General features: G+C 36.5%; 3 protein-coding genes and 1 long non-coding RNA gene across 4 annotated transcripts; all 4 read left to right on the forward strand.

The window, feature by feature from the left end:
- Positions 1–705: 705 nt before the first annotated feature.
- LOC128226722 (transmembrane 6 superfamily member 1-like) lies at positions 706–13216 on the forward strand. The gene is made up of 7 exons (XM_052936719.1): positions 706–981; positions 1542–1743; positions 2487–2569; positions 3795–3904; positions 7020–7112; positions 8328–8420; positions 8724–13216. The coding sequence occupies exons 1-7, from the start codon at positions 765–767 to the stop codon at positions 9147–9149; spliced, it is 1224 nt and encodes a 407-aa protein (XP_052792679.1). The 5' UTR covers positions 706–764; the 3' UTR covers positions 9150–13216.
- Positions 13217–19078: 5862 nt separating this feature from the next.
- Positions 19079–23768, forward strand: LOC128225594 (archaemetzincin-2-like). The gene is made up of 2 exons (XM_052935482.1): positions 19079–19111; positions 20455–23768. The coding sequence occupies exon 2, from the start codon at positions 20470–20472 to the stop codon at positions 21649–21651; it is 1182 nt and encodes a 393-aa protein (XP_052791442.1). The 5' UTR covers positions 19079–19111; positions 20455–20469; the 3' UTR covers positions 21652–23768.
- Positions 23769–25830: 2062 nt separating this feature from the next.
- LOC128228507 (uncharacterized) lies at positions 25831–28719 on the forward strand. The gene is made up of 3 exons (XR_008259932.1): positions 25831–25876; positions 27517–27653; positions 28708–28719. It is a non-coding gene; the product is annotated as an uncharacterized LOC128228507 (long non-coding RNA).
- LOC128225980 (U7 snRNA-associated Sm-like protein LSm10) lies at positions 28719–33764 on the forward strand. Its single transcript, XM_052935873.1, has 2 exons — positions 28719–29121; positions 33646–33764. Exons 1-2 carry the CDS (start codon positions 28719–28721, stop codon positions 33762–33764), a joined length of 522 nt encoding a protein of 173 aa, XP_052791833.1.
- The last annotated feature ends 26589 nt before the right edge of the window (positions 33765–60353 follow it).

The raw sequence follows: 60353 nt of genomic DNA on the forward strand, positions 1-60353 counted from the left end.
ACAAGTTATATTGAAAGATCGGGCTTAGTTGGTCTACAGGCTATATTGAAATATCGGGCGTAGTTGGTCTACAGGCTATATTGAAAGATCGGGCTTAGTTGGTCTACAGGCTATATTGAAAGATCGGGTCGCAGATTCTTTAGTTGTCATTATTCAGTACGCAGACACAAAAGTCCTGAGTATTCTGTATACAGGGGGTGGGGAGTCTTGGTATCTCACTCATTAACGCATGGATTGAACACTTGTTACAAACCTAGGATGTTTGAACAAGTTTTATAATAAAAGCTCGATACTGTGAATATGTAGCTTGTGTTAATTTGCAGTTGTTTTTTCCTTATTTCTGTAAGATGAGTTACGCCGAGACCGTGAGACCACGAAAACATGGGCTGTTTCTGAAAATGTAAATAATGCTACATTTTGAATTGCCATAATACATGATGTTATGAGTACCATAAACCTTGTGTAAATTTGTTCAATTTCTCTGATGTTTGCTTATTCATTGACCAATACAGACTCATTACATTAGTGAAGAAATGCAGTGGGACATGAGATAAGGGAGGTAAATAATATTTGTGTCGTATACATATCGCAACGAAGGTTCACCCCCTTTGAATCGCTACACGATTACGACAAACGTTTTTGGTACATGGCCGTTTTGACCCTATACTTAATCGATTAACACAATTTCCATTCGATCAAGGCAACCATACGTGTTGCTACAACTATCATTTTGTCTCTGCGTTTTAAGATCTTACAAGTAAAACATGTCTCTGCAATTTTTAGATAGCGTTCCTTTAGTTGTTCTGGTGGGTTTAGGCAGCTTTCTTGCCGCACCACTCATTTACACCCTTGACAAGTTGGCAGTGATGGAGGATCAGCGTTGGGTGTTCATGTCTGGCGTCATCACTCTTCCATTGTTTGGGCTGCTGTGCTGTGTTTGGGTGAGGAGAAGTCCGTGTAAAAAAGAACCACTGTTCTATGGTAAATTAAAATTTAACGCAATATTTAAATCAGTATTTCCTATCTTTCATCCGTTGATGACATATTACTGTGGGTGTATACATCATATTTGATTATTTGTTCTTGTTTTCACTCACAGTCATCTGAGCGTGATAATCATTCCAGCTCTTTTAAAAAATACCATCCTTTACTTGCACTGTTATGAACAGTGATAAAAATAGCAAATATTTCTTTGGTTTTATCCATTGCTGAGTATATTACACCTTCACATTACTATTCTGTCTTGCGCCAAGTGCCATGCAAGGGAGCTAATTATTTAATCCTAAGTGGCACGGAGGCTTTAAGTAAATCAAAATAGTTCATATTCAACTATTATATATAAATAAAAATTAAATTTTTGGGCTGTATTAGACCTGATCAAGAAAGTATATAAATTCTTCTTGTAAAGTAGGTTTGTGCTATTGTTCTATATTAAAAGTAATATTAACAGGTACATGTATTTGTTACTCCCTGTATGGAACAGTTGAACCTATATATTGCATTCAATGGTGTATTAGTTGATTGATTTCTTATTGTTTCAGTGTTCAGTATCTTCAGTTTTACATGTGTGGTTGACCTATTCATTGCACTGGAACTTGATGGCTATGTGAAGGGTTTCATGGAGTTCTATCTACGAGAAGGGGAGCCCTATTTGCGAAGCTCCTATGGTTGCCTCATTAATTACTGGGATGGCACAGGACACTTTGCCATGTACCTCGCTATGATTGCCCTCATGAGTACTGGGTAGGTACTAGCAGTTACACACAGCCAACACAACAACTTCAGCTGAAGCAAGTTGCCAAAAAGCTCTTTATTCAGCAACAGAAATACCAAGTTAGTTTTGAAAATGACACACATAATTAATTTATTAAGCCTTGGAAGGAACATTTATGCATATTATTTTTTAATTATCTTGACCATATAAAATTGTAGCATGCATGTAATATGTTGCACACACTTTTTCAAGGGGATTGTCCTCTATGGTTACAATAAGAATATTTTTAAAACTAAAGTAAAAGCAACATTCTGACTATTCAATGCCTATGTGCTCTCTCTTTCTTTTACAAATCTCATAGACCTAATCAGTATTTATAATGCCTGTTTCTGGTAACAGTCTGAAAAAGGTATCTGTCAGTAGGAAGGTTGTTTTTTTCCATGGCAAATAGTACCCTCAAAAATAATTTCAAAACTTAGCCCCATTTTTGGCATGAACTGCGCTTCAATAAAAATAGCCATAACTTTACGGGTATCATCAAGCACTCTCAGTCAGAATAAGGTTTTCAACTAAGATATATTTATAAAACTGTGTCTTATTGAGATAAACATTCATATGTGGTTTAAAGACTGGAAATTGAAAAATAAAAATCAGTTGGTGGTAAAAAATACATAGTCGGTTGTGTAATCCGAAACAAACCTATGTTTTTGTTAGGCCTTTCGTAATCACTGTTTAGGTGGTCTGTAATTTTCTGTCTGTTTGTATGTTTCAGTGCAGACTACAGGCAGTTGGGTCTATATTGGGTTGGCTCAATCATGAACAGTATGATAGTCTTCATGCCAGGAAATTGGACAGGTATTACCAGTTTCAAAATCAAAGTTTATTCACACAAAAACAGCATGTAAATTACCGTGTATTTAATAGCTTAAAACGCACAAATATTAAATGACTTGTATGTCCTTCAAGAGTTTCGGAGATCAACAATCATCTCATAAGCCAAGGAAGAAATACTGTGTTTTATGCGGTACTGCTTAATGAGTAAGAGAACATCTTTAAGAAACAATTAAATTTCCAGGGTAGAGTTCTTAACTTCATTGCAGCTTTGATATAACCATCTTCATTTATTAAACAGTTTTCTTGTGAAGGTGGGTGACTTGAACATATTCATTGGATGTTTTACTTAAATAGTAAGATCTTAAGTCTGTTGTTAAGTGTACAGCACTTCATAAAGTGAATACTGTGATACACATCTTCTATTATAAATAAATTTGATAGCAATACTTAGTGAAATTGGTATAAATAAGAATGAAGTATGTATAAGTCCTACTTTCATTGTTTTTCTTGAGGACCCATTCATCTTAAGTATGTCACTTTGTACATGAGCAGGATGCACTGTTCTGGGAGTAATAGGCTTTGGAGTGGGACTCTTCCAATGTTTTCTAAGAACCTATAAAAATTGCGACTGCATGGGATAATTTCAAGCAGATTTGAAAGGAATTGCTTGCTTTCCTTATTGACATAAACATTGTTCCTGGCATTACTAAAAATAATATTTGTTAACTTCATGTTAACCTCTTTAAAAAATTAGATCCAATTGAAATACCATTTAATAGCCAAAGCATGCAATTCCTCAGAATACTAAAACTTGGGTGATATCGGTCATCAGCATAACAAATTTTAGTGGTTTGAATGAAGTAATTGATCAACAGCATATCGATGGCCTCACGTGAAAATGCCGAAGCTACATTTTATCCAGTTTTGAAATTTTTACTGGTCGCTGAAATTATGAAGGCGAGCCTAATTTTATTGTAAAATTCCAAATAAAAAGTCCAGTGAGAAAATGGTGTTATATCATGTGATGAAAATGTCAAACAGTGATTGGACATCTCACAGAGAAACAAAAGTGCCGAACCTTCAGAAATTGTTACTTTTGCATATTGTTAACATACCATGTGTTATGAAGTGACCTAAAATATACCAAAAAAAATGTTGCTACTGAAATTTGGAATTTTATGGCTTTTGAATTTTGACGTCAGGCCATTGAAATTGCATATTGTAATACTTGTTACTGTATTTCCAGGTAACAAAGGCATAAAGTGGTCATATTTGCTCAACGTCCCATATGTGGTTTACCCCATTTATGCTGGAGTTAGATTCTTCAGGGAAGGCTTTCACCTGAAGAAGAGACAGGTACTTATTATGCCCCCCTTCGAAGAAGAGGGGTATATTGCTTTGCACAGGCATGTCTGTCGGTCGGTCCGTCGGTAGACCAAACCTTGTCCGAGTGATAACTCAACAATTCCTGGACTTATGGTCATCAAACTTGACATGAAGGTTGGGCCTGATTAGTAGATGACCCCTATTGATTTTAGGGCTCATCAGGTCAAAGGTCAAGGTCACAGTGACCTTTAATGGTAAATGAATTTGAAAGCATGTCTGAGTGATAACTCAACAATGCCTAGACCTATGGTCATCAAACTTGATATGGAAGTTGGGCCTGACCAGTAGATGACCCATATTGTTTTTGGGGCTCATTGGGCCAAAGGTCAAGGTCACAATTACCTTGAATGATGAAAGGTTGTCCCAGTGATAACTCGACAATGCCTGCACCCCTGGCTCTCAAATTTGACTTGGAGGTTGGGCGTGACCAGTAGATGACCCCTATTGTTTTTGGGCGTCATTGGACCAAAGGTCAAGGTCACAATGACCTTGAATGGTAAAAGGTTGTCCCAGTGATAACTCGACAATGCCTGCACCCATGGCCCTCGAACTTGACTTGGAGGTTGGGCCTGACCAGTAGATGGCCCCTATTGATTTAAGGGGTCATTGGATCAAAGGTCAAGGTCACAGTGACCTTGAATGATAAAAGGTTGTCCGAGTGATAACTCAACAATGCCTGCACCCATGGCCCTCAAACTTTACTAGGAGGTTGGGCCTGACCAGTAGATGACCCCTCTTGACTTTGGGGGTCATCAGGCCAAGGTCAAGGTCACAGTAACCTTTACGGCAAAAAAGTTAACAAATCTTCTCCCAGTGATATCTCAAGAATGCCTGAACCAATGATCATCAAACTTCACACGGAAGTTGGGCCTGACCAGTAGATGACCCTTAATGATTTTAGGAGTCGTCGGGTCAAAGGTCAAGGTCACAGTGAACTTGAGTGCAAAAATGGTTCGAGTGATAACTCAACAATGCCTGCACCCATGGCCCTCAAACTTGACTTGGAGTTGCGTCTTACCTGTAGATGACCCCTATTGTTTTTGGGCGTCATTGGGCCAAAGGTGAAGGTCACAGTGACCTTGTACGAAAAAAGCTTGTCTGTGTGATAACTTGACAATGCTCTGCACCCATGGCCCTCAAACTTGACATTTAGATTTTTGGTGACCCGCTGATGACTCCTATGGATTTTGAGGTCATAGAGTCAAAGGTCATGGTCATTACACACTCTATCCTCACACTTTGAATGGTCATAATGTTAAAACTACCTTAACAGCATCCAATGTCAGTGACAAATCAGCTGTCATTTCGGTCAATGCATATTTCATTCAATTGTCCATATAATCCAGACAACATGGCGCTCAGGAGGGGGCATACGTAATGTTTGACAAACATCTCTTGTTTTAGTATAAATTAGGCTTATCATTTTGTCACAATATGTAGATTCGATTTTATCTCTGTGTTAATTTGAAAAATGAAATCAACACTTCCACAATGCCATCGGGTCTACCATAGTATAGAAGCACTTACCGGACTTGCTTTTGAGATTACTTTAATAATGATGTGATATATCACAAACAGACAACATTTAGTCTTTGGAATCTAAACACCAACACAGACAAACTGTTAGAAATGAACATCTCAGTCATTAAAATTGAAGTTTTGAAAAAGCAATCGGGAATTCTCATGCTATTGCTTGACATCATGATTTTTAGTTTGACTATTCGAAGAATAGGTGGGCTATACTTATCGCCCCGGCGCCGGCGTCCGGTTAAAGTTTTAGGGCAAGTTTGGATGTTCACTTATAAGTCCAATACTCTACATTCAATTGACTTAATACTTCACGCAGTTGTTCAGGGCCATCACATGATGAGGTTAGATAACTCCATATTATTCTTTACACAGATTATGGCCCCTGATTGTCTATGGAACTTAGGTTAAAGTTTTAGGGCAAGTTAGAATATTTATTAATAACTTCTATATCCTTTGTTCAATTGACTTAATACTTCACACAGTTATTCAAGACCATCACACAATGAAGTTACATAACTCCATATTATCCTAAATACAAGTTATGGCCCCTGATTGACTTAGGTTCAAGTTTTAGAGCAGGTTAAAGTTTTAGGGCAAGTTGGGATTTTCACTTAAAACTCCAATACCATTCATTCAATTGACTTAATACTTCACACAGATGTTCAGAGCCATCACATAATGAGGTTAGATAACTCCATATTATCTTTTATACAAATTATGGCCCCTGATTGACTATGGAACTTAGGTTAAAGTTTTAGGGCAGGTTGGGATATTGTTTAATAACTTTTATACCCTTCATTCAATTGACTTAATACTTCACACAATTGTCAGGACCATCACCCAATGAGGTTACATAACTCCATATTATCCTATATACAAGTTATGGCCCCTGATTGACTTAGGTTAAAGTTTTATGCAAGTAAAAGTTAAGGGCAAGTTGGGATTTTAATAAAAAAACTTCTATACCGTTCATTAAATGCACTTAATAAAATTCAAAATTATTTACGACCATCTTACAACAAGAAACATAACTCCGTTTTAAGCCTAAATACAAATTATAGCCCTTGAATTTTTTTATTATTTTTTTTAATTTCCTTTGAAAGGCATATTTGTATATTCTTAACCACATTTTCATTATGGAAAATCAAGTTATTTGAATGACTTGCGTCATTGTTTGGGCAGGCTGGTGGGAGGGCAGCATCAAAGTCACCTTTTGTATCGAATAATTTTAGGTTTGACATAAAGAGACCAAACTTGGTATTATTACATCGTTATTGTATTCTAAGTCAAAGCGGCGTAGTCGAGCTCTTGTTAAACAAGACCTGCTACATTGAATTCAAAATTTGAGCAAGCCTGTATGGTATTTTTACAGTGGAGCACTTGCAGGCTCATGCTAATTTTGACCACAGATATTTGCTAACATTATGTGTAAACCAGCTGCTGCCTATAATTTACAATAATATGTAATTGATGTTTATTGATTTATCTGCTTATGTTCAATATTCTTTTATATATTCTGAAAAAAATCGTACTACTGTTCTTGATGTGTTTTCAGTTCAGAGGCAAAAGTCCAGTTGAGAGGACCGTAGAGAAATTCTTCATTGCCTGGTTTTCTCTGGCGATCCTTGTCTGCATGTTTAGAATGATTGTAAGTACTCTGGCTTTTCTAAGGTCATTTTTAGAGTGACTGTTTTTATACGCCCGAAGGGTCGTATTATGTTATGGCCTCCATCGTCTGTCCGTCCGTCTGTCCGTCTGTCCGTCCGTTAGCAATTCCGTGCCCAAATAACTTTATCTGATTCCATATTAGTACATCCTTCATTGCATTACTTACCAGTATGTATGTTGTTTTACAATTATTCTATGTTGTAAAAAAATACTGTTGAACAAAGGTTTTTATTAGCACTGCTAACTTAAGTATCATTAAAGTTTCAATATTGGAAGTTTAAGCCTTTGTTGTAAACACTTCACACCTAGTAAGCAGTATACTAGCATAACCTAAATGTTTATTAAAGATCTCAAGCCGAATCTTCTTTGGGCGTATAATGCTCCGTTTCGCGGTGCTCTTGTTTAATTGAAGTTGAGTTATTATCATAGTCTTGTTGTTAATTTGCAAAAACTTTAATCTTTGCCATATCACAAAAACTGTTGCAAAATATTCAAATGAAACTTGGTATACATGTTGCCAGAGATAGTTTTCACATCTATAACAAGGCGCAAAATTCTTGAGTTATTTGCCTTGTTTGACTTAAAAAAATCAAGAACAAATAAGTGTTGCAATTTGCTCTGTTGTGTAGATACCTTCTAAGAATACACTTATAAAAATACAAAGTCAAACTCAAATTTGTTGCTAAATAAGTTACCATTATTCCTTGTAGGTGTCTATCAAAGTTTTCATTTAGATGGAAAAGAATTGATTTTTTAATTATTATTTGTCTTTCATTTAAAACGTTATGTACAGTACACTTATTACTTATCAACTCTTTATACAAATATGCTGATCATTGCCATTCCAGTAAGCTCGTCTGAAAAAAAGTGTTGAAGTTTTGTGATACAAATGTAGCTTTGGTGTTGTTGTCAGAGTTGTCGGTATACAAAAGCTTGGCCACAACTCAAAAATCTTTCAAGATATTTAAATAAAACTTAGCACAAGAACGTCTGGCATCAATGCAGTGCATGTGAATCAACACAAATAAATTAGGTTTCAATAATTGTTAAGTCCTTCGAAATATTCCAAATTTAACACAAATAGGAAATATTCACATGGGTTGGCATCAGCATGGGGGTGCCTATTAAGAAGCATGTTGTTTATTGAATGAATACTGTAGATGCTATTGTTATATGTTGGTCATGTACATTTTAGGCGTGCATGGGCTGTAAGGATTACATCACAACGTTCTACATCACAGACATAGAACCATATCTTGTAGACCCAAGACAATATGGAAAGACTCAGGTGGGTCATGTTGTATTATATATTTTTGGCTTTGTTTAAACATTGTATTAGTAAACAAGTTAAAATATTATTCTTTGATGTTACATGAATTAAATTTGATAAGAAGCCCCAGTATGACTTTAGGGTGTATGTAGACGAAATACACAAATTAAACCTCGTTTTGTTTTTCCTAATGATTATTCAAAGCCCTTAAGAATTTGAATATAACTTGAATAAATGTTCATTATATACTTACATTGTAAAGTGCATTTTTGTTGCGATAAGATGGTATTCATTTATATGTGGTACCATGTCTTATTTCAGGCCTTGGCATATTTCTACTACTACATACCAGTATTTGTTGCTGTCATTTGTTCACTGGTGTATGATGGTCAGACATGGATTAAGGACTGGAGCCTGCTATGCGCTGGCGGGACGATGCAAGGCCAGCTCGTGTACATCTGGTGTTCGCTGAAATGGAGCACGCCTACTGAGCACCTTGTACCTGACACGATCCTCGCGAGGTCCATTTTCTGGCTAGTGAACCTTAGTCTCGTCATAGTGCCACACCTGTTTGCTGTTTACTGCCATAGGTTTGAGATTAGAGATAAACTTGCGCCATATCTGAGCAATATTCAGGGACAAAGTCAATCTTTACCAAAACAAGCTTCTCCAATACGCCCCAAGAAAACTCCACCTGTCATTTCTGAAACAAGGCGTGTTACCAGGCTACAGAAAAAACTCCTCTGATTGATGGCTAGTTTTGATATGAAAAATAATATATTACAACTCTTATGTCCGAACACAATTTGATTACTGCTGTATAGTTTTGGGAAAATAGTACTAAATCTAGCTAAAATAAAGCATTTATAATTAATAGAGCAGCCAGAATTTTGTTACGGAAACCTGATGACTCTCCGTTTATGCCACTTTTTTATAATCTAGGAGAGTTAACATTTGAAAAAAGTTAGAAGTTTCACCCTGGCCTGATGGTATATCAAGCCTTTAATTATCTTTCACCATCATACAATTCAAAACTTCATTTCTACCTATGCGTGTAAGTGCTCTTTACGATCTCAAATGACCGTGACCTTGCACCAAGTACATGCTGAACACTTTCTTTCAAATAATTGAAAATTAACTTGAAATTGTACACCCATTTATATAAGACAAGCTATTTCCTTACACGCTTTTAAATTTCTGTTCAAGATTTTTTTAACTTTTACAAACATTGGTAGCTTTTAGTTATGGTAACAAAACATTTGGAGAAATAGTTGAGTTCCAAAATGTTATTGTATTTTTACTTTTATATGACTTTGAAATCAACATATATATGTTGTACTGTGAAATCATTAATGTTCGTGGGCATGAAATTTCGTGGTTTGCCAAAAAAAACAATTTCGTGGGTACTTGAATTCGTGGATTTTCATTTTTAAAAAAAAATAAAAATCGAAGATGCGATCGTCCTAGATCGTCTGCATAATATCCACGCGCTGGCCAGAGATTTCCGTCTCTACGTCACTCGGTTTATGACACTCGCTAATGTGGTACGACATGCCAATTAGTGCATATACCCATGTCACTTATCGATTTAAAGGTAATAAAAGAAGATGTACCCTGATCATAAATACGGATAGGGGAAGCCATTGAATGCCAATTAAGAATTTTGCAAACACCGAAAAGGTGCGTATATTGTCACGTTCGGTGCTTAGTAACCTTCAATTTACTAGTAATCGATTAATTATTTTATTAAATAAAAAAATCGAGTATGGACACTCATCACGCACATCTTGTAAACTTGGAGATTTTCATTAACAGCACACGTTTAAACACGTGCTTATAACTGTCATTTGTTGCATAAAACACATTTAATTGATTTGGTTCATTATTTGTTAAAGGCAGTTATAATATATTAACAGAATAATGATTGTAAGTTATACAGTGCATCGGCGTAGCTCCAATAGGCACGGTATGCCCGGGCCTACACTTCGTTTCCAAAAATGAAAAATACAAAACGTCCAAATCTGCAATAATAACTGAAAGGTAAGGGGGTGACAGCTTAATTAACATTCAAGTTAAAACTACAGGTAAACTAAGCATATTTTTTCTAATAAGTTTTGTATTTCTGTTCTGTTATTGTACATCATAAGCTAGACAACAATAAAGTTTAGTGAAGTGCAATATAAAACTCAAAATATAAGCTAAAACGCACCATATTCGATCTGGAGTAAAAAAAACATCCCGGGGGAGGTCCCCCCCCCCCACCAAGTGGGCCTATACTTTTTAATAGGCAAAGCTACGCCCCTGAATGTCATGCTCATCATTCTTAATGCATGCAATGAGACTTGTTCTAAAAGGGTAGTCAAAAATGTTATGCCATGTTGTAATATCATGTGAATCACAGCATATATACATATATCACTATATCAGTATTTATGTATTGTCCAACGTCAAGGTACTAAGTCAAGTTCGTATGGATGAAGGGAAAACGTAACACGAGCTTTGAATGAAAATAGGGCATTTGTTAATGCCATAAAAGTGTTTTTACGAAATATCGTAAAATAAAACATGAGTCAATAGCATGTGTATAATAAAAATTCCCAGAATACATATCTGGGTGGACAATCCGCCACGAGGAGAATCCTCCGCCGCCACCCACTATATCAGTATAAACGTACAATATATGCCAATGTACACAGAATCATAAATTTACTTTGATGAAGCTATAATTGTATGTAGCCTTATTGGATTATATAAAGGTCTGCGTAATTATAAATTTAAACTTTGACGGGTGTTGAATGGTCTTCAGGATTAAGAGGAGCTCGTTCGCAAAGCTTGCTTCGCCTTTTCTTTATCATTTATATTTTACTTCATGTCATCTAACTATTACATGAATAGAAAATCAAGCAATATTCGGACGTATGATGCATAATTTAAACTAAATAGAATTCCGGATTTCTGTTTAAAATTAAGCGTTTTTCCGAAATCCGATATAAAAAATAGCTTAAACATAACTTTTTGAAGTACTCTCACATCCATTATACTATAATAGGTAGTTAAAAGTTCACTACATGTGCGCTTTAAAAACAAACTTATACGATACGGTAGTCATCCGAACTATCTATGGATATAGATCTGTCTCGCTCAAGACGGAATTTTCGATTAGTTATTGTTCGTGGAATACCCGAGAATGAAAATGTTGTACTGTTGTTGCTTCAGCGGTTGAGTTTGAGCGTTGAGCCGCTTTCACCTCAAAGAGCGGTTGAACAAGTTTTACCAGAACCGAACCTGCCTTCATGAGTGTTCCAGGTACTCACTTTGTGTCACCAAAGAGACGGTTAAATTGTATCACCGTTACAATGACTTCGAACAGTTACTTTCAACACTTTTCACCGCGCCGTTCAAGCGACTGTTATTTTGGAAACGTTTTAAATGATCGATTGAAGTAAAACCAATGCAAAGTTCACACGTACGGACGGATGTGGTGGCATGTGCCTTCGTTTTCACTTGTTCGTTCCACGTGCTACGTTGACGTATACGCCAAATCGCTACAGACAGTAGGTTTAATTGATCGAACTAATAGCAGTTCAAACACTTTGTACAACTCAAAAGTTTGTTTTATTTTAACCAAATGTTGGTGTTTATTAAAACTACGTGCAGGATGTATTGCTTGATTTTATTGTAATCATTGCAAATATAATTAAGGGTGTGTAATGCACATATAAAAGTACCAAAACTCACATAGAACCATCGGGCCTACAAGTATTTAAGACCTAGCTACGCCCCTGCAGTGAGACAGGTTTTAACACTGTATACTGCGACCTCTGTAAAGAATATACTAGAGTATGTACGTAACAAGGCAATTGAAAAAGTGAATAAAGGGTTTATATTTCGTGGGATCTTGAATTCGTGGATCACCCAACCCACGAAAACCACGAACATTAATGCCCCACGAACATTAATGATTTCACAGTATATGAAAATTGTGTATTTTTTTAGCATTTTATTATGAAAATCAAGACATTTATGCAATTCTTATTCATTATTTATTTCTTTACGAGTGTTTGTTGAAGATTGTATACTATGATGACTTTTCTTTTCTTGATTTGTTCAAGTGTGTGCGGGTTTGTGTGTTTTTTGTGTTGTTTTTTAGCTGTAGGTGTCTTTGTTGGAATTGCCAATGTATTATTTGATGATGGCCATATTGTTATTAAAAGAAGTTATGCTACGCAGCTTCATGAATAAGCTTCAATTAATGAAGTTAAATACAATTATATTAAAACATTTAGATCAAATCATTTCTATTGTTATTCTTGAAATGGTTTGATGTACCTTTTAAATAGATTGAACTTGTTTGATGTAAGGTACTTTTAGGTAGAACTAATCATATTCTCAATATGCTTTGATGTACTGTATACTTTAGATGAAAGCTTTTCTATTCTCATTATGGCTGAATGTGCTGCACTTTTAAGATAGATCCTTTTCTATTCTCATTATTTTGATGTTCTGTACTTTTTAGATGGAGCTATTTCTATGCTCAATAGGTTTGATGTACTTTATTAAACTTCAAATGTAAAATGTAAAAGACAATCATGGGATTACTCATAACATGCAACACTCGCCATATGGCAGCTACTGTTCAAGATATTCACATATATATATTTTCAGTATATTTGTTAACATTTTTTAACCATACTCCACATTAATGATGTATTGTCAAAGATAGTATTTTTATATAATTCTACAAACTTATACTTTTACATGTAATGATTTATTTTTATATTATATTTTAGAGAAATAAAATGTACATCAATTCATATCTTCTGTTATAAGGTTACTGCATCCACATAACTTGGGCTAAATGTCTGACCTTGGTTCAATCAAATTTAGAGATAATGATATAAAAAGCTGTTCTAGTTTTACTACATGTACATCATCCCAGTGTTTGTTGCTCCAATCCGTTACCATATGTGTGTTGCAACCATCTGTTCCCATATATATGTTGCTGTCATCTTTCACCACATGTGTGTTCCTGCCATCTTTCACCACATGTTTGTTGCTGCCATCATTTCCCACATGTTTGTTGCTGCCATCTATTCCTACATGTATGTTGCTGCCATCTGTTCCCACATGTATGTTGCTGCCATCTGTTCCCACATGTATGTTGCTGCCATATGTTTCCATAAGTTTGTTGCTGCCATCTGTTCCCACATTCGATTGGTGCCATCTGTTCCCACATGTTTGTTGCTGCCATCTGTTCCCACATGTTTGTTGCTGTCATCAGTTCACACATGTATGTTGCTGCCATCTGTTCCCACATGTTTGGTGCTGCCATCTGTTTCCACAAGTTTATTGCAGCCATCTGTTCCCACATTCGATTGCTGCCGTCAGTTCCCACATGCTTGTAGCTGCCGTCAGTTCCCACATGCTTGTAGCTGTCGTCAGTTCCCACATGCTTGTAGCTGTCGTCAGTTCCCACATGCTTGTAGCTGTCGTCAGTTTCCACATGCTTGTAGCTGCCGTCAGTTCCCACATGCTTGTAGCTGTCGTCAGTTCCCACATGCTTGTTGCTGCCGTCAGTTCCCACATGCTTGTTGCTGTCGTCAGTTTCCACATGCTTGTAGCTGTCGTCAGTTTCCACATGCTTGTAGCTGCCGTCAGTTCCCACATGCTTGTTGCTGCCATCAGTCCCCACATGCTTGTAGCTGTCGTCAGTTCCCACATGTTTGTTGCTGCCGTCAGTTTCCACATGCTTGTAGCTGTCGTCAGTACCCACATGCTTGTTGCTGTCGTCAGTTCCCACATGCTTGTTGCTGCCATCTGTTCCCACATGTTTGTTGCTGCCGTCAGTTTCCACATGCTTGTAGCTGTCGTCAGTTCCCACATGCTTGTAGCTGCCGTCAGTTCCCACATGCTTGTAGCTGCCGTCAGTTCCCACATGCTTGTAGCTGTCGTCAGTTCCCACATGCTTGTAGCTGTCGTCAGTTTCCACATGCTTGTAGCTGCCGTCAGTTCCCACATGCTTGTTGCTGCCGTCAGTTCCCACATGCTTGTAGCTGCCGTCAGTTACCACATGCTTGTAGCTGTCGTCAGTTTCCACATGCTTGTAGCTGCCGTCAGTTCCCACATGCTTGTAGCTGCCGTCAGTTCCCACATGCTTGTAGCTGTCGTCAGTTTCCACATGCTTGTAGCTGCCGTCAGTTCCCACATGCTTGTAGCTGCCGTCAGTTCCCACATGCTTGTAGCTGCCGTCAGTTTCCACAAGTTTGTTGCTGCCATCTGTTCCCACATTCGATTGCTGCCGTCAGTTCCCACATGCTTGTAGCTGTCGTCAGTTCCCACATGCTTGTAGCTGTCGTCAGTTTCCACATGCTTGTTGCTGCCGTCAGTTCCCACATGCTTGTAGCTGCCGTCAGTTTTCACAAGTTTGTTGCTGCCATCTGTTCCCATATTCGATTGCTGCCGTCAGTTCCCACATGCTTGTAGCTGTCGTCAGTTCCCACATGCTTGTTGCTGCCGTCAGTTTCCACATGCTTGTAGCTGTCGTCAGTTCCCACATGCTTGTTGCTGTCGTCAGTTCCCACATGCTTGTTGCTGCCATCTGTTCCCACATGTTTGTTGCTGCCGTCAGTTTCCACATGCTTGTAGCTGTCGTCAGTTCCCACATGCTTGTAGCTGCCGTCAGTTCCCACATGTTTGTTGCTGCCATCAGTCCCCACATGCTTGTAGCTGTCGTCAGTTCCCACATGTTTGTTGCTGCCGTCAGTTTCCACATGCTTGTAGCTGTCGTCAGTACCCACATGCTTGTTGCTGTCGTCAGTTCCCACATGCTTGTTGCTGCCATCTGTTCCCACATGCTTGTAGCTGCCGTCAGTTTCCACATGCTTGTAGCTGTCGTCAGTTCCCACATGCTTGTAGCTGCCGTCAGTTCCCACATGCTTGTTGCTGCCGTCAGTTCCCACATGCTTGTAGCTGTCGTCAGTACCCACATGTTTGTTGCTGCCGTCAGTTTCCACATGCTTGTAGCTGCCGTCAGTTCCCACATGCTTGTTGCTGCCATCTGTTCCCACATGCTTGTAGCTGCCGTCAGTTACCATATGCCTGTAGCTGTCGTCAGTTCCCACATGCTTGTAGCTGCCGTCAGTTCCCACATGCTTGTAGCTGCCGTCAGTTCCCACATGCTTGTAGCTGTCGTCAGTTACCACATGCTTGTAGCTGCCGTCAGTTCCTACATGCTTGTAGCTGCCGTCAGTTCCCACATGCTTGTAGCTGCCGTCAGTTTTCACAAGTTTGTTGCTGCCATCTGTTCCCACATTCGATTGCTGCCGTCAGTTCCCACATGCTTGTAGCTGTCGTCCGTTTCCACATGCTTGTAGCTGTCGTCAGTTTCCACGTGCTTGTTGCTGCCGTCAGTTCCCACATGCTTGTAGCTGCCGTCAGTTTTCACAAGTTTGTTGCTGCCATCTGTTCCCACATTCGATTGCTGCCGTCATTTCCCACATGCTTGTAGCTGTCGTCAGTTTCCACATGCTTGTAGCTGTCGTCAGTTTCCACATGCTTGTTGCTGCCGTCAGTTCCCACATGCGTGTTGCTGCCGTCAGTTCCCACATGTTTGTTGCTACCCTCTGTTCCAACATGTATGTTGCTGTCATCAGTTCCCACATGTTTGTTGCTGCCGTCTGTTCACATGTGTTTGTTGCTGCCATCTGTTCCCAAGCACTTGTTGCTGCAATCTGTATGCTGGTGCACAATGATCATTTAATAAATGTAGCTATGATATAAGCATGTTGGGAATCCATCTGCATCATAATTGCAATTAAGAACCATTCATAAAAAATGAAGTGATAACTTTTCACCTAGATCTTAAATTAGGTCCTTCATGTGTGTCAAGTGCTCACATTCGTTTTTGCCCAATGATGACTGAATTATGTGAGATAAAACATGGATTATTTAAAATTCTAGTTTTATTGAATTTCGTATTATCTACTCGCCGGGATAAATACAAAGACCTTTTTTTCTGACAAAAACTGATGGTAGGCGCTGAAGGCTTCAACGATCAAAGGGCAAAATGCAGTTTGTGAAAGTGAAAATATTTTTACATTCAGTTACTAGTAATTTTCACAATCTGGGAAAATAGAGAAGACGTGATATACTTTTTAACGTATCCTGATGACTTCGTAATATTTTAGTATTATTCGTAAGGGCTTTATTAGTAGGGATAGACGAGCACAGGCGCGTAGGAGCTGGGGCCGCGGTCGCGGCCCCAATATTCTGGCTAGTAACGGCAATGGGGCCGCGAATATTTGTTACCGATTTTCTTATTATCGTATTTTAAATAAAGCTACGCGCATATAAAACAATGCCAGTCTGACATGATATTGGATATTGAATAAACAGGTCACCATGTCATAATTAAACCTGTGAACATCTAGCATATTGGTGTGTGAATGGCGTGAAAACAGGCGGCAGATTATTAAAGACGGGCAAGTGGAAGAAGAGGCAATAAGACAATAATTATTTGTATCGTTTTTGATGTTTCAAAAACTACAGTTGATTATGATAATTGCAATTACTCGTTAACATAGATTTGCCATTAAATAGCCAGCAATTGTATTTGTTCAAACGCGTCACATTTAAGTTTAAAATGGACGTTCCAAATCTGCCTAAGGTTTTAAATTTCCAAAGAGATCTTTTGGCACTAAAACACTGAACACGGTGCATTCAACTCGCAATAGTTCCAAAGTCATTCGTGGCTTCACCATGAAGAGGTAAACTTTGCTAATTTGTTATGAACATACATTGTGAGACTGCGCAAATATGAGTATTTAAAAGTAAATGATGCTGGCGTTTAGAATAATTTAAGATTGCGCGATAATTAATATGTCGCTGTTGCTCATAATGTTATTTAAACCGAAAAAAGGTTTAGATAAAACATGAAAATAAAACCTGAACTCACTGGAAATCGAGTCTTTCAATGCTTAAAATTGAAAAAAAAATCTCGACGGGAGGGGACACCCCTCCCCAGCCCACCCCTTCCACGGCCCCAATGTCAATTTCCTTCCTACGCGCCTGGAGCATAAAATAAAAACCAAAAACAATATTACAAACACGCATCACTTCGATACTGAAATATTTCAAATTGGGTAATTTTACTACCGATTTCATTGTAAACGTGTAGTATGCAATGTTGAGATGATTTCAAAACCGGCCATGCTTACTTAAATAGTTTGGCCTTCAGAATCGATTCGTGACGGTCACAATCCTTAAAAATAGTGATAAAAACCTGTCCATTTATTACATGAAAGGATATCACTGAAAGTCGGGCCATAGTTCACCCAATTGTACACTTTTTCTCTATTGTATATTTAGAATATGATTCCAAATTGAGCAGAAAATCATCATCTCCTTATCATTGACAACAATAAGTCTGACATGAACGCTCTGCTTATTGCATATAAAATGCATATATGCTATTTTATTAGCCTTTTTTTAGTTTTTTTTTTTTCAATTTGTCTAATATTATTTTATTTTTCAATTTGTAACTGTTTGTTGCTTGAATATGCATTTAATCTGGTTACGGCCAGATACCATTCTCATTCACCAGAGGTTTTATAATAATATCAATCTGCCTCATTTATATTACTTACTGGTAATCTCATATGCATATAAACTGTAGTGGACAGCACAAATAGCTAAGTTCATCTGTCGGGGATCGAACCCACGACCTATCGTTCTGCAGGAGGACACTCTTCCGTGTCGCTATAAAAGCTAGCATTATATAGCGAGACAATGTAAGTACCGTCTCCGTGGCCTAGTGGTTAAGTCTTCCAATGTCTGGATTTGACTGCGAATTGCCCTCACTTCTATCTCATGTCACTTATGACATTTAAACACAATTTAAGTCGTGATGGCGTCACGGCGGGGTCAAGCCATAATGCAGCCAATGGACGCGGGCAGACCTTGATAAACTCAAATAAACAAACAAACAAGACAGTTTAAGTGCAGCTATATTATAGTACATATATCGAATCGCCGATTATAACTGCATATATTGCAGATACATTTCCGTCGGTAGAACCCATCTGGTGTCTTAAGAATGGTTTTGAATACACTAGTGATGGACTTTAGAACATGCATGGGTGTTATCATACCTACCTACATTTGTACATTCCTGTCTGTGTTGAGCACTATTTGATATGCATTCCATGATTGGACAGTAATAAAAGTATTTCAAAATCTGTTTTATTTTGAAAATGGAACAATCTATACATGTATATTCTGTTTGTAAGTTCATAACATAAGCTAACGTATTTGTGTCTAAACTTGGTAAGCACAACTATTTTTACCATAGCCTGCACTTTCATTATTTATTGTTATAGGGTTGCGTCGTCTATTCACTTTTCCATTAGTTCTCAGAATTAGTGGACGTTTATCTGATTTAAGTTTTTAAGCCCAATATTTGAGCGTTCTTAAATGTAAATGTTAAACTTTAAAGGAACACATTTGACGCACCAGTTTGTACAGTAGTGCAACCGCGAACCTCTCGTCCCCACTGCTCCATGCATTCCCTTTTTTCTTACAATCCAGTTAATAGTCGCACTTTAATAGAATGGTTCTCGATTAGTGAACTGAAGGATACATAACTTGGTAAGCTGAATCTATAAACCAGTCTAGATCATGTCACAACGACCTGTCACAACTTCGAGCAACTGGTAAGTATTTTCCTCATTGTTCTAAAATGATTTAATGTCATTTTTGTTTCGACTGTTTAGCCAAACGATCAGTTTGTCTATCATCTTTCGCGTCGTTTCATTTTCATGGCAGCTTGTTTATTTTAGCATAATGAATCCGCTTACAAAGTACAACCAGGAAACTAAACTGACTCAATCAATGTGAGAGTAACTGTTGTCCAGCTACATACATGTACACTAATGAACTTTCATGATTACTATTTGTATTCTTTGACATTTTCATGTATCCCTGGAACGAGTCTATCAGAGTAATAAAATCCTCAAAAAACACTTTGAAGGGCATTTAGGTGAACTTAACTGTTGCCACCCGAATTTGTAAAGATTTTAAAGTAGACGGTGTAAATAGATAATGAACTGATATACTGTAGAGATAAAGATAACTGATTAAAGTGGGAAATTTAAAGTTATCATGTTATGCTTTTAATGCACCCAAAGGGTGGCATATAGTAATCTGAATGTCTGCACATCTCGATCTGTTCCAATCCTCTGTTTCCAATCAATAATTTGCAAACACTCACGGACCTCAAACTTGGTATTGGCAGCTTGGTCGTGACCAGCAGATGAACGCTATTGATTTTTTAGTAAGTGTGTCAAAGATCAAGGTCTTGGCCATGAGCTGAAAATCTGTTCCCAATCAATAATTGAAGAACATTTTTGCCCAGTGACCTCAAATTGGAACGCATGTTGCTCACGACAGGAAAATGAACCCTACTGAGGATAGTTGGTCAAAGGTCAATGTTGTGTTGAAATGAAAATCTGTTTACTATCAATAATGTGAAAACATCAGCAAATATTTGGTAATAATATGGATTGATTTTGATTTCTTTGTGAATCTTGCAGTATGAAGCTGAAGCGTTATATGGCGTATCTATGGGAAAATCAAAATGCAAACAAAACAGTTTTATAAGTGTTTTTAACACAAAGAAAGATCCACGTCAAGTTGAAGGGCAGTTTGATTTGAAACTGAACTTTTTAGTTGAAGATGTAGCAATTACATGAAAAGTAAATTGCAGTATAATTGCTCATAGATTTCTGTGATAAATAGTTACTAAACATAGCAAAATGAAAAAATACGCAATATGCCAAAACAAACAAGGGATGCCAAAACAAACAAGGGGTACCAAAATATTGAATAGTCATAGAGCAAAAACTATTGACTACATAGGAAGTCAGGTAATAATTTTTTATATAGCTTGCAAATTAATCACTAGTGCATTCTGATACCCTAGATAGGATTTAGACCAAAATTACCTGAAACTGTAACATGACTGTGTTTGTAATTACCGTACTCCATTTTGTTGCAGACTGAACATTGAACCATGCCCAAGCAGCCACGGACATCCACTAACAAGGGGAGAGGAAGCCCGAAGAATACTGATGTGCAAGCAGAAGTGCCTTGGGCTTCCGGGTTCAAACCTCCATCAGCAACTGTGGCCAGGAATGCGATTGGGTATGGGAAGCAGATACCTGATGAGTTTGATCCCGACTTGGTCAACAAAGATGGAAGTCGCTTTTTCCAGACAATCCCCATACCATGCTGTGTTGATGACTGGCTCTCTCAGTACAATGAAGAGGGACAGACATACAAACAATTCCTTTCAGATTGCCCCTGGTTTTCTACAAGAAAGAGGAAGTATATGTCCCAAGAGTTTTTGCCCTCAGGGTTAACTATTAAAGAAAAATATCCTGAGGGAAAAATCTATATAGTTCCCGTGGGAGATTTCGATGAAGATAGTTTAGTGTTGTTAGATAAAATGCTTAAGTATACTGAACTTTTTCTAGGTTTGCCTGTTGTGTCATTATCAAAGATCAAACTTGAGGTGAATTCTGGACAGGTATTTTGGATGGAACAACCTGACAATACTCAGACTAGTAATAGACGGTCAAGTAATAGATCAAAGAAACACCAGCTTAGCAGTCGTTACAACAAGGAAACTGATCATCTACAAGTCTGTGTGGATAGCAACCTCATGCAACTGAGGAAGGTGCTACCTAGAGATGCTATATGCATGATTGGGCTGACAATGTTAGACCTTTATGGTGAAGATTCTGACTTATTTGTTGCAGGGATGGCTGCTGGCAATCAGCGAGTTGCCATTTTCAGTCTGTATAGGTATGATCCCTGTCTCACCTTTTCCAAAGAAAATTGGTTTCAGATTGAAAGAGACTCTGAGGCAACAGAAGATGAAAGACACAGGATAATGTTGCAAAGAGGTTGCAAACTATTGGTCCATGAAATATGTCACTTGCTTGGAGTTGATCACTGTATTTTCTACGATTGTTGCATGAATGGCTCCGGTCATCTGCAGGAAGACTTCAGGCAGCCAATGCACCTGTGTCCTGTCGATCTACATAAGCTGCACACCCTGGTTGGCTTCAGTGTTGTTGAACGCTACAGGGCCCTGCAGGTGTTTTATAGTGAACATGGCCTCACTGAAGAGGAAAGGTGGATTAAACAACGGATAACTGCTATATGTGAATCTTCTGGCGAACAAACCTAGAAATGTGTTTTAAAGACATAGACAAGTCAAAACTGTTAAGATATTTAGAAGAAACTGTACACATGTTAAAACTCACATTCAATTCATGAATGTTTATTTTTAAAGGCCACATGACTTAGGCCAAGAAATAAGTGTTTGTGTACTATTTCACTGCCCTGAAAATAGGTTAGGAATATCGGGAGGTATTTTTTTTATTTTAAGATTAATTTGGGTCCAAATATCATTGTCACACTTGAAATCGGCGCCATTTGTTCTGGATTGAGTCCGATCAACATTACTTAAGCTCTGTAACAATTCGTTGAAGTGTCTTTCTGCAAAAGATGTATGCAAAAGGAGAAAAATAACAGTGAAAAAATACTTCTCTGATGGCAATAAAAACATGGGGGATGAAATATAATGTAAAAATGGAAAAAAAACACACACTATTTTGTGTGCAATCCGACCCTATTGAGCACCCCCTCCAAAATCCCACCCCGAACCCCCAAATGTTGTCATCTAATTGCAGTGCTCTTGGTTATGTTATGGATATGTGCATAGGTATCTGTTATGGGGCAGGACCCTTGGGTTGGTTACCCTCAGTCTACTTTCCTAGCTCTTTTCAGTTTTATTTACTTACATTTTGTTGTTGTGTGGAATTAAAGAGTTTGATATAGATAGATAGGCAGCTAGTTTATATGTGCATAGCTTGTTTGTTATTGTATAAGAGTTACTAGTATTTATCTGTTAGTGGAATGAAGCAATTGAAGCTGTTTTAATGGTGAAAATTATTATTTTTAGAAACTAACATTCAATTTATTATGAATTGGTTTCCAGTATTTATTTCAGATAATTATACATCCATCATGAGTATTTAAAAAGATAAATAATGAAACATATATAGTAAATTCAGATATGATAAAGAGTAATGCTAACATTGAAATAGTGTTTTACTGAATTGAGAAATAACCAAACTAATTTTTTTCTGAGTCTGTTTTTTGTTTATCATAAATTGTAGATAATTAGCACCATAATCAGACTAATCACCTTTTAAAATATATTGTAAAAGATATGTTTCACCTATGCACCTATCTCTGTCATTCTATTTTTTTTATTTTTGCATATGGAGTCCTATCATTTTTGCGTTTTTTATGTATGTGTAAATCTTTAGAAATACTTTTGCGCTTCTGTTTGTTTTTCAAATTTTCTTTTATAAAGCTAATTGTTGTCATCATTTCTTTACCACATGTAGAAGTGTTTTATTTGTTCATATTTGTTTTATGCATAAACATATATCATTTATGTATGGGGCACATCACTTTTATCAGACCTTAAGCCAATCTTCACGGTAACCTGTACGTACCAACACCAGGACAGGGCACATTCAAAATTTAACTACATGTATTTGGATAAGCAGGTGAAATGCCAGCAAAAATCAAGATCATAAGAATGCTTTATTAAGATTGTACAAGGTTTTGTTTCTAAAATAAAGTGATTTAAAATAGTTTTTGTAGCAATAGCAATAATCCTACCAACTTCATTGAATTATTTGATATTGGATGGTGAAGAACAATACAAAATGAATATAGGTTACCCACATTGTTTAAAGTTACTAAGAAAACATTGCTGGAAAAAAAAACATGATGTTTTCCAGGTGTACGGGCAAGTTAGAGTGGCTTAGGGCAAGTTCATTTTGACATCTTCCTGCCAAAGCGGGCAACATGGTTAAAATATTACTTTTAAGATTTGTGTACCCAGGAAGTAGTATTTATATTGTCAAAAATAACCTTCTACATTACAGGCAAACATGCCATCAACTAAATGCAATTTAAAGCATATTTGTTTAAGGATGCTAACATAGATATGTTTTTAATACTTGTTCTTTTCATGATGTGAGAATGATTTTATGCTGCTTCATCTAAACTTTAGTGATATTGTTTTCATGAGGGTTTTACTTTTACAGTATTTTATTTATGTTTATTCAATCCGTCATGCTTCTTTGCAATCTATTGCAGTGATATCATTTTAATATTTTACATATTTTCATATACATTGATATGTTTCTATCTATTCAGAGTCACTTTGACCAAGTGTATCTTACATAGTGACAATATTTCTAAATTAAACTGTGTTATTATGTTGGTTTGATTTCTTTTCTTATTGATTGCTTATACTGGTCTAATTCTGATGTCGAACTTCAAAACATACCAGTTTGGGTATTTAAGCTATTAAAGAGGCTAGGCACCAGATGGTCAAAAATTCAGCAAATATAGTATTTCCTCAAAACAAGCCTAGAATTGTCAATTTGAGCTAGTAGGAGTCCGACAATACATCATTTTACATAATTAAAATATTAAACGCACAATCATGTTGCTTTCTTATCTGTGTTTCCCCGTTCGAAAAATGGCGCATAATAGTTTCCCAGTTTAAATCGTATCTGGTTATGAGTACAGATAAACCCAGACAACCCCAGTAAATTTCGAATTGGAAAAATGTGCAAAAACTGCGAAAGATGCATGTGTCGCAAGCATTCCGTTAATTCTTGCAATCGTATCCTCTGGTGTCTATCGGGAGTATCCCCTTTACACACCAGTCTTTAAAGCTCTTGGACATTTGTCAAAGTAATTGTTCGAAAGCAATAAACATGCACTGAATTGAAATACTAGACCCAGCAAAAGTCCTTGCTGAAGGTTATGGTCCCATTCCTTTACACCAATGTTACTTGTTAACTCGTCAAGACCTGTGTTTGACCTTAACAGATCAAATAGTTGTTCAAGGTTACATTCATTAACGCCATAAAAGTCTGCTGTTCACAATGTATTCAGTGTGTTTGAACACGTCTATAAGATATATTCTAGACCTTAAAATAGGGTTGAAGCATGGGATAGTGTCCATTTTCGCACAACAAAACAACAACTGAAGTGCTGACTAGAATAAAACCCTTTTTTAGCCTGACTTGGATCGAAACAAAAATACATCGTCCTAATCATGGCGGGATTTGACATTTGGAAAGATCAGAGTTATGTGGATTAGTATTATGACTGCAATGGATGTTCTTGTCAAATATGCGCCAACAAGCTTTCGAACATGGTCAGGTCTTATTCCAGTATATACCAGGTACACAAAGTAACTTAAAATATGTTTTAATGGAAGCTCATCCCGCTGGCCAAAGTCACATTAAGTGATGTCAAGATCAAATTTCACTTTTGCAACATACAGACCGCACATTTAAATATAGTTTGTGTGTGTCCATGTCTAAATGTATCGCTGTTATGTAAACATCAAGTAAATGTTTCTCAATGTCATAAGAGCAGGCCCGATCCCAGGGGTAATATAATGGACACTCTTGCATGTAAAAAGGGAGGCATTACCGGTACATACCAGATCAAACTACATGTACTTAAGCGCATTTGAATGGTTATATATTCCAACAGCTAATGGCACGTTTGTAAATGAAGTCAAGTCAAGCGTCAACGTGTTTTTACCCATATGTTTTTATATAACTACTACGATAATTAATGGAGAGGGTACGAAAGATAACTTGTTTGTGCTGCTTCTTTTTGTGCATCATGCCATCTAAGTATGTGAGCAATGTACACTGCTATAATGACATGTGCGACAGCACTAGGAACGTGATTGATGCGAGTAACAGTGAACCTACACGTTCAAGTTTTAAGTGTCCTTTCATAAGCACCTTTTAAACGCAACCGCATTTCAAGTTAACATGTACATGTATAGGTGTTAACATGTACATGTATAAGTGTTAACTTGTACACCTGAATATTTGGAAACCTCTTTGTAATATGGAGAAACTAAAAAGTACCCTGGCACCCGAATATTTAGGCTAATATAGTAAAAAAATACAAAGAATACACCACCATACCCATTTTAGACTTATTTTAAAATTAGCCAATAGGTTCTGAGGGATGGATGCCTCCCTACATGTAATCCACCATGACATGTTTAAGAGTTTATATTTTTCGATTCTTGAGGGAGGGCCGTACGTACGACGCTGCGGACCTATCTACGTTAAATATGGAATCCGCCCCTGCCTACTGTATACAAAGCGTTACAAATTTATTTTCTACAGTTATAGTATCGGTTGTAACAGTAGACTTGTTAGGGGAGGTTACTGCGCATGACATTTAAGTATTTAATAACCCACGCAATCCGGTAATTCGATGCACCATGATAATGATGGTAGTCTGTAACCGAAAAAAGCAGCCAAGATAATTAGATTTGGAAGAAGGTAAAAATAATGTCGTTTGTATATGACATAGCCACGAACATAGTGTTGATTAAGTTCAAATTTGTTACTGCAATGAATTTGCACGAAAACAACATTCATGACATACAGTAACTAAGTTCAAAGATTATTTTCAATGTTATTGTCTGTTCAAAGTGAAACTGAAAGTAGCATACAAAAGGTATGCCAAAACTGCAATGTTTAATGTGTCTCAAAACTGCAAATTTAAAGTATTTTGTTGATTTTTTTTTATTATCTATAAAATCATTTTAGATAGAAGTCACGTAGGTAACACATCGATTTGAATTAATTTATCAACCCTTTTGTTTATATCATCTAAGGATTGTAGCATTATGTTCTGTAGTACATTGAATCTGTGAGTAGCAGTTATTGGTACCAAATGTTCATTAACATTAGTTTGACATAGCCTTTATAAACAGCCGTTTCAGAGTCTTGAACCATGCCTCCACCCTAGTCCAAATAATTGTACGTTGACAGATTTTTTTACGATTTTTGATAGGGAAGAATCCCTAATTACACGTCTATTATTTTAGACTAGCCCCCACCCCCAGGTCTTGGGAAAAGCAGGGACTTACTTTTAGTCTAGCCAAGCCCGTGTAAAATATCTGTCCTGCGAGGACGAACTAATGGTCAAATCCCTGCCAAATGCCCCTGCACCCCAGGGTTCCTGGGCTCATTCCCCGCTATATTTGACGCGAAGACAAAACCAGCACATTCACCAGTCACTGCGTGGCCACCGGAAAGGTAAAAACACGGCCCATTTCCCCGGGTAACCCCGGTATACCCCGGGACCTTGAGGGGGGGGGGGCATGGTTAAAATTGACTGGTGCATAAGGGGAACGTCATGAATGTCCAAATGTTAAAAAAAATTGTAAACGCTCATTATTGCGGTTATAGTTTGATAAAACAAAACAACTGTAATATTGTAGTGTTATTTTGTGATTTAAAGTGATATATATGTACTGAACCTTGAACCCGAATATGGTTTCCTGCGCCCTGTATATCCCATATTGGGTCACATACTAGCCTGTTCGGTATATATCACTATTTTAATTGATAAATGTTTCCTCTATTCATTGCAATTGAAAAAAATACGCCATTTTGGAAATTGTAAATTTTGGAATAATAAAAAGGTAAGTGACCCAATGTGGAAAAATATGGGGTCAGGGCGTGACCAGTCCATGACCAGTGGCATTCCGTCATTCATGTTGGAGGGGTGATATAGATATAGGCCCTTTCTCTTCTGTCTGACTTAAATAAGACTTGGTACATGTCGCAAAAAATAATCTGTATGTTAAATTGTAAATTCTGCTACTTTGTCACTCTTAGCAGATGCAAATAAATTATCTATGTAGCAGCTGTGAAACAGCTTTTAAAATATTCATTACATTAGAGAGTTGAGGAAAAAATTGGATTATATTATATTAAGAACATGAATGGCAAATTATTTTTTTTTCAACTTTGTAAAGCACAAGTAATTATTGATTAAACTGTAGTTTGCAAGAACAATATGTAGCTTATGTTTACCTTTATCATGTGTCACCCAATAATTCCTAGAGAAGTTCAAATGCTTAGTGACTTCCACAAAGGCTGACATATACCATTATTGTTTCTATTTGCAGGAAAATACATGTAGATGAACAAAAGGTGTCTGGCAGTAACCTGCCTTTGCATTGACAGCAAGGCCATACACAGATTATCAGCTGTCTGAAAGTTACCTGCTCTTGTGTTGACAGCAAGGTGATACACAGCCTATCAGGTACATATACATAGTGACCTACAATGTGCAAAATGTTCATTCTATGGAAGAGACTTTAATTCTGACACATGTATCTTTCAAGTTTCTGGACAAGTGTGAGGTTTAGTACTCCTAAGCTATACATGTAGTTTAAACCCAAGTGAACTCCTGTTACACTAACCATTCTGAGTCTGTGACCCCCAACATGTATTGATAACAATATTGATGCATGCGTGGTCTGTCTGTGTTGGTGGTAAGTATTGAATCTCTGGTTCAGTGTCTGCTAGGCCTTGACATTGTGCCTTTAAACAAGATCTTTGTCAAGTCTTTGGTCACTAGGGGGCGCATCCTATGTGAGCTCCCCTACCCCCCTAAAATCACCCAAATTCAATTTATATGGCAGTATTGGAGAAAAAGGTAACAAAATATGCTCAAAATGCACCAGTTTGTACTTATACCCCCTGCCAACATTTTAACCCATTAAATTTCGGTTATGACAGAGAGGCAAATGTCAAAATGTTGTGCCCCTAAGTTATGACCCCCCAAATGTCAGTTCCAAGATCCGCCCCAGTTTGTAACTGGGATAGTCCATGTTGTTTCCAGTGTATTTTATCAAGTGTTTTACTTTGTTTATTTGACAAAGTTTAATGACACTCAAAAAGGGAACTGGATCCTGATTCCACTGTATGCAGATACATGCACGTGTGTTTGTCCTTTGATCTCTGGGTCCACAATTGTATAAATGAGAGTCAACAATTTTTTTTGTTACATACAACTATATAAATGATTCCTCCGTTGAGGAATTGATATGTGTTTCAATTTCAATAATGCATTTTCCCCAATTGCTATTGTTATAATAATGGCCTTTGGTATCATTTATCGTAGTTGCATAACTGTAAAGTAGAATTCAATTGATAAAATATTTTATTTGATTCCTCCATCGAGCAGTTGACTTGTGTTTCAAATGCAATAGTGCATTATCCTCGTAGTAGTGGCCTTTGGTATCATTTATCGCAGTTGTGTAACTGAGAAGAAATTAATTGATTAAACATTTTTTTCTTCTCTCACTTGATAGCCATCATGGCCATGGAGACCCCGAGGGAGAAGTTCTACTTCACCAACACCATGCTCTGTCTCCTCAAGGTAGTTGAAGGCATGGAAACCACAGTGGAACTACATGGGGAGAAGGAGGTGACAGGGAGAGTAGTGCATGTGGATGGATACATGAACATTACCATGCATCACGTGACAATCAAGTACCCAAGGGGTAGTAAGAAGTTTGATGAGTTCTTTGTCAATGGAAGACAGGTCAGGTATGTGCATATACCAGATACAGTGGACATTAAGAAAGCGATGGAGGCTGAGATTATGAAGAGGAATTATAATGTTGCATCTGAGAGAGTTAAGCAGGAAATTAAAGATGCTGCATGGAAGAAGATGATGAATAAAGAGAAACAAAGAAAACATCAGAAGAAGATACCCTCAGGGGGTAGGGCATCAGGAAAATGAAAATATAACCTCATATCATTGTCAATCATGTTTTTGTTATGCATGCTTTTTGTTTAAATGTTGATTAATATTTTAATGATAAAGTGACATACATTGCAAAAGGACAATGTTTTTTTTAAGATGAGTGTATCATAAATGAGTGAAGTAGTTGATTTGCGCACAAATATTAGCCTGTTTACCATCAATGTTAACATGTTGACATACACTGATGTTAATGTTAATGTTCACAGATATTCTTAACATTGTAGATTTTAAGCATTTTTGAAATCTGCAGTAATTATCATATTGAGCAATTATAATAAAAATTCTTCAATCCGAGGTTAACCATTCTAGTTATGCGCCCCTTCGAAGAAGAGGGGGTATATTGCTTTGCATATGTCGGTCAGTCACTCGGTCTATACTTAGGTTGGTCAGTCGTTCCATCGGTAGACCAAAGCTTGTCTGAGTGATAACAATACCTGGACCTGTGGTCATCAAGGTTGGGCCTCACCAGTAGATGACCCCAAATGATTTAAGGGGTCATCAGATTAAAGGTCAAGGTCACAGTGAGCTTTAACGGGAAAAGGTTGTCAAAGCTTGTCCAAGTGATAACTTAACAATGGCTGGACTTATGGTCATCAAACTTGACATAGAGGCTGGTCCTGGCCAGTAGATGACCCCTATTGATTTTAAGGGTCATCGGGTCAAAGGTCAAGGTCACAGTGATCTTGAATGCTAAAGGTTGTCCAAGTTATAACTCGAAAAAGTCTGCACCCATAGCCCTCGAACTTGACTTGGAGGTTGGGCCTGACCAATGGATGACCCCTTTTGATTTTAGTGGTCATTGGATCAAAGGTCAAGTTCACAGTGACTTGAAACGTGAAAAGTTTGACAAAGCTTCTCCGAGTGATTACTCAACAATGCCTGGACCTTTGGTCATCAAATTTTACATGGATGCTGAGCCTAACCAGTAGAAGACCCCATTGATTTTAGGGGTCATCGGGTCAAGGTCAAGTTCACAGTGACATAGAATGCGAAAAAGTTGTCCTAGTGATGACTCGTCAATGCTTGCACCCATGGCACTCAAACTTATTTAAGAGGTTGGACCTGGCCAGTAGATGACCCCTATTGATTTTAGGGGTCATCAGGTCAAAGGTCAAGGTCATAGTGAACACAAAAAGCTTGTCTGTTTGATAACTTGTCAATGCCTGCATCTATGGACCTCAAACTTGACATTTAGGTTGGGGGTGACCAATAGATGACCCGTATGAATTTTGAGGTCATAGAGATAAAGGTCAAGGTCACAACTCATGTAGGTCATTAAAATATAAGTCATATTTACGTATTCCCTGCTGCTTAGAGGATACATGTTTATCTGCAATTATCGATCATCATCTGAACATGATTAAAAACTGTACCTATTATATCATCATACTTTGAATGGTCATAATCTTTAAACTGCCTCAATGGCATCCAATGTTAATGACAAATTAGCTGTCTTTTCGGTCCATGTATATTTAATTCCATTGTCCAAATATTTCTGACAACATGGCACTCAGGGGTGCATAATATTTGACAAACATCTCTTGTTTTTATATTAAGATTAAGTTAGGTCTAAAATTTCTAAATATCATTGTCACACTTAAAATCGGTGCCATTTGATCTGGTTTGACGTTATTGTTGGTTGTGTGATGCATAACACTTCAGAATGTGAATGGCAAAAAATATCAAGATCGATTACCAGCCATGTTGAATGAGTCACTCGACAGTTATCGCCCTTTAAATATAGAAACTCACCAAAGTTGGTTCTGTCCGATCAACTTATATAGAAGACTTTGTATAAACATCACCATTTTCAGTCATATTGTGTATGGGCATATCTCAGACATGTTTGATAACCAGCCGTATCGCTTGAGCTATCGCCCTTTCATTAAAGATTAAAATCGGTCTTGTCCGATCAATGTCATTAGAAACCTCAGTCCAATCGTCACTAAATTGGGTCAGAATATTTATGGGCATAATATCTGGGACAAGTTCGATAACCAGACATGTCGCCTCAGTCACTCCAGAGTCATGGCCCTTGAATTGCCAAAACCCGTATTTTAGTGTGGGCTCTCTAAATTTGGCTTAACATACAACCACTTGTCATCAAATTTGGTGCCCTAAAATAAGTCTGGGCGTATTTTGAGACAGTTGGCGATCCTGTTAATAAACTTTTAAATCACATTAGACTTAGTACAAAGTTATCAATGTGACGTATTTTGACCAAACTGTGCCCGTCTTCAGCTTATGCTTTTGGACACCAGCGTGAACATTTCTTATGAGTTTATAGTTAATATATCCGTAAAATATACGTTAGTTGAGAATATAAGTCCAGTAAGTTTTTAAAACGGGTACATCATCGTACATGCAAGAAGCGCATGTCTTGTTAGCACATTATACTATGACATTGTATTTTCCATTGTTATATCATGAAGCTTGCTAAGAATGGTTGTGTTCTCAAATACTAGGTCAAGGTCGAAAATGGGTAGTGTTAAATTGAAAACTAGGTCACCAACAATTTTGCTAACTCCAATGAGGTCATATTTACTACCGATGTAGTTTAAATTGTGGTCAGAATCCTGCTTGATGTTAGTTTTTGGTCAGTTTCTGATATGTTTCTGATATGTTTCGAGCCCGAGTGTCAGGTCAACAATTATGTTACTAAGTCAAACTATGAGAAACTATGAGAAACTATGAGAAAACTCTAGAAATATGCTAGATTTTGAACATTCAGGCCAAGCTTAAAAATGGGTTATGTTGGATCTTCGGTAGGTAAAAAGGTCAATTGTTCTAAACTCCGTGTAAACTCATATTGCAGCCTTTTCTACCACATGAAATTTAGTAGGAATGTTGTCGTTTGGTGACAACTATTGGTTCGCTTCGATACCTGAGCGATATATAGGACTATCACGGTCATCTTACTTGGTGTGTTTGGCAAAGCTTGGTGGAATGGCAACACTAATATGCGGGTATTATTGTGTGTTTCACATACGATTGAACCAAAATGCTTGGTGAGAAAGAAAGATGTGTTTCAAAATGGCATGTTTGCTGTGATTTGTGTTGAACCTCATGTCGCTTAATATGTTTTTTTATTAAAGTGATTATAGTTCCCCACCGGTTTCACCGGAAGGACTTAAGGTTTACCCTCCGTCCGTCCACAAAAATCTCGGTCCTGTGATTACTCAAAAAGTATCAAAGCTAGGTAATGAAACTGACTATGTGGAGAGAGGGCAATATTGAGATTATGCACGTTAGTTTACTTTTTTGTCAGATAAAATTATGCAGAGTTATGGCCCTCGACTTATTAAAAATATAGCTGTTGATGGTAAAAAATTCTGGGTCCTGGGATAACTAAAAAAGTATCCAAACTAGGTTAATGAAACTTAGTATGTGGAAAGAGGGCAATATGGAGATTATGCACATTAGTTTATTTTTTCGTCAGACAAGGTAACGAAGGTTATTGCCCTTGACATTAAAAGTCAACTTGGTCCTGTGATACCTCAAAAAGTATCAAAGCTAGGTTCATGAAACTCAGTATGTGGATAGAGGACAATACGTCAAAACTAGACACGGGTGATCTGGAAGGTTTTACGGCTAAAACTGTTGCATTTTTATGGATAAAGTTTACTGTAAATGTCATTAGTTCACTATCATATGGGCTGAGGTAACTTAAACAACTTTGATTTATTGGTAGGATTTGTTAAAGTGTTCATGGAGATTCTCATCAGACACGCTCATCATTTTTCACAAGGCTTTAAACCGGTAGGGAACACTTGGCGCCCACTGCGCGGCGCTCTTGTTATTTTGGGGGATTAAACGCAAATGTTTAAAAAGTAAGACGAAGGATGTTTAGACAGGAACTTTCTTAAAAGTAAATTTAGCTGGTAAAATGGTTTCAGCAAATGTTTTTAAAAGGAGTTGACACTTTGTAAATAATATTTAATTTAACGAAACTATTCATCATATTTCCTTGTTTGTGACTTTCGTAATCAATATCAACATTATCGTTTTCCATAGAAATATTATACAATTGATTAAAAAAAATATATAACGGTTTCAGCTAAGAGGTTTGGTCATGTCGGAAAATAGCTCATAGAGCTTATGTTTCTTGCTCTCATATACCCGAAATTAAAGAAAGATTCTTGTATCTTGTATCTTGATTAGAAACGATATAAATCATGCGATTTTCATTGCAAACTGTTGAAATAAACCGAAATTAACGACAATCTTGGTGCTACTTATGAAACACACAGTAATTGTATATATCCATTCTAATGGTGAGCTTCATTATACAGTTAATGTTACAAGCATCTTATGCATAACGGAATTATGTAATTCGACCCAGTAACCATTAAGGCCTGGCCCGATATGCGTTAATAAACTACTCTGCTCTGTGGACAAACTTATCAAGGCGATGAGCAAATTATGGTTTGCAGCGACTGGAATTAAACGTCTTCATGTTGTAAGACACGCTATGGTCCAGACTGTCTGGCAGACGATGCTGCGGCATATCGAGGCATACTCCAGAACGCCCAGGCGTACGCATCTACTTTGGTTCCCCCGAAATTGCAAATGCTTGATTCTCGAGACCAGGGGCCATGATTACGAAAAGTCTCCAGTCCAAGTTTAGACTCAGACTCAGAAAAGCATTTTTATAAAGGAAAAAAAAAACAATCATATTTATTGTATTTCTTTGACAAAAAAGTATGAAAATAATAGAAAAAAACACACATCCAAATAGTAATATATTTCAGCAAATTTTACCATCAATGCTGTGATAGAAGGAAATAACAATGAAATGAAGTTTTACCATAAAATGAGTCTGAACTCAGACTTGAGACTGTTCGTAATCACTGCTCCAGGGCTTAAAAAATAAAAGGATAAAGTTTGTATGTACATATAACTTTTTACTGGTGAAAGTTTGTTGTAATTCGACTGAATATTTGCGTTGAAAAGCTAGAAATTTCATTTCTATATAGTATAACTGCCGCAAGATAACCTGTTATTTCAAGTGAAACACTTCATTTTCGCGATAGCTATCTAGCTATCTCGTAGTTAATATTCGCGAAACGTTTTTGGTAAGATAGATGTCATTAGACTAAAAACAGGCTTAAAAGTGCCCAGAACTGCCACCTGGTTATCGGGATATCTTACGGCAGTTATATGCTACCTAATATTTATTCCAAAACAATCCACTCCAACCTCGTATAACGCACTTAAGACTAAACTAATGCAAGACCTTGTTGTTCGAAAAAAATTGGAGTTTGTTAGTGGGAGTCACTTAGTTTAAAATTCAACCAGTGCTGCTGTAGGAATATTCCACGAAATATTTATTTACATGTTTTCTATAAAAACCTTTTGTATGAACAATGATACAATCATTATCATACAGCATGAACTCGTAGTTTTATGTCGCATAGCTGTCTTTGAATGATTGAGAAGCTGGCACTGTTGCTCCGGCTGGATCCATTCGTTTTTGCAGGAGTTGTCTATACCTGGTCGTTGAGCTTCTGAAGTTGTTTTATGTTAATGATAGATCTATGCATGTATTCAAAATTTGTGAGGATATTCGATGTTCGTCTTAAAAACATAAAGCTTCTTTGACAAATAAAGCAACTTAAATAAGTTTTCGCAACAACGCACTACTTCTGCAATGTTCATACAAGTATACATTACGGTGTATACGTGCATACTTTGACTAGAGTTTACATTACCTGTTATTATACTCATCACAGCTATGTTTATAATCACTAATTAAATCGTTAGCTCAAATAACAATGTGGACCCGTTATAAGATGAAAAAATAAAATATAAAACTTAAAAACAAAAGCATCCATATATAATTATGTTAGATACGTTTTCCTTGTTTATTGTGTTAATTTGTTCTATATTGCTCAATGTTAGAGCACTTTACAAGTTGTAAATATATTTGCATATCTTCTGTATAGGAGGAAATAAAGATTTGATTGATTGATTGATTGTCTTCTGTATCGCTTGAGTTATTGCTGAAGCAAATTCGATGCGAAAACGGTTATACCCATTTGAATTTATTATATTGTTGTTGTTTTTTAATCTGTAATGTGTGACTCTGTTATTGTGACGTCATGTTTCTCTCGTTGGATGTATGTTTGTCTTGTCCCTGTGGTTTCCATTGTATTAACAACACTGGCCAAACAATTGAAATTGCAGTGAATTGGATAGGAATTATATTTGCACCTAGAACATGCGGAACACAACACAGCCGTGCTCACGCTAATAGTTCATAGATCTCTATTGCAAATATAAGAGTGCATCGTCAGTAACCACGGTATATTTTCCGTTACACTTCATAATGATAGCGTAGTAATGTATCAGGGGTATCCGACGAAAATCATATGAGTGCAGACACTGCAAATTGTATTTTATGGTTATTACTTAAATGGCCGGAGTTTATACGAGTGGTTCAATTGTAGCTACACCCTAAACCTTATTGTAAAGTAGGCTGTATATATAGCTGTTGTTGATTATCTTCAGCTGTATTTTATTTGTGCCCCATTCTTCAAACGGGTAATAGATAGCACATTAATTCAATAAAGCAGTGGTGAAAACTATTAAAATACACACTACTTTCATTACTTTTCACAGCAGCCTAAAGATTTAATGTTAAATTTATAATATATGAGACCATTGAGATCTAAAAACTAGATACACTCTTCAATAACCCATTGGTATGTTGATGTAAATGAAATACACGTACATGATGCGGCATTGATGTCAAAAATCATAGCTAATAATCAACCTGCGGAAGTCGCTACAAAAAAGTGCTCTGCACCTTATTTCTGGTAAGACCATACGAAATTCTTTAAACGAAAAAAAAAATCAACCCGGATTATACAATAGTAAGTGGCAGTGTTTATTTAGTATTTCTAAACATATGACCGTGAAATATATAATAAAATTGTTATGGAACACACTCTTTTAGTCCGTTTTAAGCTTTGCTTTATTTCACCTTTCCTACAACATGTATAATCTACACATCTTCTGCTCTCGTACTAAGACGCTTAACTTTCATTGATTTTAATAATTGACCGCTGGCTAGAGCAATTAATATAATTAAGACACAAACTATCATGGGTGCACTGCACAAAGAATTGGTTGAGTAGCATGCCTCTTCCATCAGTTCGTCTCATTGGTGTACACTTATTTTTAATTTTATTTCCTTCAGCGTTAATTCTACACACGAAAAGGCAAATGTTTCTTACTAAGTTTAATGTAGTGTATTCATAATCATTTATATAGTAAAATCTAGTGACAATTATAAGCCAATTGTATACAACTAGTTAGTCAAAGTTAGCAAAGATTTGTTTTGATTGGTAAATGTTTACCCGATGATTTCTCGTAAGTTCGTAACCAATCAAATATTTAAAATGAGCAAACCTGTGGACACCTTATCAAAGTTTTATACAATTTGGCTTCTTCTGTTCGTATTTTCGCTAACGACTTACATATCTGTCCTTTCTGTTAGCTTGCCCAAATAACGAACACGACGAGCCTATCTTTCCGTCATTTCATCATGTCCATCGTTGTTAAATTCATTTGCCATTATCATATGGTGGAAATCACTTAAACTGAATCGTTCATTAAATTTTAATGACATTGTTGTTTTTTTCAACTTTCCGTTTCATTGCCAAGTGAGTCTTTTCTTTAGCTATAATACACAAATAGTTCAGACCACCTGTGGTTCAGACAGGGTTATGTATTGGATATGTGTATGCAACACATTTATCACTTTGCGACCGATGCCTAAATCATGGTTACCAAGAAAACTGCATGTCATCAATAAGATTTTCGGTCAGAGAAGGAGAAAACAGGCAGAATGTGTAAGATTCATTTGAAATAAGAATCGTAGGATATAATGGCTGATAAGATTTTTAAACGTTCCAAGCATCGTCATTGAAATCATTTTCGTAGTTGACTTCATGGTCAATAATCTGGTTATAACTTAACCCGTATATATATGTGTTCACATCCAATCTTATTTTGTGATACACACATGTATATAGAAACAATCAACCAATACCTTCCCTGCAAATTTGGGTGTAAATATTAAAAGTGCGTTTTATTCTGAATCAACCTTTGCATAGGAAACTACTAGCAGCGTTTTGGCGTTAGGACATTCAGCTCATCAATAAAATCAACTGAATATGTGTGACTATATCCGGTTGACATCTGCTCCAATTGAGTAATGCGTGATACACAATGATTTCAGTCATTTCTTAGAAGTCATGCTCTATCGTCATCGTCGGTGTCGTATGCGTGTTTATAAAAAACAAAATCAAAACTGCAACAGAAATTAGTATCAAACCTGACACTTGTTTCATTGATAGAAAACATAACAAAATAATGAAAACAACATGGACAAGCCTAGTAGCATAAAATGTTCACAAAGTCCTACACTTCTCGCAAATCTTATTTATTGTAGTGTGTTATACTGGCGTTGACACCATCCACAGAAAACCATCCCCTATCCCAGCATTGTCCAGACTCTTATCTTTGCGCGCGTCTCTGTTGGTTTCTTTTCTGGTGTGTTCTTATTCCTTGGTGTTTCTGCACATATGATACGGCAATTTTTTTTTTTATCTCAAAACGTTAGTTCTGCAACATCTATATGTGCCCACCTTGCAGTATGAGCTAGCTGTTATTGCTTTGTGTTTTCCACTAAACGTTAGTTCTACGATATCTACTTGTGGCCTCCTTTGAGAGATTGTACTGGTTTAATCAGTTAGAACGCCTTCTCCTATTTTTTTCATTGCTATGGTTAACGAACGTTTTTAATGTTCATACGATAGTGCAAACAAACATTTCGAATATAAAGAAGGGCTGAAGTAGAGCTTTCGAACAAAGTATGTCCATACATATGTTCATGCAGATAATAATAACTATCTATTTTCTCATATAACTTACCTGTGAACAAATATATTCAATAGTGTGTGCAGTTACGGATGTACTGCATCTATGCCCTCTCTATGGCATTCCATTGTACACATGACAAAATAGACATGAATTTAAGAGCAATCATTATTGTCCCGCAGAACCCGGAGTGAAAACCGTGCATTGGTATATATACAAAATGTTTTTGCATTTTCTAAATAACGTATGAATAATTAGTAACGAACAACTGATTGCCATGATGACGGCACAAAACAGATTATAATAACAATAACCATAAATCGTGTAACACATTGCTTGCTCTCGGCATTGTGTTCATACGATATAACATCGCTGGAAACAGCAATACAATCTTGCTATTAATTGATACCGTACAATTAATTAAAATACGCCTGTCAAAGAGAACAGTCGCCGAAACTAATTTCTCTAATGTCTAATGCCAAGGAAAGGATGAGAAGTATTTATTGTCATGCTGTATATTGAAGTCATCTACCCAGTCATAGATGAGTTAGTCCCAACTTGTATTCATAAACGTTCCATATTTTATGTTGATCTCAATGTTATATCAGTGGGTAAGGAAGAACGCAAGGTGTATTATCTTGTTACTGCAATATTACTGAATGATGTTATTTTTATGGAGGGCGGTATGTCATAAGTGAGATAATGCTGCTTCAAACGCAGATGGAAAGTATATCTGTTTTTGTATTCCCTTCAGATTCATAAATACTTTATAGAGCTTTTTTCCTCAAAAAAGATGAAACCCGGTGCTTGCTGGGGATTTTTTTAAAATAATATATTTTTAAAAATGATGTTAGAACAACTAAAGTAAGCAGTGGCTGTGCTTTTCCTATTTCGTAGATCCATTGTATGCGCGATTTGTGATATTATTTGACAGTTGCTACACACTCTTGGCATGTTCAAGTGTTGCATGAAAAAGAGTTTTACTGTTGAAATAACTATTTAGCAAATTGAACTGCCATACAGTTGCGCTGTACGTTGAGATATTTAAAGCGTTTGTTTATAGGACTCTGAAGGGACGTTGCGACAATCCTGTGTTTAAAGACCTTCCCGCCATGTTGGACACCCTGGAACTCGCTGACCTCGCCTCAGGTCAGTCAGTTATTATAATGACTTGTTAGAGAATATAACAAAGATTCAATTTAAACACAGTTTTCATCATTGCGCTACGATAGGCCCCAAGACATTCTAAGGTCAAATATTTCTTGTTACCAAATCTATGAGAACTTCCATTGCTCGAATCAATGTATGTGCAGTCTAAGGTCGAGAACTTGGGTCAAAGGCTGAAAACTTAAAAATTAAATTTCATTGTAGGTAATTATATCCATTACCTATTTTAATATCTTTAGGTTTTTGTTTTAAATGGACACATGCTTCTAGCGAGTGGGGTTAAGACAGGTAAAGCAGAATTCCGCTAACACATAATAACAGCACAGCTCATTCTAAACCGCAGGTTGTGGACAGCCTTATAGTCAACGTGTAGTTTAAATCTTATTGGACAATGCAATGCCAAGACACAGGCGAAACGATCCAACAGCTTCTGTCGCTGATATTGCTTGTGTTAGAAACCTTTCTACAATATACATGTCCGTATATATATATGGCTGTCCGCAGTATTAACTCACCAATTCTCATATTAAATTATCTGTACTGGCCTCCTAGATCTTGCTCCCATTTTAGGGACCCCATCTTGTGTTTGCACAATACCAGGTCTGATTTTCGGTTTCAATGCATACATCAGCGTTATACAAACGTGTATACAAACTATAAAACGTTTTCATTAACAGTCTGTTTAACGCTTCTTAATTATTCAGCAGCAGCCAACTGTTCTTTTTTAAAAGTTTTTCACATGTTATCTTTAGTCTTGTTTGAACATTCAAATGATACGATTGGTTTGTTTGCAGGAAAGGGGTTGCGATCACTGCACTCACTTATGGGGCTGGTTCGTAATATTAAAGTTCCAATTAATATTATGTTAAATCTATTCGACTCATATGTGTTATCTGTTTTAAACTACGGTTCTGCAGTGTGGGGTTTTATGAATGTTAAACAATCCACTAACACTTTGGCCTTGCATGGGGAGTTGGGTAGATTTCCATTGTACATTGTACATTGAACGCCATATTAGAATGGTGAAATACTTTTGAAAGCTCCACTCAGTAAAGCAAGAAAACTGTTTTTTAAATGCTATATTACTTGATCAAATTTATAACGTAGATAACAACCTGTCCACCAAGAACTTGGTGTCTAGAGTTCGTGAGATTCTTCAATCATCTGGTCTCAATGACTTATGGCTTTATCCTGATTCTGTGAAAATTGAATGTTTTGTGCTTGTTCTTCGGAGTAAACTTCGAGATATTTATATCAGTAATTGGAGATCTGGGTTAGATTTATCCTCTGCTCTAGATGTATTCCGTGAAATTAAAACTAGTTTTGAACAATCAGCGTATCTCAGTCTGGTAGAAAATACAAAATATAGAAATGTTCTGGCGAAATTACGTTTGTCTTCGCATAAATTAAATATAGAGATAGGTCGGCATAATAAAATTCCTAGACATGAAAGAAAATGTACATTGTGTATTTTAAATGATATTGAGGACGAATTCCATTTTGTTCTTAAATGCCCTGTGTTTGCAGACCTTAGACGCCAGTATATTCCAAAGTACTTTTATACTCATATTAGTTTGATGAAATATATTTTATTGATGCAAAGTAGTAATAAAATACTCATTAGAAAATTAGCAATGTATTGCGATAAGGCGTTCAAACTTTGTGATTCGTTAATATAATTTATCTCTCATGGATGTTTTCTATCTTATTTTGATAGGGTAGAAACTCATATTGTGTTGGTTGTATTTTCCCTATGTTTTGTTATTTTGGTACATGTTTGCACCATTTTCCTTGTCCTTACGATGTAATCAAATGCACTTTCATTACCCATTATACGCAGTCATGTGTGGTAATATACATAACCAATACGTGATTACTGTTTGATCAATCTTAAATAATGTCCGATTGTATGTAATATTCAATTAGAAATATATTATATAATATAAATTCGTTCTCACCATTTATATCCCAAAAACAATAAAATCAAATTAATGTATCGTATAATATGCTATGTGTTAAAAGTGTTGCATGCCATATATAGATGTTTTTTGTATGTATATGTGTTATTATGACGATAAGCTTAAGTCTAATAAATATTCTGTTCTGTAATGATTATGGGATGGAAAGTGTCTAATTAATTGACCAAACCAAAAATATTACAAGTTGTATAGAAATTACTGCTGATTGATTTTTAACCAAATTAACGTTTGCTATTGTCAACCTCATGAAAATTAACACCCCCTCAAGACCAAAAGGGTCATGAAGTTAATTTAGCAAGTAAATGGCAACCATTTGTTATGTATCTGTCTTACTGGGAATGGCTATTGGGTTGTTTTGACAAATTGTGACGTGCTGGTGTTCGTTAGAAATTCGCCAGACGATTGGACTTGACACCATATTCCATTTACAGATATTAAATCATAGTTTATCTCTCTGTATTTGACGTCGTTTGTGGAAATTATCACGTATACTATAACATATAAACGACAAAATATCACTATTTTCTCGACGAGACCCATTTTCGCTGACGACTCTGCATCTGTGTTTTGATTGCTTTTTAGAACGTGATAACGAACATCACAATCTTATTTTCCCCATTGATCCATTATGTCTTTACCATTGATGGAAATCACTTGAACTGAATTTGAACCATCTTTTGTCTCTGTCAACTGTATTGTTTTATCGTGCAACTGACTCATTTGGTTAATCGCTCGACCCTTGTGTAGCTAAACAAAATTGTTTTGATATCTGTGGCCGGCCCCTGTAGCTTGTCCTGTGTTATTAAAGACATTTTATTTTATGATTTATATGCATAAAGTAATGTTTATGCTTAGAAAAACGAATGTAACTAAACAATGAAAGTACTTGGTAGCGGTTCCAATACATTTCTACGAATGAAATGTAAGTAATTTATCAAGTTATCAATTTGCATTTAAAACTGCTTAAGGACATTGACTTCTCGAAGGAATGATGCATCTTTTTCTATCTGCACAAAATTCACAGATGCAATTTATATACTAAACGTGTGTTTTATTCTGAACCAACCCCTGTATTAGTAAACAATAGCATCTTTCTGACATTAGAACCTTCAGCTCATCATTAAAATAAATTGAATATTTGTGACCGTTATATTAGGTTGACATCTGCGATTGCGAATAGCGTAATACACAATGAATCATTAGCCATTTTTAGAAATATGTTTTTATCGTCATTGTCTGTGTCGTTTACGTCTTCATAAAAAAGAACATACCAAAAGATAATTTCACAGAAAAATTGCATTTGTCTCATTGATAAGCACATTCAGAAAAGAATAATGGAAACAATTTGGTAAATCCTAGTAGTCTTAATTTCACTGCTGCTTCACTTGCAAACCCTATTTACTGTCGTTTGTTATACTAGCGTTGACACTATCCACTCCAAATCATCCCATATTCCAGCATTGTCTAGACGCTTTTCTCTGCGCCTGCGTGTGCAGAGTGGTTTCCTGTCTGGTGTGTTCTTATTGCTTGATGTTTCTGCACAGTTAACACGAAGACGGCACTGTCGTTTACCTAAAACGCTGGTTCTGCAAAGCCCGTGTTCGCCCTTTAGTGTATGAACTAGCTAACCCGGGTGTTAGCTAACCAGGTGTACCGTGTTTGCCAGAGCAAATTTCATTATCTTACCTGCAGTGTAAGTGAATTGAGTTAAATTTATCCGCATGCTACTTACTGAACGGTTAAACTCCGCCTATACTTGCAACCGTACCGATATTGGTGCTAATGTATAGACGGAAACGAAAGAATCATCCACATGGTACAAACAGTGGATATTGGGATTGAAACAATGTGCACTTGTCCACTAACACACTTATCGTGAAGGTACATATTACAGATGAATTAACTAAGATGTAAAGATTTGTTGTAATGTAGTGAATACTTCTTGTCAATAACGCTTCGTGGTGTGACCTTTCAGAAATTAAGTTCGCAAATAGATTGGTGTATCTATATGGACCAAGAAATCCATTTGAGATCATTCTCGAATACCTTATAGTTGCAAAAATAGGTTTTATCACGTATAAACAATTTTAATACCTTACAACCTAAAATTTGACACATATCCCACAATTCTTAGACTCTACACTCTAGAACCATCATTTTATTGGAACTCTTCATGGAGACATTATTTTAGGTGAATGGCGATCCTTTATTTACGAACGTATCATATATTGACTTACGAGTTACTACGGTACTGTAACAATGCTCTCGTTTGTACACCATTGGGAACCTCAGTACAACTTGATAACATATACTGTGATGTACCCTTGATTACGAAAAGGAAGCATTGTGAGTAATTAAAAATTCTCATTTCCGGGGAAAGTTCGTTATGTCATGAATTATGGAATCAAAATATGTCTGTCAAAGAGAACGGCCGCCAAAACTAATTTCCCTAATGTAAGGTCAAGGACATGATAGAACGTTTCCATATTTTATGTTGATCTCAATGTTATATCAGTTCAGTTGGTAAGGGAGAATATGAGATGTATTATCTTGCTAATCCAATTATACTAAGAGTTTGAGTTAATGGTGTTTTCGGGTTAATACTAATAGTATCATAATTATTATGTTCTTGGTTGGCGGTATGTCATAAGTTAGATAATGATGCATCAAAAACAGACGGAAAGTACATCTGGTTTTGTATTTACCTCTGATTTACATAAATACTTTTTATAGCTTGTATCTCAGAGAAGTTGATACTCAGTGCTTGCTGGATATTTATCAATTATATATGTACGTGAAGTTAGCGGCCTAGCGGCCTAGCGGCCTAACGGCGTGAAGTTAGCGGCCAAGCGGCCTAGCGGCCTAGCGGCGTGAAGTTAGCGGCCTGGCGGCCTAGCGGCCTAGCGGCGTGAAGTTGGCGGCCTAGCGGCCTAGCGGCCTAGCGGCCTAATTATTTTTTCTATGTCCAAGCAATTGTTAATGCGTTTTTTTTAAAAACAATGATAAATCAAGGTTTTTTATTCATATAGTTACATAGCGGCCTTAAATTGTTATCTATTCAGAATATCTTTCTTTATCTTTTATTCTAAAACAATTTTAAATTAACTGTTTTATGCACATAATATCACTCTGAAGCGTTTTTCAACTTTTTTTCAAAAAAGTCGATCGAGCACTTCAGCGGCCTAGCGGCCTAGCGGCGTGAAGTTAGCGGCCTGGCGGCCTAGCGGCCTAGCGGCCTAAAATGGTATCCTATTTCAAAGCATGAATACATGCATTTTCTTCTAAAACAATGACATCTTAGCTATTTTTATGCACAAATTAACACTTTGAAGCTATTAGCGATTATCAACATTTTTTTTTAAAAGCGTCAATTAAGCAGTCAGCTATTTCAAATCATTAAACATGCCTGATCTTCTAAAACAATGATATATTTACTGTTTTTATGCACAAATTATCACTCTAAAGCGTTTTTTATTTTATTTTTTTAAAAGTTCATCGAGCACTTCAGCGGCCTAGCGGCCTAGCGGCCTAGCGGCGTGAAGTTAGCGGCCTAGCGGCCTAAAATTGTTTCCTATTTCAAACCATGTATACATGCATTTTCTTCTAAAACAATGACATATTAACTGTTTTATGCACAAATTAACACTTTGAAGCTATTAGCGATTATCAACAGTTTTTTTTTTCAAAAGTGTCGATAAAGCAGTCAGCTATTTCAAAGCATTAAACATGCCTGTTCTTCTAAAACAATGATGTATTTACTGTTTTTATGCACAAATTATCACTCTGAAGCGTTTTTCAATTCTTTTCCAAAAAAGTCGATCGAACACTTCAGCGGCCTAGCGGCCTAGCGGCGTGAAGTTAGCGGCCTGGCGGCCTAGCGGCCTAGCGGCCTAAAATGGTTTCCTATTTCAAAGCATGTTTACATGCATTTTCTTCTTAAACAATGACATATTAACTGTTTGAATGCACAAATTAACACTTTGAAGCTATTAGCGATAATCAACATATTTTTTTTCTTTCAAAAAAGTCGATTGAGCAGTCATCTATTTCAAAGCATTAAACATGGCTGATCTTCTAAAACAATGATGTATTTGCTGTTTTTATGCACAAATTATCACTCTAAAGCGTTTTTTTATTTTTATTTTCAAAAAAGTTGATCGAGCACTTCAGCGGCCTAGCGGCCTAGCGGCCTAGCGGCGTGAAGTTAGCGGCCTAGCGGCCTAGCGGCCTGGCGGCCTAAAATGCTCTCCTATTTCAAAGCATGTATACATGCATTTTCTTCTAAAAAAATGATATGTTAACTGTTTTTATGCACAGACTATCACTCTGAGGCGATTATCAACATATTTTTGAGAAGGATAGGCATGTTCACATGCTTTGAAAAGCTGACTGCTTGTTCGACTTTTTGAAAAAAAGGTTGATAATCGCCTCAGAGTGATAGTGTTTGCTTAAAACAGATAATATATCATTGTTTTAGAAAACAATGCATGTATACATGCTTTGAAATAGGATACCATTTTAGGCCGCTAGGCCGCTAGGCCGCCAGGCCGCTAACTTCACGCCGCTTGGCCGCTAGGCCGCTGAAGTGCTCGATCGACTTTTTGAAAAAAAGTTGAAAAACGCTTCAGAGTGATATTATGTGCCTAAAAACAGTAAATACATCATTGTTTTAGAAGAACAGGCATGTTTAATGCTTTGAAATAGCTGACTGCTTTATCGACACTTTTGAAAAAAAAACTGTTGATAATTGCTAATAGCTTCAACGTGTTAATTTGTACATAAAACAGTTAATATATCATTGTTTTAAAAGAAAATGCATGTATACATGGTTTGAAATAGGAAACAATTTTAGGCCGCTAGGCCGCTAGGCCGCCAGGCCGCTAACTTCACGCCGCTAGGCCGCTAGGCCGCTGAAGTGCTCGATCAACTTTTTTGAAAATAAAAATAAAAAAACGCTTTAGAGTGATAATTTGTGCATAAAAACAGTAAATACATTATTGTTTTAGAAGATCAGCCATGTTTAATGCTTTGAAATAGCTGACTGCTCAATCGACTTTTTGAAAAAAAAAATATGTTGATTATCGCTAATAGCTTCAAAGTGTTAATTTGTGCATTCAAACAGTTAATATGTCATTGTTTTAGAAAAAAATGCATGTATTCATGCTTTGAAATAGGATACCATTTTAGGCCGCTAGGCCGCTAGGCCGCCAGGCCGCTAACTTCACGCCGCTAGGCCGCTAGGCCGCTGAAGTGCTCGATCGACTTTTTTGAAAAAAAGTTGAAAAACGCTTCAGAGTGATAATTTGTGCATAAAAACAGTAAATACATCATTGTTTTAGAAGAACAGGCATGTTTAATGCTTTGAAATAGCTGACTGCTTTATCGACACTTTTGAAAAAAACCTGTTGATAATCGCTAATAGCTTCAAAGTGTTAATTTGTGCATAAAAACAGTTAATATATCATTGTTTAAAAGAAAATGCATGTATACATGGTTTGAAAAAGGAAACGATTTTAGGCCGCTAGGCCGCTAGGCCGCCAGGCCGCTAACTTCACGCCGCTAGGCCGCTAGGCCGCTGAAGTGCTCGATCAACTTTTTTGAAAAAAAAACGCTTTAGAGTGATAATTTGTGCATAAAAACAGCAAATACATCATTGTTTGAGAAGATCAGCCATGTTTAATGCTTTGAAATAGCTGACTGCTCAATCGACTTTTTGAAAAAAAATATGTTGATTATCGCTAATAGCTTCAAAGTGTTAATTTGTGCATCCAAACAGTTAATATGTCATTGTTTAAGAAGAAAATGCATGTATACATGGTTTGAAATAGGAACCATTTTAGGCCGCTAGGCCGCTAGGCCGCCAGGCCGCTAACTTCACGCCGCTAGGCCGCTAGGCCGCTAGGCCGCTAGGCCGCTAGGCCGCTGAATTGCTCGATCGACTTTTTTGGAAAAGAATTGAAAAACGCTTCAGAGTGATAATTTGTGCATAAAAACAGTAAATATATCATTGTTTTAGAAGAACAGGCATGTTTAATGCTTTGAAATAGCTGACTGCTTTATCGACACTTTTGAAAAAAAACTGTTGATAATTGCTAATAGCTTCAAAGTGTTAATTTGTGCATAAAACAGTTAATATGTCATTGTTTTAGAAGAAAATGCATGTATACATGGTTTGAAATAGGAAACCATTTTAGGCCGCTAGGCCGCCAGGCCGCTAACTTCACGCCGCTAGGCCGCTAGGCCGCTAGGCCGCTAGGCCGCTGAATTGCTCGATCGACTTTTTTGGAAAAGAATTGAAAAACGCTTCAGAGTGATAATTTGTGCATAAAAACAGTAAATACATCATTGTTTTAGAAGAACAGGCATGTTTAATGCTTTGAAATAGCTGACTGCTTTATCGACACTTTTGAAAAAAACTGTTGATAATCGCTAATAGCTTCAAAGTGTTAATTTGTGCATAAAACAGTTAATATGTCATTGTTTTAGAAGAAAATGCATGTATACATGGTTTGAAATAGGAAACAATTTTAGGCCGCTAGGCCGCTAGGCCGCCAGGCCGCTAACTTCACGCCGCTAGGCCGCTAGGCCGCTGAAGTGCTCGATCGACTTTTTTGAAAAAAAGTTGAAAAACGCTTCAGAGTGATAATTTGTGCATAAAAACAGTAAATACATCATTGTTTTAGAAGAACAGGCATGTTTAATGCTTTGAAATAGCTGACTGCTTAATCGACGCTTTAAAAAAATGTTGATAATCGCTAATAGCTTCAAAGTGTTAATTTGTGAATAAAAACAGCTAATATGTCATTGTTTTAGAAGAAAATGCATGTATACATGGTTTGAAATAGGATACCATTTTAGGCCGCTAGGCCGCTAGGCCGCCAGGCCGCCAACTTCACGCCGCTAGGCCACTAGGCCGCTAGGCCGCTGAAGTGCTTGATCGACTTTTTTGAAAAAAAGTTGAAAAACGCTTCAGAGTGATAATTTGTGCATAAAACAGTTAATTTTAAATTGTTTTAGAATAAAAGGTAAAGAAAAATATTCTGAATAGATAACAATTTAAGGCCGCTATGTAACTATATGAATAAAAAACCTTGATTTATCATTGTTTTAAAAAAAAACGCATTAACAATTGCTTGGACATAGAAAAAATAATTAGGCCGCCAGGCCGCTAGGCCGCTAGGCCGCCAACTTCACGCCGCTAGGCCGCTAGGCCGCCAGGCCGCTAACTTCACGCCGCTAGGCCGCTAACTTCACGCCGCTAGGCCGCTAGGCCGCTAGGCCGCTAGGCCGCTAACTTCACGTACATCAATTATATTATATTTTAAAAAAAGATGTTAGAACAATTAAAGTAAGCAGTGACTGTGTTTTTTCTATTTCGTCGATCCATTGTGTGTGCGATTTGTGATATTTTATGAGAGTTGTTATACACTCTTGTCATGTACAAGTGTTGCATGAAATAGCGCTTTACTATATAAATAACTATTGAGAACATTGTACTGGCTCACAGTTCTACTGCACGTTAAAATATTTCAAGCGTTTGTAGCAAATAAGGTAATCAAGGGACGTTGCGATAATCCTGTCCGCCATGTCGAACATCTTTGAACTCGAGGAAAACGCTGACCTCACCGACCACCTCTTTCTCCTCAGGCCAATCAGTTAATATAATGACTTGTTAGCCAATATAACAGAGATTCAATTAAAATACAGTTTTCATCATCAAACCAGTCTAATACATTGCGCTACGTAAGACCCCAAGACAGACTTAGGCTAAATCTTTTCTGTTCTGAAATCCCGTTTACTTCTTATAAGAAATATGAGAGCATTTATTGCTCAATGCAACGTCTGTTCGGTTGTTAAGAAAAGGTATTGGGTCGAGAAAGGGTTCAAAAGTTCAAAATCGCAAATCTAAATTTCATTGTGTTTTTTCATTCACTCACAAGTGACAGTCTTATAAATTTAGATAACATTATATTTTCAACGTTGTAAAATAAGTTCAAATCTAATTGGACAATAAAATGATAAGACATGGGCTGATGTTGCTTGTACTTTTCTACAATATTCATTGCCGTGTACTCTAGATGTCAACAATATAAACTCACTGACGCGTCAGCTTTAATTTTCAAGTATCTGTACCCCCAACCCCTAAAATTCGCTCTCATATTAGACACCCAATCTTATGTGTGCACAACTGACTTCTGATAATGTTTTAACCAAATGCACGTTTGCCATTGTCACCCCCTGAAGACATCTTGAAGTCAATACAGCAAGTAAATGGCAACCAATTGTGAGGTATTTGTAATATGGGGAATGGCTATTGGGTTGTTTTGACAACTTGTGACGTGCTGGTGTTCGGTAGAAGTTCGCCAGACGATTGGACTTGACACCACATTCCGTTTATAGATATTGATTTATAGTCTATATTTGTATATATGACGTCGTTTGTAAATATTCACGTTAACAATTAAAAACATCTCATGTCTGTCAGAAACATCGCCAGTATTTAATCGAGACGTAATACAAATGATTTCAGCCATTTTTTATCAACAGATTTTGTATTGACATCATCGGTGTCGTTTGCGTCTTCATAAAAAGGTCAGAACATACTGAAACATATATTAACATAAGGCTGTGCACTTGTTTCATTGATACATACATATTGAAAAAATGAAAGCAAAGTTAATATGGACAATCCTATTAGACTAAACGTTCGCTAAGTCATACTTCTCCTGCAAACCTTATTATTCTGTAGTTTCAGTTTATTAGCCTGACATTGACACCATCCACTCAAAATCATCCCATATTCCAGCATTGTCCAGACGCTCATCTTTGCGCGCGTCACTGTTGGATTGTTGTCTGGTGTGTTCTTATTGCTTGATGTTTCTGCCAAATAACACGAAGAGGGCACTGTCTTTCCCCCCAGCATACTGGTTCTGCAAAGCCCGTGTACGCCTTTAGTGTGTAAACTAGCTAATCAGTAACTCAATATTTTACTGGGTTAATCTGTAAGATGTTCTAATGTGTGAAGCAGAAACAGCTGTTATTTTCCTATTCATTCATTGCCATGAATAGCTAGCCAACGTTTTTAAAACATTGCGAATATAAGGAGGACTCAGTTGATACATACACATAAAAAACATGTTCATTCACATGTTTATGCAGATACTTATAAATTTGATAATAATTACTCTGAACGTTCTAGTATTACATTTCCATGAATGAAATGTATTCAATGTGTGTAAAGCAATTTTCATATTAATCATTTGCACGCGACAGCGAGATATAACCGTTAGTTGAACTTTACCAATGAGATATCAGTTGTAGTTTCTGCATCCACGATGCCGGTATTTGAAATTATACACGAACTCTTTGAACAATCGCTAACATGCAGCATTTATGTATTGGTCAAGTTACACATGTATAGGCAAGTGGAATTAGTATGGATTGAAGGAAAACAAACACAGATTGAATGAAAAACGGGCATTTATCAACATGTCATAAATGTTATGTTACTCAAAGGAACCACCGCCCATATAAGTGCATCAAGTTGAAATTCATCCGCACTCTACTCACTTATCGGTAAAATCTCGCATTTCTTGTTAACATTCCGATAAGGGCGTACATGTATAGACGATAACGTAAGAAACACCCACATTCATGGTACAAACAGCGGGATTTGTTTGGTGGACACTTGTCTATTAACTAAATATTTATGAGAGTATAGATTACAGATGAATTAACGGTTATGTAAATAATTTATGTAATGTAGTGATAACTTTCTGATCAAGAAAGCTTCTTTTTGTGACCTTTAAAAACTTTAACAAATATTTTGTTTGCAGTTCCCAATTATTTTTGAAAGGGACTGTGTTATCAATGCTCTCTCTAACACTTTTTACTGTTCATATTTTTTCTATTTATTCGTTATCTCACATATTACAAAATCCACCTTAATCTAAGAGCAATCAGTACGTATGCTTAATTGTTAACGATCAAGTGATGGCTAAGCTGACGACACATGACAGATAAAAAAAAATCATAAATCGTGTAACACATGTTTTGCTCTCGGCAGTGCATATCGTCGGAAACCGCATAAAAGCTATGTCGCATGGTAACAAACACTGGAAAATACCGCGGATTCCGAAAATGAAGAATTAAAAATATACATTTCCGGCGAATGTTATGTCATGAACTATTCACTTGAAATATGATTGTCAAAGAAAACAGACACCAAAACTGATTTCCCTAATGTAAGGCGAAGGACAGGATGAGAAAAAATAAAAATAATCATGCTGTATATAAAAATCATCCTCCAAGTGTTGGATGAGTTCGCACCAGGTGGTATTCATGAGCGTTTCCATTTTTTTATGTTGATCTCGAAATTACAGCACTTGACTTAGTAATGGGAAACGTGAGATGTATTATCTTGCTAATCCAATATTACTTCGAGTTTTTGTTAATGGTAATTGCGGAAAATAATAAGCTGATATTTTTTTGGCGGTCAGAAGTTAACGTGCATCTCAACTTGATGTGGTGCTAAATTGTCGATCCAATAGAACATCATCGTACTGGTGCATTCGGAAAAATAGAGTTTAATTTGCTTTCATTTTTAAGAAGAAGTAGATAATACTGCGTCGAATGCAGACGGCATATCAATCTGGATATCTTTATTGCCCTTCGGTAAATTAATGTTTTATATCGTGTGGATTTTTGTGAAGTTGATACTTGGTACTTGTTGGAGAATTATTTATAATATTATATTTTAAAAAATGATGTTAGAACAACTGAAGTAAGCAGTGTCTGTGCTTTTTTTATTTTGTCGATCAATTGTATGCTCGGTTTTGTGATATAGTGTGACCGCTGTCACAAAACGCGCTTAACTGAAGAAATAACAAATTACACACTAGCATTTGTGCTGTGACTATTTCAAACGTTTGTAGGAAATAGGATAATCAAGGGACATTGTGACAACCTTTCTTGCCATGTCGGACACTCTGGAACTCGAGGAAAACGCTGACCTCGCCGACCTCCTCTTTCTCCTCAGGTCAGTCAGTTATTATTATGATTGTTGCGAATATAACAGGGATTTAATTAAATTACAGTTTAATCTTTGTCATCATAACCATAATACTACAATGCGCCTCGTTATGCCTCAAGACAGTCCAAGGTCAGACAATATTTAATCAAATCCCATTTTCTTGTAACAGAAACACGAGAACGACCATTGCTCGATTCAAGGTCTGTGTCGATGTTTTACAAAAATGTCCGAGGTCGAGAACTGATTTCAAAAGCTCAAAACTACGATCTAAATTTCATTGTTAAATTTCCCACTCTCTCACAAGTGACTTTTTCCACACATTAATTTTATGTTTTAAAATTTGATTTTTCTTAAACATAGACACATGCATTGTTTGTGTTTGTTCCGTGATATATTGAAAACGACTGGGACAAACCCAGTAGTCAACAATTTAAAAATAAACCCTGTTTAGATGCACAGGTCAAGGCCAAAATGATAATGAAGTAGAGACACAAATGTATAAATACCACTTACACAAATAAAAAACACCGCAAACAGACCTCCCACAATGATTTGACTACCGCCTTGGAGCGGTCAGTGAAATACCAATTCACTGGAACACGTGTATATTGGGGGAAAGAGCTAGGTTGCATGTCCTCACAACTTCACATATCCTCATACTATTCCCAACATTTATCACTAATTACGAAATAAAAATATAAGCCACTGTAGAGCCGGCATTAACTTGAAAACAATAACATAAATTCTTTGTAAAGCAGGTAATATATGAAGAAATATTTGACTTAAGACTTTTTTTTTGATGTTAGAGAGCGTTTTATTTATAAAACATGAACTGTCTTGTTCAACATCTAAAACAAAACGACGCGAATCATCATCATCATTATCATCGTCATCCTCATGCAGTGTTAGAGTGGGTTTGAAGAACCAAGACACAGTTTTTCAAACAGTCTTTTCAAGGTACCTTCTTAAGCAAGCATTATACATACATCCTTTAATACAAGTTTAGATGTTTGCAGAGAGTTGCACAGTTTTGCTATAAAGCATTTGCATGGAACGCAAAAGTTCCACAAGAACAATAATAATTTAATGAGCCGAACTGTTTGACATAATCTTAACAACAATGTATAGGGGCTTGATGGTGAGTGCTTCAATATTAAGATTTGTAACCAACAAGTGAATTTCAGTCGCCGGTCTTCCCAATATCTTTCTAATTGCAAAGATCAATATCTTTCTAATTGCAAAGATATCATTTGGAAGCTACATTATATTGTCGATTGAATACTCTGGAAGATGTTGGCACATTTTTATATTGTCGAAATAGTTTTCCGTTTGAATGCAAACAGAATTTCAAATAATTTTTGATAAAATATTCCTTCAAGAGCTAAAATTTGCACAAACCCCCCCAACTCCTTCACAGATAATGAATGCTACCAAGGGCTAATGTTTCACCAGAACGTATATCAATTTCCTTCCAACTTCTGATGAAGGAAAGAAAAACATTTTTTTGACCGATGATATGTCTGATGCGAATCCGATTTGGCAGAAAACGCATTATTTTTACTTTAGCAACAAGAATAAGACTACAACACACGATGTGATAAATTAGCATAAAGTATGTCCTTAATGCCAATAGTTTGATAGTTCATTATATAATAAAGGCAATTGATTAGATTTTGTAGTATTTGTAGAAAAAATAAATACCGCGTCCCAAAGTCATTTCTGAGCTTCATGTCGAGTTCTGAAAAATGTTCATAGTCAATTTACAAGTCATTTTAGCATTTAAGTAGGGTTTCAGAGTTCAATAATAATAATATATTTAAGACATTATTAAGGTTTTTTTAAAATCATGTGAGATTCTTAAATTAGGAATGGGAATTAAGTTAGGCAATTACTTTTACTTTAAGATGCTTTATGATAACCAGCCCTTAATTACGTATTAAAGTGTCTTTAAGTCTGAATTACCATGACTTCTCTGAAAACGCATCTTGAAAAATGCCTGCTTTTTCTTCACTACATCTGTTTGCCAATGAATTAGAATTTGAAATAAAACCTGATCCAAGGAATTCGATTTAAGTGGTTCAATTAAAGCAACATTCTTACATCGTTGCAGATAGCTGGGTTTCATTATTGTCTTTACATCTTCACACGAAAACCATATTGCAATAGATAGCATTTACATTTAATTTGGCATTGATGACAAAGCAGGGAAGTTAAACACATCTTGGTAATTTTGTCAGTTATAATATTATTACGCAAGGAGATAAAACACATCTCAATAATTGTGTCAGTTATGATATCATTATATCCATTAAAAGCACACCAAACGAGGATCAAATTCGAACTATTTTAATATTTGACTTATTGTGATTAAAATGATAACATAAAATAAATAAATATATTCAGCTTGTCATCATTCGGCAGCGCAAGACATCTAAAAACATGATAATGCTACGCTTCCATTTCTGCTGCCTTTGTAGGAACTGGATGACTTTGGGGCTTACCAATTATAGATATGCTTGTTTATCAAACATCACCGATTTGAATAGACGACATTTTTTAAGCAAGATCTGCAACTTAAAAAAAGACTTGATATTGTTTTGAAATGACACACATGTATTTAAAGCTTGCATTTGAAAGTTTGTTTTATACATATCTTCTCTACTTCATAGCACTGGTCGAATACTTTCTAACCCCATGTATTCCCATCTTATCAATGCGTCTCATTGCTGTCTTTGTCCATTAGTTTGCTGTCTTTGACGCTCGGTATGCATGAGGAATTTAAAATGTTTTCGTATACACAGTGTGCTTATGCAGTAATCTGCTGTCGGTTTAATTGACTTTGAGTTATTCATATTATACTTTTTCATTTCTTGTTTCAAGTGTCTCAGTACATTTACAGGTTTCGGATGATTTTGTGACATCCATTCCATGGTTTATTTTCATTTCATCTGCAAATTAAACATTCAACGTGTGATTCATATTGTAGCTGAGTTGCGCAAATCTCAGAGGATTTGCATGCAATAAAGAGAGACTGATTCCAATCTGGTTACCTTATTCTGCCGGCTAGTCTAAGCAGCAATGTAAATATATCTTTATTACCACATAGAACACATTCTGGTGACAAATAAAGTTAAACGCAACGTTTATTCAAATCATTTTTGGCATTTTCCTAAACACAACTTAAATTTTAAAAAACCTATTTTTCAATTTTCGCACATCAGAGCGATGATGCTATGCGTTCAACGCTCTTTTCAATCGCCTCGATTGTGATTATAACAGCGAAACTTTAGCCAATCAGAGACTTGTCGCCGTTTTCTATTTATAGAATCGACGGCAGTCTGCAAACCGTACTGATTGCCTAAAAGCCAATGCAAAAGAGTCTTAAAAACACATTCTAAATTACGAATACTTCTAATTTCATGTCAGCAAAACAAAATGGACGCTAGCGACGAGAAGAATATGTGATTTCTTTCACTGTCACATAAACCGCATATTTTGTTCTCCTTCATTTGTCTTTACATCTTCAATCCTGTGGAATTTCAATACTTTGGCGATGATAAAATCCTTCAATGTATAATGAACGTTTTGATTGGTCAACGATGATAACAGGAACATGATAGTTTTGCACTCTAATTTTCAGCGTTTGAATAAAAGGTAAGATTTATCGTTGCCAAACCTCTCATGAATGAGAATTTTATTCTCTGCAAGACGTACATGCACTCTCTATCGTTTGTTAGACTGCACTCGACACCGACTTAATAACGACTCCATTCTGGGCCTTGTCAGGAATTTATATTTGTACATGGCTGATGTACGTGAAGTTAGCGGCCTAGCGGCCTAGCGGCCTAGCGGCGTGAAGTTAGCGGCCTAGCGGCCTGGCGGCCTAGCGGCGTGAAGTTAGCGGCCTGGCGGCCTAGCGGCCTAGCGGCGTGAAGTTGGCGGCCTGGCGGCCTAATTATTTTTTCTATTTCCAAGCAATTGTTAATGCGTTTTTTTAAAACAATGATAAATCAAGGTTTTTTATTCATATAGTTACATAGCGGCCTTAAATTGTTATATATTCAGAATATTTTTCTTTACCTTTTATTCTAAAACAATTTTAAATTAACTGTTTTATGCACAAATTATCACTCTGAAGCGTTTTTCAAACTTTTTTCAAAAAAGTCGATCAAGCACTTCAGCGACCTAGCGGCATAGAAGCCTGAAATTAGCGGCCTAGCGGCCTAGCGGCCTAAATTGAATCCTATTTCAAAGCATGTATACATGCATTTTCTTCTAAAACAATAACATTTTAACTGTTTTTATGCACAAATTAACACATTGAAGCGATTATCAACAGTTTTTTTCCAAAAACGTCGATAAAGCAGTCAGCTATTTCAAAGCATTAAACATGCCTGTTCTTCTTAATCAATGATATATTAACTGTTTATATGCACAAATTATCACTCTGAAGCGTTTTTCAACTTTTTTTCAAAAAAGTCGATCGAGCACTTCAGCGGCCTAGCGGCCTAGCGGCCTAGCGGCGTGAAGTTAGCGGCCTGGCGGCCTAGCGGCCTAAAATGGTATCCTATTTCTAAGCATGTATACATGCATTTTCTTCTAAAACAATGACATATTAACTGTTTTTATGCACAAATTAACACTTTGAAGCTATTAGCGATTATCAATATTTTTTTTTTTAAAGCGTCGATAAAGCAGTCAGCTATTTCAAAGCATTAAACATGCCTGATCTTCTAAAACAATGATATATTTACTGTTTTATGCACAAATTATCACTCTAAAGCTTTTTTTATTTTTTTCAAAAAAGTTGATCGAGCACTTCAGCGGCTTAGCGGCCTAGCGGCCTAGCGGCGTGAAGTTAGCGGCCTGGCGGCCTAGCGGCCTAGCGGCCTAAAATGGTTTTCTATTTCAAAGCATGTATACATGCATTTTCTTCTAAAACAATGACATATTAACTGTTTGAATGCACAAATTAACACTTTGAAGCTATTAGCGATAATCAACATTTTTTTTCCCAAAAAAGTCGATTAAGCAGTCAGCTATTTCAAAGCATTAAACATGCCTGATATTCTTAATCAATGATATATTTACTGTTTATATGCACAAATTATCACTCTGAAGCGTTTTTCAACTTTTTTTCAAAAAAGTCGATCGAGCACTTCAGCGGCCTAGCGGCCTAGCGGCGTGAAGTTAGCGGCCTGGCGGCCTGGCGGCCTAGCGGCCTAAAATGGTATCCTATTTCAAAGCATGTATACATGCATTTTCTTCTAAAACAATGACATATTAACTGTTTTTATGCACAAATTAACACTTTGAAGCAATTAGCGATTATCAACATTTTTTTTTAAAAGCGTCGATAAAGCAGTCAGCTATTTCAAAGCATTAAACATGCCTGATCTTCTAAAACAATGATATATTTACTGTTTATATGCACAAATTATCACTCTGAAGCGTTTTTCAACTTTTTTTCAAAAAAGTCGATCGAGCACTTCAGCGGCCTAGCGGCCTAGCGGCGTGAAGTTAGCGGCCTGGCGGCCTAGCGGCCTAGCGGCCTAAAATGATTTCCTATTTCAAAGCATGTATACATGCATTTTCTTCTAAAACAATGACATATTAACTGTTTTTATGCACAAATTAACACTTTGAAGCTATTAGCGATTATCAATAAAAAAAATTTTAAAGCGTCGATAAAGCAGTCAGCAATTTCAAAGCATTAAACATGCCTGATCTTCTAAAACAATGATATATTTACTGTTTTATGCACAAATTATCACTCTAAAGCTTTTTTTATTTTTTTTCAAAAAAGTTGATCGAGCACTTCAGCGGCCTAGCGGCCTAGCGGCCTAGCGGCGTGAAGTTAGCGGCCTGGCGGCCTAGCGGCCTAGCGGCCTAAAATGGTTTCCTATTTCAAAGCATGTATACATGCATTTTCTTCTAAAACAATGACATATTAACTGTTTGAATTCACAAATTAACACTTTGAAGCAATTGGCGATAATCAACATCTTTTTTTTTTCAAAAAAGTCGATTAAGCAGTCAGCATACATGCCTATCCTTCTCAAAAATATGTTGATAATCGCCTCAGAGTGATAGTCTGTGCATAAAAACAGTTAACATATCATTTTTTAGAAGAAAATGCATGTAGTCATGCTTTGAAATAGGATAGCATTTTAGGCCGCCAGGCCGCTAGGCCGCTAGGCCGCTGAAGTGCTTGATCGACTTTTTTTTAAAAAGTTGAAAAACGGTTCAGAGTGATAATTTGTGCATAAAAACAATAAATATATCATTGTTTTAGAAGAACATGCATGTTTAATGCTTTGAAATAGATGACTGCTTTATCGACGGTTTTGAAAAAAAACCCTGTTGATAATCGCTAATAGCTTCAAAGTGTTAATTTGTGCATAAAAACAGTTAATATGTCATTGTTTTAGAAGAAAATGCATGTATACATGCTTTGAAATAGGATACCATTTTAGGCCGCTAGGCCGCCAGGCCGCTAACTTCACGCCGCTAGGCCGCTAGGCCGCTAGGCCGCTGAAGTGCTCGATCGACTTTTTTGAAAAAAAGTTGAAAAACGCTTCAGAGTGATAATTTGTGCATATAAACAGTTAATATATCATTGATTAAGAAGAACAGGCATGTTTAATGCTTTGAAATAGCTGACTGCTTTATCGACGTTTTTGGAAAAAAACTGTTGATAATCGCTTCAATGTGTTAATTTGTGCATAAAAACAGTTAAAATGTTATTGTTTTAGAAGAAAATGCATGTATACATGCTTTGAAATAGGATTCAATTTAGGCCGCTAGGCCGCTAATTTCAGGCTTCTATGCCGCTAGGTCGCTGAAGTGCTTGATCGACTTTTTTGAAAAAAGTTTGAAAAACGCTTCAGAGTGATAATTTGTGCATAAAACAGTTAATTTAAAATTGTTTTAGAATAAAAGGTAAAGAAAAATATTCTGAATATATAACAATTTAAGGCCGCTATGTAACTATATGAATAAAAAGCCTTGATTTATCATTGTTTTAAAAAAAACGCATTAACAATTGCTTGGAAATAGAAAAAATAATTAGGCCGCCAGGCCGCTAGGCCGCCAACTTCACGCCGCTAGGCCGCTAGGCCGCCAGGCCGCTAACTTCACGCCGCTAGGCCGCTAGGCCGCTAGGCCGCCAACTTCACGCCGCTAGGCAGCTAGGCCGCTAGGCCGCTAACTTCACGTACATATGTGGCTGGTGTGTTTTTGGTTGGTTTTTCTAAACATTTATCACGAACGCTACAATAATTGCTTTTCGTAAAGTTGGACCTTGTCGCTCTGTCTGGAATGTTCCGTTTGTATCAAACAACAGTGTCTGCATTGTCACTTTGTTGATCTGTATTATGTTCTAATCAAGAGTTCATTCATTGCTATGATACTAGAAGGTTTAAAAAAATGCAAATATAAATACTTCGAGGACCGAGTCGATACTTACGCGCAAAATATGTTCATGCAGATTTTAGTATAACGTTGGATCAGAATAATATACTTTCTCGTAAAACTTTAGCATGAATTAAATGTATTCACTATTTGTATAGTGGTTTATCGAATTGATACTTTGCACGAGATATCGAGATTTAGCCGTCAGTTGAATCTCGGAAAAAGAATAAACCAGCAAATATTTGATTTGAAATGAAATTAAATATTCAAACACTTGCACCTTAATTAGTTAATACGAACACGTTGGTGGCATTATATTTAACATATATATGGAAAAAAAATATCGTGAGAGTGCAGCTTTCGAATACGTTAACGGCGATGTAAAGAATGCCTTTATTGTACCATTTTTTTGTTTTCTAAGAAGGCTTCATTTTGTGACATTTGACATATAGCAGTTAAATTTTACAAATATGGTGTTTGCGGTTTGTAACTACATTGTTATATTTATATATTTCCCATGGTCATGTTCGAACGAAGAAACCAGTCTAATGCGAACATGTATGGATGAAGGGAAAACACAAACACGTAAAATGAATGAAAAAGGGCGTTCGATCAAAATGCCATAACAGAGTTATCAAACTATTGTTTACGTGTTATGTAATTGTAATTTTGTGCCGGGAGATATCTTGGTGGATAAAACCACCAACCGCA

This window comes from Mya arenaria, chromosome 3 (genome assembly GCF_026914265.1).
Source record: "Mya arenaria isolate MELC-2E11 chromosome 3, ASM2691426v1".
Classification (NCBI taxonomy): domain Eukaryota; kingdom Metazoa; phylum Mollusca; class Bivalvia; order Myida; family Myidae; genus Mya; species Mya arenaria.

Bases quoted from the DNA above. Each gene is read 5' to 3' on its own strand.
- LOC128226722 (XM_052936719.1), top strand. From the start codon at position 765: ATGTCTCTGCAATTTTTAGATAGCGTTCCTTTAGTTGTTCTGGTGGGT. The intron at 7,113-8,327 runs GTAAGTACTCTG...TGTACATTTTAG, and splicing joins TCTGCATGTTTAGAATGATT to GCGTGCATGGGCTGTAAGGA. The intron at 8,421-8,723 runs GTGGGTCATGTT...GTCTTATTTCAG, and splicing joins GACAATATGGAAAGACTCAG to GCCTTGGCATATTTCTACTA.
- LOC128225980 (XM_052935873.1), top strand. From the start codon at position 28,719: ATGGAGACCCCGAGGGAGAAGTTCTACTTCACCAACACCATGCTCTGT. The intron at 29,122-33,645 runs GTAGGGCATCAG...GCTATGGTCCAG, and splicing joins GAAGAAGATACCCTCAGGGG to ACTGTCTGGCAGACGATGCT.
- LOC128225594 (XM_052935482.1), top strand. From the start codon at position 20,470: ATGCCCAAGCAGCCACGGACATCCACTAACAAGGGGAGAGGAAGCCCG.